Source organism: Bubalus bubalis, chromosome 15, assembly GCF_019923935.1.
Source record: "Bubalus bubalis isolate 160015118507 breed Murrah chromosome 15, NDDB_SH_1, whole genome shotgun sequence".
Taxonomy (NCBI): domain Eukaryota; kingdom Metazoa; phylum Chordata; class Mammalia; order Artiodactyla; family Bovidae; genus Bubalus; species Bubalus bubalis.
This window is the reverse complement of record NC_059171.1, coordinates 62,320,262-62,390,957: the sequence shown is the minus strand read 5'-3', so window position 1 is coordinate 62,390,957 and position 70,696 is coordinate 62,320,262. Positions and strand designations below refer to the sequence as shown.

Here is a 70,696-nt window from a genome sequence, read left to right as displayed (position 1 = left end):
GAAAATGTGAAAATGGTGATGGAGTTATTTGGGACTGAGGGGAATGTGAAGTTCTGAGAAAAGGAAGCAGTGACAATATAGCAGGTGGGAGGTTGGGGGTTGTGTTGTGGGGACATCTTGCCTGTCCAGTCTTTGGGCCCCTGGGGTGCAGATATGGCAGGTGGGGGGCCAAGGGCTGCTGGGACCTCATCACTGTGCCCCTGAGTCCATGGTCATTTCTACAACATAGCATGGAGGGCCACACGTGGTCCCGGTGTGTTTATTCTTAAACGAAGGTTGTGGATACACAGAAGATGCATTTCCAGGCGCCCTCCCTGGGTTTCTGCCGAGACCCAGCCCAGGTTCCGTCTCAGGATGTGGAAGTGACTGCCGGGGCCTCCATCTCAACTATCTCTGACCTTTGACCTCTAACCTTTTGACAGAGGAGGGAGTTTTCTGAGTGTCAGGACTGTCAGGGCCAGGGGTTATGCCCGCCCCCCACCCCGCCCCTATCTGCTCTCAGAAACAACCTTTGAAGGTGATTAATGATGGCAGAAATTGGAGGGGTGCAGAGTACAGTCGGCGTGCTGAGCCATTTGTCTATGAGGGCTGTTTTCTGGCTCTTTCTCTCGTGTAACACCTTCATGCCAGGCCCAAGAGAGTGTCTTAGTGGCTGGACAGGACGGCCGACGGCTCCGGGGGCCTCAGCCGACGTCCACGACCTCGGGTGGGGTCGGGCGCTCCCTGGATGGCTGGTTTTGCTCCAGGACAGACAGAGCTGCTGAGACGTGTTCAGATTCAGTTTGTGTTGAAATGAGGGGGATTTTATGTGCAGTGTTCTTGGCTATCTTCGGGGGTCTGGGCAGTGTCAGGGAAGGGGAGCTGGGCCTGCAGGCTGAATGGGTGGTCCTGCCTCTGAGCCCACCTCCCCACGTGTAGAGGGTGCAGTCTGTCACGTGGCACTTCTGCCCTTGGCCCCAGATGCTGTGGGAAAGGACCAACCTTCTCTCCACTATTCTAATTTTTTCTTTCATGTTCAACGATTATACTAGCTTTCACTTCGACTTTGCCAAATGAGCCTTTCTGTTTTCCTTCAAGGAAGATGTCTTACAGAGGGAAGTAAACTGACTTCTCACTATGTCACCTTTGTCTTGGGGGTGGGGGTCTGAGGGGTTTTTTGGTTACTTATTTGCTTGGGCAACTTTTGATCTTTCCTCTTCCCCAATGTCTGCCCCAGTGAAGACTGACGAACTACAGGGAAAAGATACGTAAAACTTCTAACATTAAATTCTGAGTCTTTTTCCTTCCACTTAAAAATCTTGGGATTGTTATTTTTCATGGGTTGATGGCCAAATAGTTCTATAAAATTATAGCCTTTGCTTCCTGTTTTGCAGGGTTATCTGAAATCAAGTCCTCGGATATAGACCAGCTGCAAAACACACGCTTGCATTAGCCGATTCAGGGCTCAGGGATAGGACTGGTCTGGTCAAGTGACCTGGCTCTTGCATGAATGCAGTTGCTGGACTGTGGGTCCCGCTGTGACCTGCCCGGGGCTTCGTCTCTGGCTCTGACGCAGTAGCTGACTGTCTCACCTGGACGGGAATGTCCCCCCTCCTTCCTTGACCATCCAAGTCTTTGCTTCTGACCCCTGGCCCATTTCTGGATGAAAATCTCAGACCAAGAGGCTGGGCATAAGCTGACCCCATGTTAGGGGGGCTGCCAGGCCATGGCTGCTCCTGACTCAGCCTGCCTGCTCCAACCCTGCAGATGTGACCCCCTGTGACTTGAGTCAGGAGGAGGAGCTGGTTCCTTGGACGCCTGCCTGGAGGAGGAGGCATTTCCTTTCCTCCGTCTCCTTCTCACCTGCAGACTGCCCTGCCACCTCCCAGGTCCCAGCTCCGGGGGATTTGGTGGCCAGGCAGGAAGACTCAGGAAATCCTTGTCACTCCTCATCTCTATTATGTGGTCCATCTCCTTGGAAACACACTTGTGTTGGACCAGATAAGCTGTCAGCCTCCGAGGGTCCTTTCACTGATGTGCATGGCCTCTCCCCTGTTTATTTAAGCCCAGCCCGATGGTCAGATTCTGTCAGACCCCGTGGTTCACAGGTTGTCTGCAGCCCCTGGTCACCCCCACCCCCTCAGGTGCATCCTTGAAAGAAATAATTAAGGAAACACTCAGGGATGTGCAGGTTGGCTGACCTCACAGCCAGAAGGGAAGAAGGCTGTGCCGTCTGGGCCGGAGCTGTGGGGGGTGGTGCGGGGAGCCCCCTGCCTCCTGGGGCCTGCTTTCTTCTGCAGATGGAGGAGGGCAACCACCATCTGGGAGAGAAGCAGGCCGTCTGCTGTGTTTACACAGAGAAGGGAGGCCCATGCAATGAGCACGGGTGTTAGGGGAGAGAAAGGTGCTTATAAACATCATAGCGGCATCTCTGTGGTCCGGCAGTTTTTCCATTATAAACTCGTTGTCAGGGGTTTAAAATCTGCTGTGAAGACTCCAGGATAGAGCTCAGTATTGGGGTGTACTGGGAGCAAAGCTCTCTCCTCCGGGTTCTTACAGCCGCACGTCTGCTCTGCCAGATACTGTCTGCATCCCTGGGGAGCCGGGAGGCCAGAGGACCCAGCAGAACCCCAGGGCAGGGACGAGGCTCTGGTCCCTGGGGAAGGGGAGTCCAGTCAGCAGTCCTGTACTGGGCATGCAGCTTGGTCTGCATATAATGCTTCCTCAGCTGGTGTAAGTGAAGCCTGGGATCCAGAGAGTAAGTTCAGATACCGCTGGACAGGGAAGCAGGTAGGTAAGTGCACTTAGCATTAAGGCTGGTGTCTGAGAGCGGATGTGCTGTCAGGCCAGTGACTTCAAGCCCGTCACCAGCAAGGCTGCCATCCCGAGACTACGTTCAATGAGGAAAGCTCGAGGTTTCTCTTTGATCCAGAAAGTGACCGGTCAAAACAAAAGTGATCAGCAAATTCGGCTCGGGGTTACAGGAAGATAATTGAAATACAAGCAGAGAGTTTTCAGAATTAATCTGCAAACAATCGTAGGCTAACAAAGCCACTTTGGACGGAAATGCTTTCCTCTCATTTATTGATAGCACCAAGTGGGCAGTTTAATGGATGGGCTGTCTTTGATGGGTCTCAGCCTAAACTGAGGACAAAGTTGATGGTTAGCAAAGCTTCAGCCTGTTGCCAGGGCCGGCTCTCTCTTGGGGTGGGCCTGCAGGTGACCCGCTGGGACCCCCAGGGCTGTGTGAGGTGTGACCCACCTTCCCCTGTGATGTTAGCTCCTCTGGTCCCAATGACTTCTGCTCTTTTGTCATTAAATCCTCCCCAATTCACCACTAATTCAATGTTGGAAGGAGCAGGGCTTGACGGATGCATAGGAGACTGACTGAGCTCCCTAAGGAAGGAGGTCACTGGGAAAACTGGCCCTTCAGTCTCAGCAGAGGCCAGAGCCTCAGAAAGTAAGAAACCCAAGGTGAGTGTCCTCTCCGTGGCCCCGGCCAGTGTGGATCCTGGGGACTGAGGACTGGAGACTCTGTTTTAATGCACAGTTACCTTCCTCCCAGAGCCATGGGTGGGAGCCCGTAAACCAGGGGAGGTTCAAAATGTCAGCAGTGAAATTTACAGTTCCCTTCCCAGCCAGGGTGTGATGTTTGGGTGGATCAGAATACTTGAAAAGAAAATCAAGTGCCCTGAAACACCCTCGTTATCTCATCTGGCACAAGGCTTTCTGGAGCAGTGAGACGTTGTCACTCACAGTGAGTGGCAAGAGGCTGGGCACTTGAGCAGTGGAGTGTCTGCTTAGTTTTGTTTAGGAGATAAGTGGACACACAAGGGGGAACCTGGGGGCTTGCCGGACCCTCCTTTTGATGGCACCTCCTGCAAGGGGGCTTCTTCCTCGTCCGCTCTGCTTTGCAGCCCCTCATCATCCCATAGGGACCACAGGAAGCGAGACCCATATACAAGTGTATGTGCTCAGTTACTCAGTCGTGTCTGACTGTGACCCCGTGGACTGTAGGCTCCTTTGTCTACGGGGATTCTCCAGGCAAGAATATTAGAATGGGTTGCCATGCCCTCCTCCAGGGGATCTTCCCAACCCAGGGATCAAACCCAGGCCTCCTGCATTGCAGACAGATTCTTTGCCATGTAAGCCACCAGGGAAGCCCAAGAATACTGGAGTGGGTAGCCTTTCCTTTCTCCAGGGGAACTTCCCGACCCAGGAATCGAACTGGGGTCTCCTGCATTGCAAGCAGAATTTTTAAATCAGCTGAGTGAGACCTGTAAACACACCTTAACTATTACTTTCAAATGAAACAACAAGCCAATAAACAAGGAGATGCCTGCTCTCCCGGGCTGCACGCAGGCCGGGCACTTTACAGTCTGCACTGCTTCCTCCTGTAGTGTCGGGGGCCTGGGACTGGAAGAGCCCCAAGAGTTTAAGACCCTTCACTGACTTGGAGCCACGGATGGAAACACAGCATCACTGCACTTCCTTTATAATTAACACTCTGTTGAGAAGCTTGTTGCTCGTTCTGAATGAATTCTCTTCAGGAGGCACACTTGAAATCTTTTACTTCATTTTGAAGTCTCACAGACTTATGTTGGCTCCTTGCAGCCGTTAATTCTTTTCTCCCAAATTAAACAGGATACGCAAGTTACTCAGCACAGCACCCAAGAATACATAGAGTCCTCCTGTGAGCGGAGGTCGACACAGCTTTCAAACAAGCCTACACTGACTTCTCTTACTGAGGTTGCTGATTAAGCTTCTACACTGTTGCTTTCTTTCTGTGTTCAACTTTGATCCTGAAGTGCCAGGGCCTCAGGCTGTCCACAGTAGGAGGATCCACTCAGGACAGTTTTTAGTACATTTTTTCTTGCTAAGTTGCCAAGTTGGGCACGAGGGGTTAGTTTTATCAGTGTGTAAATTTTTAGCAGTTGTACATCTGTGCACAGTCAGGAGTAATCACTTCTCTCCAAGTGGGTGATGGGGGTGGGGTGGGGAGAACCCGCTGACTTTGGGCTTGGGTAAGATTCCACAGTTTTCACCTAGAATTGGGAGGGTGAGGAGGGGGTGGGTGGGACATCCCGCTGCTGACGGGAGGGGACTTGTGGGTGTCACAGAAGAGCAGTTTTCTTACTCGAGGGTCACAGGAGATGATAAGAATTCTGTCATTGGAAGACAAAACCATTGTTGTAGTAATAACAATGGAAAAGTACACTTTTCTTACAGAAGTCATAAAAGCTGGAAAACTGCCAGGTACCTGTTAGCTGGGGAGGAAAGCTAACCTCGGGGCTCACTTCCTGCCCTCGTGCGTTTCCTGCAGAAAGAGAGACGCTTCCCACTGCGGCCCCTGGGCTGCTGGGCGGCCACGCTCGTCATCAAGACCAGCGCAGGAACTGGGATGAGGCTCTGTTTGTTGATTTCTCTTCATCAGTGATGGCCAGTGGCCAGAAGGCGGCCCTGGCGACGCACAGCAACACAGGACATGGTCTGTGTAAACACCTCCTGCCTGGTCCTGCTCAGACATCAGCCCTGACTAGGGTATGTCCGAGACACTCTGGTGAACAAGCTGGGCAGTCTGAGACGCTCTGGGTCTGTCCCAGGGGTGTCACAAAAGTAAGTTCTTGTTTCCATTACATTTAAAAAATTGATAACAAAATTTAAAACGGAACACCTACCTTAAAATATACAGAAATTAGGGACTTCCTTGGCGATCGAGTGGTTGAGACTTTGCCTTTCAATTAAGAGGTTGAGGGTTCAATACCTGGATTGGGAGTTAAGATCTCACATGCCTTGTGGCCAAACAAGCAGAACATAAACAACAGAAGCAAATTTTAACAAATTCATTGAAGACTTCAAAAATGATCCACAACTCTTTAAAAAATATACAGAAATCATCCACAATTTCAACATTCCTTAACATTGTCCTTTTTTTTTTTTTAAAGAAACTTTAATGTCAGAGACAAAGTTCTGAAGACAAGAAAATAATAAAATAGCTCAATGTTGGAGAAAAATTGTGTAGACGTCCTATGGACATGGATATGGAAGGGCCAGGATAGGAGAGCCGCTAGCCTGGGCTGTATTATGTCCTGCTCCTCCTTGGTGTCCTGGGCTGGCCAGGCGGCCGTCCTCCAAGCTCAGGTGTCACTAGACTTTCCCAGGCGTCAGGGCTGTGATGGAGCGGGAATGAATACGGAGTCCTCGGGGGACGGAGAGCCACCCAGACCCAAGTTGGACTAAGGCTGATGGAGGCCACGCAGCCAGTCCTCAGCATCTGTCCCCGAGGATGCACAGACCACCTCCGACTAAAGGAATGGGGACAAGATCGAGCAGCTGGCACGTGGGTCTGAGGAATGACTTCCAAAGAGTGTAGCATGTATGGAGAAAAACTCGCACGTCTCTATTGAGGCTCAATTAGTAATATTCTACACAACTGCCTTTCTTGTTGAGGCATGTGAAGAAATGGCTATTTTTCTTTACTGATTAGGGATCTGAAATTAAATGAGCCAATAGTTTTCAGGGGCAGGCGTATTATCTTGTGCTTCCTCCACTTCATCCTACCGGAAAGCCAGAACCCTTGAACAGATGTTGCTCAGATTTTCCCAACATGTGAATAAGTGACCCCTGGAGAAAGAGAAAATCCTAGCATGGGAAGTTTTCAGGGAAAATGCTTTGTTTTTCAGAAAATTGTACATAAAGAAAAATGAGATAAATGGGATTTAGGGAGGAAATATTTATGCAGCTTTAACTGTTTCTTCCCAGCAGCAAGGTGATAGTAAGGATATGTCCTTTTGCAGTTTTTCCTGTTGTGATTTTCCTCATCAGAAGCTACTCTGTGTTCATTTGTTTCTGGCTTGACACTCTGCTTTACTTTGTACTAAAAGACTTAAAAGATCTCTTCCTTTTCACCATATTCCTGTTTCCATGACTACATAAGATTTCTTAAAAAACAACCAACCAACCACAGTATTTCTAGAAGTTGTAGAGTGTTTTCAATAGCACACCTAGGAAGAAATTGGGCTTCTTTGGTGGCTCAGATGGTAAAGAATCAGCCTTTAGTGCAGGAGACCCAGGTTCGATCCCTGGGTCACGAAGATCCCCTGGAGAAGGGAATGGCAACCCACTCCGGTATTCTTGCTTGGAGAATCCCATGGATATAGGGGCCTGGCAGGCTACAGTCCATGGGGTCACAGAGAATCAGACACAACTGAGTGACTAACACTTTCACTTCAGGAAGAAATTATTATTTCGGGAGATGATTTGAGGCTTAATCTACCTTAATATTTGCCGTTAGACTTTTAAATATAATTCACTAAAAGCCTTAGATTTTATTTTCCCCATCCTACATATAATTTTACGCTGTAGTCAAAATCATATCCTCTATAACCTGCCAACGCACTTGGTCAGCATCTCATCTGTGAAGAGATGCTGGCTTGTAAAAACCTGGGAAGGAAATAGGAATTTGGAAAGATGAGCGACAGTGAGCCGCCCTCTGACCGATTTGTAACAAAGTGATTCTGATGATCTGAGCAACTTTCATCTGTCCTCCCACCGCCCCGAAGAATCGGGCCACAAGGAGATGGAGATAGCGAGTCCAATTAGGAGACCGGAATTTGGCGCTCAACCCTGACCACGCTGCCCTCGCCGTGGGTGGTATGCGCCCCTCAGGGGTGGAGAGGCAGGGACGATGGGGAAGTAAAAGAGAGCAGCAGAGATATAAGAAGGGAGGAACCAGCGCAGACGAGCAGGACGAACAAACCCAGTTCAGACCAAGTTGGCTGCCCTGGGTCTCGCTGACCTTGGCAGACTCAGAGGGTCATATTTTATGTGGACAAAGCTCGTCAACTCCTCCTACATCTCTGGAACAGGCAAATGTTTTTCCCTGATGCTTGTTCATTACATTCTTTATATTTTATTGTATCGATAGATGTTTAGTGGTGTGTTTAGTTGAATTCATCCTGACACTGTATCTTTCATCCTTAAAGAAAAATGGATTTTTTGTTTTTTGTCCAGTTGATCCTCTGGCCTCTGCTGTTGAAGCCCCAGCCCCACCATGGTTTAGAAGTAGAACAATGTAACTAATCGGTTTATGAGACACATGAAGTCATTCTCATCAAATGCATCATTAAACTGGATGGAGGGCCCTGGGCACCATTTTACTGTTGGATTCCTGCTGGGGGGGGGGGCGGGGTCACCCTGTGGTGAGCCCACGTATGCACAAGGCAAACATCACAGAGCTATCTCGTCCTGATCTCTGTTCCTTATTGAGAGTTTTATTAATTTAGAAAAATGCACTCAAATGGTGCTAAACAGGAGAAGGGAATGGAAACGCTCTGCTCAGAACTTCTTTTGTGAGCAGGGGCAGGGTGGGACAGCTCCCCTGTGTCGGGTGGCCCTGGCCTCACCGTGCTGTCCCGGGAGCCGTGGTGGCATCACAGGGGCCCCTCTTGCCTGCCTTTCAGGCTGGGAGCTCTTTGCCCGACAGTGACAGGCAACACTCCAGATACAAACCCACTGACTCTCAAAGGATGCCTTTGCTGGCTCTGCTGGGAGCTCGCAGCTGTGGACAGAAGTGATGGTGGGCTGGTGTTTTCCTAGTGATGCAGCATGGAGGCAGAGGGGAGATACGGGGTGGGGCCAGACTTCATTTGTCCTTGGATGGGACATGGCTTCTCTCCAGATGGATTGGCAGGGGGGCTGGGGGCAGTGGGCCCCCACGTGTCTTGCTGCATCATGGTGTGATGGCCACAGAAATGCACACCTTCAGGTCTCATTTGCAACATAAAAGTTTTCTTCTTCTTTTCTTCACTTGGGACTCAAGCTCTGATCTGTGATGTTTGCTGATGTCTATGGTGTCAGTACCCCAGCTCGGACCAGCTCATTCACCTACGAGATGTGAATGAGCTCAGGCAGGACTCCACATCCAGGAGCCTCTGACTTGCTACCTGCTGTGATCCACACGTGGCAGGGATGCCAGACACAGTGAAACAGTGAATATTTAGGAAGTGATGAGTTTTGAGTTCTTACCATTTTTACACTGAATATAACTTATTCAGGTGCAAGTTTATATAATTTAATATTCAATCATTTGAAATTTAACAAACAGCTAAAACATTCCTGAAGATCTAACATGGGAGTTGCTTTCAAGTCTGCCTGAGCTTATGTGAGACCACCTCTGCTCCTGGCAAAATGTGTGATCTCCACAGATACGGCTAACCACCCAGCTGAGTCTGGTGACTGGCTCAACAGTTAAAGTTAAATATAAATTTAAAAGGCCTCCCAGATGGCGCTAGTGGTAAGGAGCCTGCCTGCCAATGCAGGAGACGTAAGAGACGAGGGTTTGATCCCTGGGTCAGGAAGATCCCCTGGAGGAGGAAATGGCAGCCACTCCAGTATTCTTGCCTGGAGAATCCCTTGGACAGAGGGCTACAGTCTATGGAGTGGCAAAGAGTCAGACACTACTGAACCTACTTAGCATGCACACATGCATAAGTTTAGAAAAACCTTTTAGAATAGAAATACTCTTTTTGCAGTGGCTCCTGAGCAGATCAGTCCCTTACACTCCTTTCATGGAATCACCTTTGAAACTCATGATGTATGTGGTGACTTAATTGAAAGAGATCAAAACAGGATACATATTACAATAGTGAGCCAGTAAATTGACCTAATATTAGATATTGGGAATTGCATATTGACAGTGAGCATGGCATTACTCAAAACATGGACTCTACATCCATGAGTGTGGACTGGGCCCCTCTAAATTCTTATATAGTAGCAATGGCAGCCCACTCCAGTGCTCTTGCCTGGAAAATCCCATGGACAGAGGAGCCTGGTGGGCTGCAGTCCATGGGGTCGCTAAGAGTCGGACACGACTGAGTGACTTCACTTTCACTTTTCCCTTTCATACATTGGAGAAGGAAATGGCAACCCACTCCAGCGTTCTTGCCTGGAGAATCCCAGGGATGGGGGAGCCTGGTGGGCTGCCGTCTATGGGGTCGCACAGAGTAGGACAGGACTGAAGCGACTTAGCAGCAGCAGCAAGTATTATTCTGATCATTTGTATCTGAGTCATATTCTAGTCTATCACTAGGCTAATGTGTTGCCCAGATTTATACCATGTAACAAAGGTAATACCAATCTTGAGGTTAATATATAAGGAAGAACTTGGACCCACACAGCAATTACTGCATAAATACCAATACCTGGGTGAATCTAGATATGAAGGCAGCACAGAATATGTCATTAGTGTGAAATCTTTGGGTCTCTGGGTCACTGCTCAAACCTTCTAGGGGATTTTCTATTCAAGTGAAACCAACACAAAATAATTCTTTCAACCTCTGCCTTTGTTATGCCGCCACACAGATCTTTGCTGCCTGATGCTGAATCAGGACGACATGTGCCCTGGTGCGAACGCCCTGTGCGTAGCCCTGCCAGTTAGCACACGTCTGTGTGACTTTCCAGAAGACAGGAAGTCATAAATAAAGCATACAGAGCAGGTGAACCTCAGGAGGTGTGGCTGGAAAAGAGACAAAGGGGAATCCCGTGAGTGGGGCAGAGACTCCCAGCAGTCCTGGCCAGGCCCCTCACAGACTCCTTCCAGGGCTTGGTGGGGTCTGTGCCCTCGGCAGCTGTTTGGAGTGTTGTTGCCTCGTCGCCTAGCCACCCGCGTCCTGCCCAGTGGGACTTAATATCCATCTGACTGTTTAAGCAAAGATAAAGAACTTTCTCCCTAACTCAAACCTGTTTTTCCCCACACGATCTACTTATATTTATAAAAGTGGGTTTCATCTCTATCTGTGGCATGGGAAGCACTGAGCAGGCTTTCTCTGGGCTAGGGGGCCTCTTGGAAGACCTGGGACTGGGAGCTGCCTCTTTGAACCCGAGGAAAAAGGCTCTGTCACCAAGGTGACACAGGAGACAGTTGATGAACCCCTGGTGCCATCCACCTGCAGCTCCATCACTGAGAAGCCCAAGCTGCCAGGGGTCCCCATCCCTCTACCAAGGGTAGCAGCTCCCCTCCCCGCCCGGGCCTGCACGTGCATACAGCACACAGTCCAGTGACGGTCACGGGAGGGAAACACGGTGCCTCGGCGGGACTGGGGTCCTGACCTGGAGCCTGCGACTCCCAGACTGTGACAAAGCCCACACAGCAAAATACTGGCCCCCAAGCTCAGGCCCCGGCACACGCAGGTCCCTGCAGCCCTGCAGAGTCATCTAGCTGGGCAATGGCCACGTTTTAACACACTTCATTTGATGACTGTGGTTTTTCAGTGGGACTAATAAAGAGAAGGTTTGATGACTTAAACTTGGGCGAAACATAGAATTAACAGCCTCCCCATGAAAACAGCATAAAGGTATAGGAACAGCATGTAAGGAGCTGAAAGAGCAGAGAAAACGCATCAGGACACGGTATGCTGATAACATCAGTGGTGATGCAGACAAGAGCTAATGCGGGCACTGTGCTGCGGGCACTGTGCTAAGGGCACACAAACCAGAGCATCACTGACTCTTCCCTCAGAACAATCCTGGCAGCTCAGGCTCGTCTTCCCAGGCTGCAGACCGGCCTGTGCGTGCGGCCCTCTTGAAGGCTGGATTACATCCACTGTATGAGTGAGCCACGCTTCTCTCTGCTGACGGGTGAGAGGCTGCTTCCACAATCAGCACCTGTCACCTCTTTACCCGGCTGCCCCTGTGGGTGTCCACACAGGAGAGCTGATGTCGGGTCCACAACACGACCACGGCCGGGGCCCCAGAGTGGGGTGGGGGTGGGGGAGACTTTCAGTCTGTCCTCCTCCAGGTCCCACTGTGGCTGTCTTGCTGCGGAAGCTGTCACATCTACTTGGGGTTTGTTCAGAAGATGCAGGAGCAGCCCAGGGCTGGCCCTGCAGGTGGGGCTGAGGCAGGCTGTTCTCTGCACGGAAGTATCCCCCCCCCGCCTTCCCCTCTCCCAGGACGGCAGGATCCCTCACCCACACCCTGCCCCTGGGTGCTGCATGCTGCTGGGGAGGGGCCAAGGCTGGGGTGACTGACGGGGCCACTTTGTGGGAGGTGTGACAGGTATAGACCCAAGACTCAGCCAGCAGCCCGTCTTCTGTGTCCAGACTGAGGCCACTATCCTGGGGCTGCTTGGTGCAGATGCTGGGCTGGGTCAGACCACAAGCTGTTTCAGGGGACTGAGGGGGGGTTGTCCTGCTGTGATGTTTATCTGCTGGATCTGACCTCAGGCTCCTTACCTGCAGAAACAGGTGATGACGGGACCTGTCTCTTTCCCGTCAGGCCCGTGGGCATCAGTAGTGTGAAGCTAGGCCCTGCTCTCCTAACCCCAGACGACAGCTGGCGACGTCTTAGTGACCGTGACACGTGTGGAAGCACTGCTCGAGACCCTTTCCGGGTGTGTCACCCTCCAGTCTGCAGGAAGAGGCCGTGACAAAAGCTGGCCCTGCCAACGTGCTTGTTGTTAATATTTGGACTGTTATTTAAATTTTTTGCTGTGCGTGCTTTTTTTATTTTTTTTTAATTGTTGTACTTTCAGAGCCTTTTTGAGTTCTGCAGATTTTCTCAAGTTCCTGAGCTAAGAACCAGGTCCTTGGATTCCACAGCTGCTGAAGTTTCCCTTCCATCTCCACACGGAAAGGAAGAGCGAAGCACAGAAGCTCGGAGCCCCTCACCAAGTGGGGCTCTCCATGACATGCTGCTGTGGGGGACCCCTCCGTCCACTCCTGGGAGCCCCGCGTGGTGGGGGACACCCTCCATCCACTCCCAGGCCCGCATGGCCCGGGGCGGGGGTCTCAACTTTATTCAGACAGGGTCTGTGCCCACTCCCCCTCGATTATGGCAGGCTTGTTTTTCACTTAAAAGACTCTGGGCACCGTGTCTCGATGAAGTTTTGTGAGGGTGCTCCTTCTGAGGAGGTGGACGTGAGAAGAGGACCGCGGAAGCTGACAGAACGGGGAGCAGAGTCTTCGTCAGGATGGTTTCCGCAGAGAAGGCTTGTCTTCACGGCCTCTCCTCCCAGCAGGTTGCTTATTAGACAGGTGTGTGTGTGTGCATGTGTGTGCACCTGCACAGGCGTGCGTGTGTGTGCTGTATGAGTGTGCACGTGTACAGGACACACACTGAGCGTTGGGGCCCCACCTCCAGGAAGTCTCCTCACCCGCCGTGGCTGATGCAGAGGGAAAGGAGCCTCAGGTCAGCTCTCTGGTGGATGCTTGCAGCCCTCAGCATCCGTGCTGGTGATAACGACGCAGCCAGCTCTTCAGCCTTTGAACTCTCCACATCCCTTTGTGTTTTCCTGGCCGCTCCTGGCGGGCGGGTGGGTGGGAGGAATTCGGGCAGGCTGGTGCCTGCTCCAGCCGCAGGTTTGAGCAATGGTTAGCCGCGTCGTCCAGCTTCTCGCTGTGTGTTTTTCCTGGTGGTGGCAGCGAGAAGTTGGACGAGTTTCTGGGTACATCTTGTTCTCCAGGCAAATGAATGATTTCCTTTCAGCTGGGTAGGTTTGCAGTGAGTTCCCGCCACGGGCTCCGAGTCCGCAGGGGAGCTGACGTCTGTGTGAGGCTGGCAGTTCACCCTTCTGCTCTGCCTGGTCCCCTGGGAGCTGGCCACCCCCGGGGAGGGGGGCTCTCTGCCCCACTTCCCTGCCCTCAAGACGTCTCAGGTCACCTTGGCTCCGATGTCCTTGGACACGAGGGGGATGCCCCTAGCAGGAGCTGCTGCCGCGTTTGACCTGTGTTAGGGCTGTGACCAGGCCTAGTGGGCCCGTGGCCAGAGATGCGGCTTTGTAACATTGGGCATTGCCTCTGCCAGGTGGGAGCTAAAGGCCGCGTTAGGGTAATTAGGCCTTTGCACCAGAGCACGCAGCATGCCGTGAGAACAAGCACAATGACTCAGTGCATGTTTCAAAGCTGCTTTCACCCCCAAAGCTGCCTTGCTGGGGAGGCTCTGTGTCTTTTGCGCTTGAGCCAGGCCTCTCTTGGCGCTGTCTGCGCTCTGATACATGCCACCTGTGGATTCTGTTGATCCTGAGAAGCTGGTGTGACTTCGGGCTGGTGCTGGGACCCTGTCCATGGCACCGCCCGCTGAGCACCTTGCAGCTGAGGTCTGACCTCTCCCTGCCTCGGTTTGCTCACCATTAATCACCCTGTCTGCCCGTTCACTTCCGGGATGGCTGTAAGATTTCATGAAGTCAGGGGTATAAAAGTGATTTGCAAAGTATAAAAGTGCCACTTAAATAATAAAAACCCCGCAGGCACAGGGTCAGGGCACGGACACCAGGGAGCCAGCCTGCCAACTGTGACTCAGCGTGTAGCTCCTCGCTGAACACTTCGGGGAACGGGCTCTGAGTCCTGGTGGCCGGGGGGCCTGTGTCAGGAGTGATGGGGCTGTGCTCTGGGGGCTTCGGCATCCTCAGACTAGCGGTCAGTGCTCTCTCATTGCCAGCATCCATGGGACACCTGGTTCCTGGAGGGCAGGTGCCTGTCGACGCTGAAACGCGAGGTTGCAGGGGCCTGTGGGGGTCTGTGGTGAGCTGCAGAGGTGTGCATGGTGTGGAAGGTCAAGTGCAGTGGGATGGGCTTGAGAGGCAGCCGCTCAGAAGGCTGTGTCTGGAGGGTAGAGCCGTCAAATGGAAGGTTCTGGAGGAGGGGGTCCCGCAGTGGCCAGGCTGTGGTGTGGCTGCTCCTGGAGGGCGTGAGAGGCTGACAGAGATGGACATCTGTCATTCACAGGGCAGGAGATCTGAATTCTGGGATCTGTGGGGAATCACCAGAGTCCCCCTTGGAGTCGGCGAGTCTGGTCTGAGAACAGTTGTCATGCATCCATCACCTGACTGGGGATAGTCACCTTCCAGACAGGGGCACTGCAGTGAATTATGGGCCCCGGGCCCAGGGGAATCGGCTGAGGAGGGGGCAGGGCAGGGGTCGGGGCTGAACTCTCAGCAGAGACCGGGGAGGTCTGCAGGTGGTGGACCATCGGAAAGGGAGGGGGAGGAGGTGTGAGGCCATGCAGACAGCAGGGATATCATCTCCAGGGCCCCTCGTCCTGGTAACGTTGAGCCAGGCAGCCAGCAGCCTCTTGGAAGCATCACGTTGCCAGAACACTTTCTAACAGGCCCAGACGGTGCCCGTTTCTGAGCCTGTAACACATAGCTGTGGGGAAAGAGACTTCTCAGGATCGTGACTTCCCCAGGTAGCTTTTTACCTTGTTGACCTGCACATTCTCAGCCTATAAAAGTAAGATCTTGGTGGCTAGCCATGTGCTGAATACACGTGAGTTTTGAAACCCTCAGTCTTATAATTTCACTCTGGACTGGGTAGAATCCTGCAATGTCCACCTGCAGGGACTCAACTCAGGAGTCAGAAAATATCTGATGTTTAGGTTTCACAAGGATGTCAGTTTCTTAGACTGTCTTGGCTTGATCTAGCCTCATCAGCAGGACACTGTATTGAACTCCAACCATACTTACTCCATGCTTCAAAAGGAGTCTGTTTACATTTGCTCCCTTTTTGAAGACATATTTGATGTGATAAATTTACTCTGTGAACATCAAGTAAAGATGCTGAATCAGCCGTGGGCAGAGATGCACTCATGTCAGTGACTTTCCAGATACCCAAGTAGCCCTGGTTCACTGTTCTTTGTCTTAGAGGGACATTTATATTGGTGACCAACATAAAAGGCCAACACTGATGCCCCTGAAATGATGGGTGGGTGGACTGCTGGCCAGGCTCCTGGTCTCCTGGTGAGTTGCAGGCAGTCAGGGCCTTGGGGAGCTGATCCTCCCACTTTGTTGGGCACGTGCTGTGGCCTGACAACTTTCTCAGGAGTCATCATTGCCCTGGGTGCACAGACTAAAACAGAAAGGGGTTTTCCCACGACCCAGCCTTGGGATTCAGTCATCAACTCACCTAGCAAACATTTATTAAGTGCCAAGTATATGCAAAGGCAGGAGAACAAGAGTGAGTAAAAGTGGCCAGACCTATGTGTTTATGAACCTACGTTTGTGTAGAATGAAAAAAACCATAAGACAAATAAATAGAAACTGAGAACAAAGCAGAGGCTGGCAGCAGGGTGATGGAGGCTGTGCTAAGTCCCCTTCCCTTGGGGTGAGGAGCGTTAGTCTTAGTGTGGCTGCAGTGATGGGATGGCTAATGAAATGCTGTCCTCCAGGACTCCAACCCTTAGCTTAGCACCACGTCTCCTATCTCACAATGCAACTGATAGAAACAGTGAAACCAGTCTGAGGATCCAGGTCTTTGGAGGAAGCAGAGGGAGAAGGTGTGTCAGGACCTGGGGACCCTGTCTGGTTTCTGAGGTCACATTAGGGAGGGGGAGCCCTCCCAGGGGGCGGAGCAGTCCTTCAGCAAAGAACTGGGAGTCCCCTCCCCATGGTGGGTGTGAACCTGCCAAGGAGACTCAGGCGGCAGCTGGAGACTCAGAGAGCCATGTGCCCAGGGACGGCCAAGGGTGGACAGACAGGGTGCCGGTGTGGGGGCAGAGGAGCAGCACTGAGTGTCCGGCGAGGCCTCTACAGAGATGGTTCCCTGGGAACCCCCTTGACCCACACCCGCTCCCAGAGGTGCCCATGGGCGTCACCCTAGCTGTCCAACCCTGGGCCTCCTGGACCCCACCCCCACTGCACCCTGGGACCTGCAGACGGAGGGTGCTCAGAGACTGGGGCGCCGCTTGGCTCTGCAGACTCGGGCGTGCCCTGACTGCACCTGCAGGGCTCCTGTCCCGGGGCCGCGGGTGCTGGCCGAGCTGCACCTGCCGTGGGCGCGCCCTCCTCGGGCCGCATACCTGGCGCTGGGCTGCAGGCCCTGGCCTGCTCACATCCTGCTGTACCAGCGGAGGCGAGAATGCACGGCCAGGATTTCCTACCTGATGGGACGAGGCGGGCTCCCCACCTCCCCCTCCTGCATGGCCCAGGTGACCTCACCCTCGTTCCTCTGCTGCCGTCGGCTCCTCTGCTTATCAGGGTTTCTCAGGAGCAAACTCACCATGACACCCGTGGGTTGTAACTGTGCAGACCCGAGGGGTGACCTTGGAGGAGGGGACAACGGTCATCAGGAAAACTGGGCTTTGGTGAGGCTGGAAGGCTCCTTGGAGGAGGTCGCTAGTCATGTGTTCCTATCAGAGCCAATGTCAAGCTTTCTGTAAAATCAAGTGCTGTTTGCTCCTGGACTTTGAACACTGTAGTAATGTTTCAAGCTCTGAGAGGCAGCTGCAGGAACAGGCTTGTTCAGAGTGACCGGGAGAGGGTGCTGAGAAACCCACATTGGGCTGTGCCCCCACCCCTTCACACCTTTCTGGGCTGCAGATCCTTCTAGGTAGAAGGGATTACAGGACCTCCTGGGGTGACCCTGTGTTTCCTGAGCCAGGCTGGCTCTTCCATGCTCTCTGCCTGTAGCCCCAGGTGCTCTGAGGCTTGGCCGCCTCCATCCCAGGGAAGCAAGCCACAGCTGTGGGGTGCTCCCAGGCCCCAAGGCTGTGTGCCCCTTGCCGTCACCCTCTCTTGAGAGGGGGACACCTGTGCCAACAAAGAACAGCAGGGGAGGGCAGTGCAGGGGGAGCTGACGGCAAGGGCGCCTGAGGCAGAGGGAGGCAGCCCGTGTGTATGTGTGTGAGGGCGTGTGACAGTGTGTGTGTGTGAGAGTGTATATGTGTGAGTGAGTATATGTGTGTGAGGCTAAGAGAGTGTGAGTGTATGTGTGCGAGAGTGTGTGTGACAGTGTGAGGGTGAGAATGTGAGTTATGTGTGAGAGTGTGAGTGTGTATGAGAGTGTGTGTGAGTGACTGTGTATGACAGTGTGTATGAGACTGAGAGTGTATGTGTTGTGTGAGAGTTGTGTGTGTGTACGTGTGAGAGTGTGTGTTTGAGTTGTGTATGTGAGTGTGAGTTGTGTGAGTGTGAGAGTATGTGTGACTGTGTGAGAGTGTCTGTGTGAGTGTGTATTATGTGTGAGTGTGTGTGAGCACAGATGCATCTACACACAGACACAACCACAGCCCACAGTGGCATCAGAGACAGCGTTCTGCCCACACAGCAGTGACAGCGTCAGAGGGCAGCAGCAGGTGCAGGATGTTGTCCCTGGGCCTCACCTGTCACCTGTGAGCTCCTGGGACTTGGTGGTGCTGAGGAGGGGGCCTGGGCAAGAGAGCATGCCCCCTGTGTCTTGATTCACCATAGTACCCCCATGTGATCATAGCATCCCTGTGTCACTGTGCCCCATGTCACCATAGTGTCCCCGTGTCACCAGTATCCCCGTGTCACTACAAGCTGTGCTGTTTTCCCTTGAGTCCAAGGACACGACACTCCAGCGCCTTCCGTGACCCCCCTAGACACTCTGTCCCTGGAGGCCCTGTGAGGGAGTCTGCCTGCTGAGGGCGCCAGGGAGCCCTGCCTCACTGCCATCCGAGCACCTTCGGTCTGGGTCTTTGACACGTGGCCAGAGCACCAGGTCTTCACTGGAGGCCGTCTGGACGACTGAGTCTGGGGCTGAACCGGGTGCCCTCCAGGTGCCCCTTCCCCATCTGTCCCTTCCTGTGTCTCCACACGCTGCGGGTGGGCATCTGGGTCGCCCACACAGGGCACGCGGTGTGAGGCCCAAAGGACCCTGGGCGCTTGGCTGAGCCCACCTTCCTGCGGGTGCCTGGCGGCGGGGCGTGCAGAGGGGCCGGACCAGAAGCAAGCCTGCTGACCCTGGGGAGGCAGGGTGGGGCTGGGCGGGGGGCAGCTCAGAGGCGGGGCTGAGCGGCACCCGCCCCCTCCCCCGCCCCCAGACCGGGCCGGCACCGCCTGAGGTTCCGCGAGCTGCAGGAGCCCAGTCTCGGATCACAACCTCGGGGGCCTGAGTCCCAGAATATCCTGACTCTGACTTTCTGTGACTGCTCGCCCCGGCAGCACCTGAGGGACGTGACCGCCGGCCTTCCTCCCCCGCAGCAGCAGGTCCAGGCAGGGCACACGGTCGGAGCGGCTGCCCCGGGGCAAGGGGGGCTGTGAGTGCCAAGAATGCAGGGGTGGGGCCACTCTGAGTGTCCGGCGAGGCCTCTGCAGAGAGGATTCCCCAGGAACCCCCTCTGCCCACACCCCCTCCCGGAGCTGCCCGTGGGCGTCACCCGAGCCTCCAGGTCCATGACCCTCCCCTGCACCCCCCGGGCCCCGCCCCACTGCACCTCGGGACCTGCAGGCGGAGGGCGCCGCGTGGCTCTGCAGACTCGGGCGTGCCCCGACCGTACCTGCAGGGCTCCTGTCCCGGGGCCGCGGGCGCTGGCCGAGCTGCACCTGCCGTGGGCGCGCCCTCCTCGGGCCGCATACCTGGCGCTGTGCTGCAGGCCCCAGCCTGCTCACATCCTGCTGTGCCCGCGGAGGCCAGACTGCACGGCCAGGATTTCCTACCTGACGCGGGCAGGAGTGAATGCCGCTCTTAACTCTCCATCTTACCTGTTATCTTAAAAAAAAAATTCATGATTTAAAAACCATGCCGCCAATCAGAACATCTCTTTCTTGCTACCCCGTCATCCCATCGCCCTCCCCCTTCCTCCAGGTCCTCCCCTCCCCCTACCGTGTACTCCTGCAGGTGGGCACGGCCTGCAGTTCCAGTCCCCTGGCCTGTGCTCTGCAGACTCTGCACACCGGGGCCTCTGTGCACAGACCCAGACAGGATGGTGCCCTTGGCAAGAAGGAGGTGTCCACCCTTCCGCCGTCAACTGACCCTGGTTTCCTGAGGTCGCTGTGCTCTTCTGCATTTACACGCCTCAAAATCAGCAGAAGGTAATTATTTAGAAATTCAAAGAGGCAAGAAGCTTGTTCTCTGCTTAGTCAAATGCACAGTGTCCCATTCAGGAACATGGCAGGCACACCCAAGGGTGGACTGGGCTTGCTGGAGCTCACATAAACTGGATGCAGCCCGTTTGCTCAGTAGCCGTCAGACGCCTGTGCTTCCACACAAAGCCTGTACCTACTGATGTCTATTTCAGCACCAGGGGCCAGTGCCACAAGCACTGGAGCCTCGAGCGGGGTTGACAGGAAGACAGACGGCAGCGGGACAGCACCAATGGCTCCGGGATCAGCAGGGTTGTGACAAGTGAGAGATAATGGTCGTCTGAATTACATTGCCCATTATGGTCCATTTTGGTTCACTGAGTACTAAAATGTTGATGTTCACTCTTGCCATCTCCTGTTTGGCCATGTCCTTGATTCATAGACCTGACGTTCCAGGTTCCTATGCAATATTGTTCTTTACAGCATTGGACTGTACTTTCACCACCAGACACATCCACAACTGGGCATTGTACCCGCTTCGGCTCAGCCTCTTCATTCCTTTTGGAGCTTTTTCTCCACTCTTTTCCAGTAGCATATTGGACACCTACAACCTGGGGGGCTCATCTTTCACTGTCATATCTTTTTGCCTTTTCATATTGTTCATGGGGTTTCAGGGGACTCGAGTGTGTCTCATAAACAGAATAAAATACTGTGTGTTTCTGTGAGTCTGTGGGGAGGATGCATTAGTGGGTTAACAGGGAGGAACTTCACAAAAACAGACCCCAAGAGTGTCACATTTGTGAAAATCCTAGTGACACTTTCTTTGGAGCTTTATCCTGCTTTCATGAGCTCCGTTTCTCTAAATACACTAGATGACTAAAGGAGTTCTAGGGAACCCCTCACAAGACTTCGGCTCCGCCACTCAGATGACACTCCACACTTGTCAAGGGGAGGACCCAGAGCCAGATCTTCAAGTCGAGTCCACTGTGTCCTTATTTTTTCATCAGCTACGAGATCCTGGTGAGGACCCTGCCTGCCTAGACCCTCACATCTATGGTGTAGCCTTATTTATCTCGGATTTTTGTCACACTTCACAGTTTACAAAATGGCATCATAAACTTATTCTCACTCATTCTCAAAGTCCCTAAGAGAGGAGGCAGAGAGTGGAGGTGTTTTCACATTTTATATGAAACACACTTTGTAGAGTGTTTATAGCCTATGGGGCTTCCTTGGGGGCTCTTTGGTAAAGAATCTGCCTGCCAATGCAGGAGACGTGGGTTTGGTTCCCTGGGTCAGGAAGATCCCCGGGAGAAGGGAATGGATATCCACTCCAGTGTTCTTGCCTGGAGAATTACATGGAAAGAGGAGTCTGGTGGGCTAAAGCCCCTGGGGTTCCAAAGATTCAGACAAGACTTAGCAATTCAATAACAATGTTATAGACTGAGAATACGTGACTGTCCCACTGTGGCCACAACTTCTCCGCGCAGCCCTAATGGATGGTGCGTATTCTAGTCCCCACCAGCTCACAAATCACCTTTCACTTATGTCGGACTTTCAAGTCCATGTGGCCTGTGTCAGGCAGTCAGAGCTGGACCAAGGTGGGAGGGCCTGGTGCAAATCCATGCCCCCGCCCCATGCTGGGGTCCTTGGGCTGGGTCCCTCCCTGCCTCTGAAAGGGCCACACGGTCACTTCTGTGTGTGCTGCGGGATCATGTGGCCTCTGCTTCTCCTTCTCCACACGGAAGTCTATGTCTGGCACCGCTCTATCCTCTGTGTGAGGGTCCAGCTCACCCTCTCCGGGAAGGACTTCCAACATGCCCCCATGACCGCCCCTCACGGCCTCCTTGTGGCAGGGCAGGGCCCAGCCGTGTCCTGAGCTCCGGGCTAATCGCTCCCACCAGGAGGCAGTGGCTCCACTCAAAACACCACTGCAGGGAAGACGTGCCCACTCCCGGCCTGCCTGGGGCCCTGCTCCAAACCTGGCTTTCTGTCCCGGCTCTGAGACCCCGAGCATTGTCCACGTCGAGACCTGGGGTGGGGACAGGAGACAGTGTGCACAGGCCAAGGGCAGGACAGCTGGGACCTCACCTGGTTTCTGCAGACACCTCCATGTGGACTGTCTCTCCCGTGGAGATGCCAGGGCCGGTGGGTCCATCCCAGGGTCAGATGGGCAGGCAGGGCAGCAGGAGGTATAGGCAGACAAGAAGATGTGGGTCTTGGGGAGGAGTGTTTTCCTGGCAGATATGGTGGGAGGCTTGGGCCACAGGAAGCTACCCTTAGGATGATGGGACCTGGAGCGGTGTATCCCCATGGGGCTGGGATGGGGAGAGAGTCTCCTGGGCTGGCCCCACCATGGCTGCCCTTTTCTCTGCCAGAAATCTGGCGTCTAGGGGCCGATTCTGGTTCCGGGGTGTGTTCAGGGTTGGCTCCTCCTTCACTGGTGACCAGACTGGAGCCACTTCAGGAGGTCGTGTGCTCCAACCAGAGGGAGGGGTGGTCCCCCAGGAGGGGGACACTCGTGACTTCTGCACTTTCTGGGCATCACCAGGCAGTTGCACAGTTAGTATATCATGACCAACACATGATCTGGGGTGCATGTCTGTTCCTTTCCCCGGTAGCTGCATGTGAACCCCAACGACTGGGAGGTCAGGGATGCTGAGAAGCGCTGCTCAGAAGAACCTTCTCTAGAAGGGCTATTGGTACAGTTTCTGAGCCTGTGTGATGGGAATTCCCTTGAACCATCTCCACGACAGGACTCTTGCTGGGGGAGGGGAGGAGAGACTCCAGCAGAGGGGGACAGCAGGGGCGTCGCAGGGGTGCCGCAGGGTGCAGAGCCTTCGTCTACACCGCGGACCGGGCAGGGGACTGATTTAGGCTGGGTTACCCACCTCCCCCGCCCCTGCCAGCTTAGCCCGAGGTGGGACTCATGAATGTTTTGGATGATTTTATGATGCAGGCAATTGCAGGCTTGGCTTCTCACAAGTGCAATCTTGTTCCCAAAGATATTTGCAGGTTAAGAATGCAGGACTACCAGTTTTCAGTGGTAGCTTTTAAATCCTGTGGCTGAAAAAAAAAAAGTTACTTGTTTCCCAAACAGAGTCTCTCTGTGCTGCTCAGGGGCTGTGCAGCCCTCCCAGAGGGGCCTCCCAGGGCGTGGAGGGGGGAGCGTGTTGAGGAGCCAGTGGGAGGGAGGCTCCGGGTTACAACTGTTCCCCGCAGCCCCAACCCGGCCACCCCGGGGCAGACGCAGTGTTGAGCCCCGCTGAGCCTGGAAGGAGGAGGCGGAGAGGCACCGGGACCCACTTGGAGCAGGAGGAGAGGCTGGTCCTCAGGGGGACTCGTGTGCTCGGAGGACCTGCTGTGAAGCTGAGTGAACCCTCGGGGGTAAAGTCATTCACGAGCTGCCACAGAGAATCTAGACATCTACAGAAAGTCACCGGAGGGAAGAACAGGGCAGAGGCGTGGGACCCAGCGTGTCCTGGGCTGTGGGGAGCTCCAGCCGCTTCCCTTGGGTGCCCCACCCTCAAGTCCCACCACAAGTGTTTTAAAGGCTTTTTTAGTTTTAAATGAAGTCAAGTAGTAAAACAGGGTTATTCACATGGAGGTTGACCTACAGGGAAAGGTTCAGGGACAGATGTATAAAATCAGGGCTTTGCATGATCCATTAAAATCACAGTCGATTATGGCCCACATGCTGGCAAAGAAGTAAATAGTGTGGTGCAGGGCAGGGTTGGTCCTCATGCGCCTGCCCTGCCGGCCTTCCCAGGACCGTGTTATCACACGTGCTGGAAATCTCCAGAGATGCAGGCCTGGAAGCCAGCACTCCCACTCACAAAGTCACCCCAGGTAAGGAAGTGATGAAGCTTGTGAGGAGATTTATCTCCGAGGACAGTTCATCTGGAGAATTATTTGTAACAGCAAACGTGGAGACATTCAAATTGTGAAGGGCAGGGAAAGAGCCTCCCAGGATGGCTCTGGACGAGGATTTCCTGACCTGAGGGAATGTTCCTGACACAGTGGTTCATTAAAAAGCAGCTTAGAAGAGGAGGCTCAGTGGTATCCCCTAAAAATATGGGCGACTGTGCAAAAACATAGGTGTCCTCACAGAGGCCTTAAGGAAGCCTAGAGAGTCTATACCAGAATATTAATGTTTTAGTTTCATCTTAAAATTTCTTAAACTTCTGAAATATTTTTCAGTGATTATTATTTGTAATTGGAAAAATACAATAAAAATTACAAGTATATTGTGTTGCATTTTTTATATGCCAACTCAAGACAGAAAAATTGTATCAAAGTCCATCTGTATGAGAATCCAAAACTTTAAGAAAACACTTGGACAGTAAAATGTCTTCTATTTCATGAAACTGGATATTCCACTTATTTATAGCACTTCATTTTTAACACTAGGTATTCTTTTGCTAGAATGCAATAAAGCATATGCAGTAACAAGAGGAATTTGATAGGCTGTGTGGCCTTTACATGTTTGCACGTGGACCAGGGGTTCCCACTTGATGTCCCGCGGCTGCCCTGGAGTTCGCAGGAGGCAGACGTGGCTCGTCTTTCTCGAGCTGAATGAGGCCCGTCTTTCTCGAGCTGTGTCCGATGCCCTCAGCACCCACTGGAAACGGGGGCAAGGGAAGGCAAGGCCAGCTTTGGGGATACCCGGCCAGTGGGCACATGTGACGTGGCCCCGGACGAGGGGCTGCACAAGGGATGTCTCAGATGGGGTGATGTGGACTAACAGTGGGGTCCAGGGGGAGATCCCAGGGGCAGAACAGAGTGGGGGCTTTGCATCTGACCAGAAGGGGGCCGTCCGGGCTGACTCACACCCAGACCTCATCCCAGACCCAGGGAGGAGCATGCCCCGCCCCTGCCCACCCACAGATGGGTCAGCCTCGTGGTGCTGTCTGTCCCTGGTGTTTGCTTGGGGCCCCTCCGGGCAGCAGGCTGAGCCCTCAGGCACTTCAGACAGTGACAGAGAGCATATGAAAACAGACCCTGTGTCTCTGACTGTCACCCAGGGCACAGCAGGAAGGTGTCTCAACACTGAACACTGGAATCATCATTCTTTGGAAGCCATCTTGGTTACTGATTGCTCCAAAGGGAATTCAGTAGTTTTAGTGATATTCAGATGGGTGCCCACCATCTTTCCGTCATGAAAAAAACAACTCACGATTACATTCTCTCTATTTGTTTCATTCATGGAGATATTTTATGATAGTTTGTGTCAACAGATGCTCTAGGTGATTAACTCCTCTCTGCAGTGATAACCCATTGGGCCAAACCCAACCACAGCTAATAAGGAAATCTGTGTCTGTGTCTTACTTGATCTTATACCAAAGGTGACGATGTACATTAGTCAACCCTGACCCTTTCCCCCTCAAACACACAATTCACCAAATTCACCCGCACTGTCCAGGCTAAGCAGGAAGAACACGCAGTATGCGTGAGCCTCCCTTTTTACTCACTTGAGATGACATTTAGGAATTCACACCTCATTAAATTCATTTGGATCTTTGAATACTTGGGCTTCAAATTCACTCTGGCTCTGTAAAATGAAGGTGCTCAAATTAGTACAGACTAACAAAAAGCGTTCTGTGTGTCTGCCTGACGTCCGAAGAGCCTGGCAGCGATGAGGAGCGTGAGGTGGGGGCCTGGGATGGGCTGTGTGCTCATTCTCAGGTGCTGACTCTGCTCCAGCCCAGCGCTGGTTCAGGGACCACCAGGAGGGCGAGACCTGGCTCCCAGGGGCCCCTGCCCACAGGCTTAGGGCCAGAACAAGGGGCTGCTTCACAGGCCAGAACCAGGGGCTCAGCTCACCGCAGCGGGGCTGCAGGAGGGCGGGCACCCTGGGGATCCCAGTAGGCTCATCATGGCACAGCCAGGCTGTGGTGGCAGCAGAGATGCTGGAGGGAGACCTGGGGGTGGGGAAGGGACAAGGTCGAATAAGACACGAGCCCAGCTGGAGATACAGATGAGACACTGGGGTGGGAGTATGGCAATATTCATGTATCACATCACTCCACCTGCCTAACACCTTTCAACAGATCCTCATGACCTTCAAGACAAAGGCCAAGCTCCGAGCTCCATGCACTGGGCCCTTCCGTGTCCTCCAGGCTCATCATCAGCCTCACGACTCCAGATGCTCTTTTAATACTGTCCCCCTTTCCCTCTCACACAGGACACTCCCTCTGTGTGGGCCCTGCTGTCCCCGTGCATCTGGTTGACCACTGGGTCCACAGGACCCACGAGCCTGCCTTGTCCCTCCAGCTGCCCATCCAACTCCCTGCAGCAGTTTCCACGTCCCCTCTTGACCACACATGCCCCTCTGAGCCCCAGCACCTGGGTCCCGGGGACTCTGTAACCCATGATCAGTGAACCCCGGCAAGTGGCCTACACTCTCTAAGCCTAGGTTTCCTCATCCATAAAATAAGGACAGTGATATTGCCAACTTCACAGGGTTGTCAGAGGACAAGTGAGGCCACACGGGGCTGCCAGCACTGCTCATGGTACTGATTAGCATTACTGCAATGCTGCTATAATAATTATTATTATCATGTAATCATTTTCATGTTGGTTTTTTTCCCTGCTCTGGAGTGCAGCCCTAGAGTTTTTCATCTGGGTTTCTGGCCCACATTACGCTTCAATAACAGTTTCTTACAGGAACAAACAAGTTAGTGAAAGAAAAAGTCACAGCGGACTACACGAATTCAAAGACATGGACCAGCCCTATTTCTCGTCTGCCTTTCTCTTTTAGAAGCTGTCCTCTGCGGGTGAATGTGACTCATCTGATCACTTGCCAAACCAGGGAGTCCTGGGCTGCTGCTCCTATAGGATGTTTTGGTCTCTGTTCTGTGAACACACGCTGTTACCTTTGGGTCAGGGAGACATGGCCCAAATGCTTCCAGTAGAAGGTTCTCCTCCCTCACGGCCTGTTCATAGTCCGCGAAAGACAGCTTCCCATCGTGATCATGGTCCTGGGGGCAACCGCCACACGGCAGTTAACATGAAAACACTGATCACAGACACACACTATCTTCTCGTGGTCCATGGTTCAAAGATAGATGTTAGAAAAGTAAAAGACTAAGTGCTGAAATGGAAAAGATCCTTTAATACTACGGTGAAAGAGAACAAGCTGGCGCTTTCTTTCACCAGGCATGAGACTGATTCTTGTTTAGTTGCTAAGTCGCGTCAGACTCTTTGTGACCCCATGGACTATAACTCATCAGGCTCCTCTGTCCATGGGATTTCCCAGGCAAGAATACTGGAGTGGGTTGCCATTTCCTTCTCCAGGGGATCTTCTTGATTCAGGGATTGAACCTGGATCTCCTGCATTGGCAGGCAGATTCTTTACCACTGAGCCATCAGAGAAGCCCAGGAAAAGAGTTTCTGTAATTTGAATTCTTATTTCTAGCCCATCTCTGGCCTGTGAATTTCAGTGAACACTAAATCACTCAGTTGTGTTTGACTCTTTGCAGCCCTATGGACTATAGCCCTCCAGGCTACTCTGTCCATGGGATTCTGCAGGCAAGAATACTGGAATGGGTTGCCATTCTCTTCTCCAGTGGATCTTCCCCACCCAGGGACTGAACCCATGTCTCTTATGTGTCCTGCACTGGCAGGCAGGTTCTTTACCACTAGTGCCACCTGGGAAGTGAATTTCAGTAGAAAAGTCTGAATGATCCATCTCACCATTTTCTTCAGTGTGATCTCCACCAAGTCCTTGATGCCTTCATCAGGGTCTTCCTCAGACGGCTGCTTCAGGAGGCTGTTCTTCAGCATGTGGAACATCTCCTCCTTGGAGATGAAGCTGTCCCCGTTCAAGTCAAACACTTCAAAGCAATCTTAAAAAAACAACCAATACAAAAGTGCTGCCATTAGCAAGGTAGAGTTTGCTCTGATGGTTTTCAAGGCCCAGGGCTCTAGGGTGATGCTCTTATCAAGGCCCAGGACTCAAAGCAATCAATTCCCATAATAGATGCTCAACGTCCACTTACTGAATATACTCAACAGTCCTAGAAAGGCTTCTTACACTTACCTACAAAAAGCAGGCCAAGGAACAACAAGTTGGCAATTTCATCTTGGAAACCTTGGAAAACTGATTGAAATGTGCCTCTTAAACAGAGTTCACTGGGGGTGAATTAGGAATTAACTAAGAATCAGAAACTTGAATCAATGTTTTTGACTTTTACGATTATAATTCAAGTAACAAAATATGTAAAATGCTCACTACTTTCATACCTAAAGGCATGCGTGTATGGTTATCATGTGTGCTACATGCCTGTGTGGTCTTGCTTGGCATGATTCCTCCTTAGAGTGTCCTGATTTGTCTGTTTATTACCTTTTTCCACTCTTATTATTGACTTGAATTTGCTCCCTACATGAGGTCAATGGGAGTTCAAATCAAGCAAACAACAGACAAACCCACCACACTAATTCACATTCTTTGCACCTGCTTATCATAAAGTACAAACCAGTAGGATGACGTGAAATCTTACATTTCATTTTTTCTTCCAAAGTTCCTCGAAGAAACACTGATAATCCATAAACCCACTCTGCTACAGTTATGCAACCATCGTTGTCTTTATCAAACCCTCGGAAAACTAAAAAAAGAGAGAGACATACAACATGACGCTTGTGCTGAGCTTGTATTCTTGGTGAAGGCCTGTGCCACACGGCTCACTCTTAATGTTTAAGCAAAACTTCAGGACCATGTGGCCCCATGTTCTCATTTGACAAAACAAGAAACTGAGACGTCATAGCACTGGAAAACTCTTTCACCTAAGCTTTTACATTCTCCCTTCATACTTTGTGAGAACAAGCACACTGAATATCTAAAGACATGAATCAACAATTAACATATAAACAAGTTGGTATATTAGATGTCGGTATGTTAACATGAAATATATAATTTTGTATTTTTGTTACTCAATGAAAGTAATGCTACTACGTGACAGGCTATATGTTAATTTTTACTGAAATACTCTCAATGGTATAAGGAAATTTAAATGACCTTTTAAAACTATATTTTTAATATTATTCTATTTACTAAGTAGAAATAGAAATGTTTGGGGTTTTCTGATATAAGGTAAAGGAAACCTAGTTATTCAGGCGACTTTGTCCTCTTCTTAAATACACAAAAAGAGTGGTCACTATCTTCTTCCCTAAAAATATGAAAATTAAATTTTTATGTTCAAGTGGAATTGGGATCACAGAACATGAAGCGTCCCTCCCAGAGTTTGCCTGAACTCCAAACAGTTTTCCTCAGTTACGGCTGGATCTGGTCCGTCAGGATGCTGGCATCTGCTCACCCCTGTCCAGGATCATGTCATCCGTCATCCCAAACGTCATATGCAGGATGTTCCGAAAGGCGTTGCGGTCCAGCCCGATGATCACGCCCTGCCGCTCTGTCACTTCTCCCACCAGGTTATAGAAGAGGTTGATAAGGCATTTCACTTCAAATTTACTAACTGGGAAAGAATACAATTAAGACATAACAAAAGGCATTTTAAACTTTAAAGTCCAGCTTCAACTCTGCATGAATGAGTCTGCAAACAAACTACAGTGGAGCCGTCCACAGCCAGCTGTCGACAGGAGACGACCCTGCTTTGAGACTCATGAGCCCCACGTTAACAGAGGACCCCACTACCCCAGAGTCTTGCCACAGTAGAAACAACAGCTATCCCTCCCACAGACTGAGGCTGTCATATTTAGGGGAAAAAAAAAAAGATAATATCAGCCAGGTCACCTGAAAGGCAACTGTGGGGTCTGATTATAACCTGAACAAGGCAGCGGAGGTGAGCATCGTGATGTGAAGAATGGTAATTTTCCCCAGCATTTAAAAAAATAACTTTATTTATTTGTTTATTTTTGGCTGTGCTGGACCTTCACTGCCACGTGCAGGCTTTCTCTAGTTGTGGCAAGCAGGGACTACTCTCTAGCGGCAGTGCATGGGCTTCTCATTGCGGCGGCTTCTCCTCTTGCAGAGAATAGGCTCTAGGGCACAAGGGCTTGGGTAGCTGTAGCTCCCGGCTCTAGAGCACAGGCTCAATTGTTGTGGCGCACAGGTTAAGTTGCTCCATGGCTGTGGGATCCTCCTGGACCAGGGATCAAACCTGTGTCCCCTGCATTGGCAGGCAGATTCTTAACCACTGGACCACCAGGGAAGCCCTCTGCAGCATTTTGATTACAGGCATTCATGAGATTTACAGTTTAGTGTTCCCCTGGAGATGGATACCAATCTCCCCCAAACTAGGCACCAACTTGCATCTCACATTAGCTTTTGTGGAGCCATGAGTCAGATTTTGGAAATCAGAATCACCTATTTTCCAATAAAGAAGGATTTAAGCATATTCTAGCACACAGGAAGTGTGGGTTGTGGGTGATGTGAAAATGAACAGGCAACCATGCAGCAGCACCTTGGAGGAAGAACACTTTTGTCTAAAGCATGTGCACACACGTGTCTGCTTTCAGTATATACGACTGTGGAGAGGGTGGCGCAGTAAACACAGATCAGATTGTGTCCTGATCACCATCTGAGGTGCCTAGCTGGAAGGATTAGTGTCTGGCATTAAGAACATGAAAAGGAGTTTAAATATGAACTACAGGTGGAAGGTGGGGACGATTCTATTTCAAAACACGGCAAAATTGTGGTTGAGCATTTTTAAAAACAAAGAAGATGTGTCCATGTACAAGGAAACAGCGCAGAGAAGCGGGTAAATCCCATCTCGTCTTTCAGGCCAGGACAGGTTTGAGGCTGATTTCTGGTTTGGGGCACCACAATTTAAGAGGAACATTGAAAACTTCAGAAAATAAATGATTTAGTAAATAGATTGATAAATAGGAGACAATGATACAGTGGTTATACTTTTTAAAAGAGCTGTTAGTTGCCACAGAAAATGGTATGAATAGTATGTCACTTCCTCAAAAAACTTAAACATTGAAATACTACACAATCCAGTGATTTCACTTCTGGGTATTTTCCCCGAAGGATTGAAAGCATGGACTCTGATACCTGTGCACCAGTGTTCATAGCAGAAGTATTCACAAAAGGTGGATGTAACCCAGGTGTCCATGGAAGGATGAGTAGATGGGTGTCCATCCATACAATGGACTATGATTCAGCTTCAAAAAGGAGGGAAATGGTGAATCATGCTACCATATCATGACTCTTGAATACAACATGCTAGAGGGTCGGACACGACTGAGACTTCACTTTCACTTTTCACTTTCCTGCATTGGAGAAGGAAATGGCAACCCACTCCAGTGTTCTTGCCTGGAGAATCCCAGGGACGGGGGAGCCTGGTGGGCTGCCATCTGTGGGGTCGCACAGAGTCGGACACGAATGAAGTGACTTAGCAGTAGCAGAGTGAAATAAGCCAAGAAAGATGACAAATATTTTATGATTGTACTTATATGATGTACCCAGAGTAGTCAAATTCACAGAGACAAAAAAGTAGGTGGTGGGTGCCAGGGGCTAGGGGAGGAGGAAGGGATCAGAGGTTCAGTTTGGGAAGATGAGAAAGTTCTGGAGATGATGGAGGGCATGGCTGCCCAACATTGTGAATGTACTTAATGCCACTGAACTGTGCACTTCAAATAATTAAAGTGATACATTTTGTGTATTTGTGTAATACACAATTTGTGTAATACATTGTGTGTATTTAACCACAATAAAAACTCTAAAAATAAAAAGAGATGTTAATGGTTGGGAAAGGGAGACTTGCATGAAAGATGATGTGATCTGTTCATGTATATGAAATGCTAGCTGAGGGGGGTGTTGATTAGCCATTTTCCCATCTCAGCTGAATAAAAATGAAAGAATATTAGCTTATTACCCAAAGTATCAAAGCTGAGTAATTTTTCCACAGGAAAAATTCTCTTGCTGAAATGTTTCTTAAATTCAAGAATACAATACTAAATGAAATTAGGGACACCAGAGAAGGGGTTTTTCATCTTTTCGGATTGCTGTAAGTCTGCTCTGCACATCAGATCTGCCAGGTGGTGGATTAACTAGACCACCACTTAAGATACTTTCTTCTCTGATTCTGCAAAATCTACTCACTTCATCCTGCTGGGAACATCACCTGCAAACTAAATGGAAATCTGACTTTAGAAGAAAGGTCTTCTGTGTAAAAATTCAAAATTATTACAACGTCTATGATTAGTCACTGTTTCCACAGAATTTAATCATCAAGGTTCTTAAGACTGATTTTAAAAATTTTATGTGAAGGACAAAAATCAAAACTGTTGACTGGTTTTCTTGTCCCATTTTCACTTATCTTTTAATATATTCACAGAATGTCTGCAATACATTTGCAAACACACTGGAAAAGGAACTAAATCAAATTCAGAGTTTGTTGTGTATAGTAGTTATTGCATTGTTTATTCAATATGTTACTAGATGTTTTAAGAAAATCTGGTCTTTTCCAACAAATGAAAATATTTTAAGAAAAACAACAGGACAAAACTCTCAGATTATAGTAACCATAATAATAGATTATAGGACAACTTTTATTTTTGGAGTTTAAGATGCTTATACATACCATAACTTTTATTTGCAGCACTATCCTGACAGACTTTCCTACCTCTCATTGTATAAGATACTAACTCTGATTAGAAGGCACTAGATTCCATAATCTTTAGAACTACATCAAAACATGTTTGCTCTTCTTTCTTTGCACTATGGGAATAGTCTTGGGCTTATGGTTTCTTCTACTTTTTAAGAGACCAGTAGTTTTGTGATAAGCACATAACTTATAAGCTGGATCATCAAATATTTATACCATATCCATAGCTTCCTTGCCCAAGCACAGTTCTGTTTTTGAGTCTGAATATAATTATATAGTTACCTGTGAAACTCTAGGACCACTTTTCAGAATATGTGTGAGATGGGAGCAGGGAGGTTATTAACATTAACATCTTTAATAGGTGTTCATCTTGCCACCTGCCAAGTCTCCTTCACTTTGCAGGAAAGTGGGGCCCCAGAGATGGGAACAGATACTCTATCGTGTGATTCGCTTTTTTGAGCTCCTTGGTTTCCAGGCACATTTCCTTGCCCTGAGATACAGGTTTCTGTACCACTTTAACCCACCTTTCCTAAGGATGTTCAACCATTGATAACCACTTTCCCATAAGGTTTGCTTAGTAATTTCCAGAACTTGGACCTTGCCAGTTGATTTGCTCTAAGAACAGCTTTTTTTGTGCTACTTCTCTTGATTCCAGTGGTTATTAGTGCTTGTTTTCCACCTAAATCTGAGGCTAGGGCAACATATGTCTTCAGGGTAATTAAACTGCATTTCTTATAAGGTAAGGGGAAGTTAAGAGAAAGTTTGAAAAGCAAGTACATGCATGCATGGGTGTAGAATTTGGTGCCTGGACACCTGGAAATGCTCCTTAAGATCCTGGGCTCTGTGGGTGTCCACCCAAAATAGCTGATGCTAGTGTTCCCTTCCAGACTTCTCTTTAGGGTCAGGCGTGGAGGGGCTCTGCAGACCGGACTCTAGCACCCGCAGGATAGGGCCTGGCCCGGGAGTCTCTGCCCGCCCAGCCCTTGATTCTTACTTACAATGCTTGCAATTTTTAGTTAAGGAGTCCGTCAGCTTCTGCAGCTTCTTGCGGTTCATGCTGGGAGCTCAGGAAACCGGGAAGCGGCCGGTGTCTGGCGGCGGCTGCCAGGACGGTTGCGAGCCCTGGGTCTTGGGCTGCAGGCAGGTCTCCCCTGTGTGTGTACGCGGTCCTAACACGCGGCGTGGCCGGGGCAACGGCTGGGCGGCCGCCGATTGGCTGCTGGGCAGGAGAGGGCGCGGTCCTAACAGGCGGCGTGGTCATGGCAACCCTCGGGCGGCCGCTGATTGGTTGCTGGGTCTGCTCTCTCTCACTGGGCAGCAGGCCAGGCGCCCTCCGACCGCTTTCCGTCTGTGACATCGGCGAGTGACCATCCAGGTGTGTCTGGCTCGGATTCACAACCCCTTTGCTGTGCTGCACCGTGAGTCAAGGTCTGAATTTTGTTGTGCGCGCCGTGCAGGGATGTCTTGGGTGGTGAGCGTGACGCCAGGTCCTCAGGGAGGTCTGGGAACCTGGGGCATGCAGGAATGAGCAGGTGTGGATCCGGAAGACAGCTGTGCAGGAAGGGAGGGTGAGGGGCTTGCTCTCAGGTTGCCAGTCCTTTTGCTCTGATGCCAGGAGGGAGTCTGCAGCAAGATATCTTCAAGGTTTTGATGCTGTTACTGAGAGCAAGAGGAACTTGTAATAAGTATTTATTTTTCCCTTCCCCGTTCATTCTTGAGGTGGGGGTGGAGGCTGTCAGTCGAATATGGGGAAAACCCCTAGCAATTTTTTAAGCTGTATAAAGACTCAACCTTTTAAATAAAGACACACTGACAAAGGACAGTGGCTCTGGGGTACAGCCTGACCTTGCTTTTCTGGAATAATATCCCAGCAAAATGAATCTTTTACTTATTTGAAAGACAAGTTCTTTGACTGCAAACAAAGGCTAGTTCTTACATCTTTACTCTGAGAGAAGTTTTTGCTTTTAACACAGATGAGACACCCTGTTTGAATTAAGACAGTAACATGGGTTAGCTCAGCCAGGAGGAAAAAGTCCTACAATATTCTCCAACATGTCACTTGTTTCACTTCAGAAGCAGTAATTCTTTTTAATACAAATTATTTTATAGTGTGTGTACTATCATTGTAAAATGGAAAGCAGAAAAATTCTACTGACCATGAGTAACAATTCCAAATCAGGTCTCTGATTCTGTTTCCTTATTTCATTTGTTATGGAATGGAAGACTGGGATGCTGTTTGAATCCAGAGTCAAGGATTCCTGCTTGAGGAAAGCAGGCACTGTGTTATCCTGAAGCATATTCCTTGAGAACAGTAACTAAAATGAAATGATAGTGATTGTGAGTTGGCCAGTTAATGGCTAACTGGTATTCTTATGTGTAGTCTTGTCGGGCAGGTGTGACATTTCTAATAGGATTGTAGGGAACAAATGGGGATGGATGTATTCGGATACATTCACTGTGAGACCTTAGGAACTTGTCAGATATCAGAGCTATGGCAAATATTTAGTCCATAGAGATTGTTGGGGTGCTCATCATAGAGACAAGCAGCTGAAAGAGTGGTTGTCTGTGGTTAATAGGGGAAGCCGCTGGCCCCTCTCATGTCTACCAGGTGTGCTGAACAGATACCCAGCTGGCACATCTGGTGTGTCCACGCATCTCTGCAGACTTCATGTGCTGGAAGCTTCTTAAGCACCTTTGGGGAGCAGATCAGTTCTTCCTTCACAGGCTTCAGGCCTGGGTCCCGCCATGAATGTTCACTCAAAGTGGAAAAGCCACTGGAAGGCAGTATGACAGAAGCCTGATTAGGCGTCAGAGCTGTCCCACCAGCTGAAATCCCGAACCTGCCAAGAAACCGTGGTGAGGCATCCTACTCCCACCCTCGCTCCCAGGTCTTTCTTCTGTGCTTTTCCTTTAGCCAGAACTTTTCAAGTGCATCATAGCATCTCCCTAGTATCTCAGAGGGTGGGTTGTGGAACTGGCCTCACATCCATATGGTCTTGCAGACTTTTCTCAGGGAAAGCAGGTATTTATCAGGGGTGTGTTTTGTCCACATGTTGGCCAGCTTCAGAGCATTCTCTACATTCTTGTACCTTTTTGAACTTAATATTTTTATACCTTAGAACAAGCTGTGGGCCTGATGGAGTCTGCTGAGTGTGTTTTGAGACTGGTTGTAATTTCTGTTCTTAGGTTTAGTTGCTTGTGTGGAAGAGATGCAGGACTGTGTCCCAAGGGCTTTTTCTGAGTGAAGCAATTAAGCCTGAACAGTTACCTAATATCAAATCAATTAGTCATAGAATAATCAAAAACTGGGCTCACTCTGTGCTGTGTAAGAAATAGCCATAGAACTGTCCAGAGTTGGAGCGGCTTTGGGATGGGTACTTTTGTGGATACAAAGGTGTATTAAAGTGATTATGAGTGTTTCCTTTAATTTTGTGTGCAAAACATCCTCTTCTTAGACTCACAATTAATTGAAGTTTTGCCATGATGAAGACCTTGGATATCAAACTGATGACAGTATTTCACTTAATGTGGACCTTTTATAATGGAGGCGTTTGGAAACTGTGGGAGATGACATCACAGAATTGATTTCCAGGTATATTACAAATCTACTATGAAATTACTTTAATGAAAGGAAAATATAGAGGTTACTTATCTACATGATTTATATCCAGCTGCACCAGTTTTAGGTTGTAGGGAGAGTGCTGAGAAGTTCTGGGGGGACTGTAGCCAACCTTTCAGACAGGTGACCATCTCTTACTACTTTCTCTCCCCTCTTCTGCTCCCCACAGCCCCTCCGACAGCACGGAGCTGTCTCCCCACTCCAGGACTCCCGCCTGTCCTTCCCTTAGTCCCCTAGGACAGCTCTTCAGAGACGTGAGTAAATCGTTATCTGCCTGGAGACCATTCTGTCCCAGCGCTTCCCACAGTGAGTGATGGCTCTCTGATATGTCTCCCCGCTGGACTGTGAATCACATGATCCTGCTTTCCCCCCATATTTGTGTCTGTTTTATCTCTGAATCCCTGTGTCTGTCCGCTGTCTCTCTTCTGCAGTTCGCAGCACAGCCCATGCTCCATGGTCCACACTTAGGGAGAGGCAGCTGGGAGTTCCTGAGCAGGTGGATCCTGGAGCCCTTCCTCTGCAGCGCCTATCCTGGAGAGCCCTGTGAATGCAAAGAAGGGACATTATAGGGCTGGGGAGTGAGGAAGACATTTTCCTGAAATACATACTCAACACTCACTGCTATTAACACATTTCTGGTAATTTTTTGGAACCTTAAGCAAGTGAGTGGTGGGGAAGCCAAATGCCTGAGGTTTACTGAGGGTGGCATCAGTTCAGTTCAGTTGCTCAGTCATGTCCAACTCTTTGTGACCCCATGGACTGGAGCACTCCAGGCTTCCCTGTCCATCATCAACTCCCGGAGCTTGCTCAAACTCATGTCCATCGAGTCAGTGATAGCATCCAACCATCTCATCCTCTGTCGTCCCCTTCTCCTGCTTTCAATCTTTCCCAGCATCAGGGTCTCTTCCAGTGAGTCAGTTCTTCACATCAGGTGACCAAAGTATTGGAGTTTCAGCTTCAGCATCAGTCCTTCCAATTACTCAGTTCAGTTCAGTCGCTCAGTCATGTCTGATTCTTTGCGACCCCATGAATCACAGCACGCCAGGCCTTCCTGTCCATCACCAACTCCTGGAGTTCACTCAGACTCATGTCTATCGAGTCGGTGAGGCCATCCAGCCATCTCATCCTCTGTCGTCCCCTTTTCCTCCTGCCCCCAATCCCGCCCAGCATCAGGGTCTTTTCCAATGAGTCAACTTTCTGCATGAGGTGGCCAAAGTATTGGAGTTTCAGCTTCAGTATCAGTCCTTCCAATGAACACCCAGGACTAGTCTCCTTTAAAATGGACTGGTTGGATCTCCTTGCAGTCCAAGGGACTCGCAAGAGTCTTCTCCAACACCACAGTTCAAAAGCATCAATTCTTTGGCGCTCAGCTTTCTTCATAGTCCAACTCTCATATCCATACATGACCACTGGAAAAACCATAGCCTTGGCTAGACGGACCTTTGTTGGCAAAGTAATATCTCTGCTTTTTAATATGCTATCTAGGTTGGTCATGACTTTCCTTCCAAGGAGTAAGCATCTTTTAATTTCATGGCTGCAATTACCATCTGCAGTGATTTTGGATAATATTCAGGACTAATTTCCTTTGGGATTGACTAGTTTGAGCTCCTTTCAGTCCAAGGGACTCTCAAGAGTCTTCTTCAACACCACAGTTCAAAAGCATCAATTCTTCAGCACTCAGCTTTCTTTACAGTTCAACTCTCACATCCACACTCGTGCCTTAAAATTGTGCCATACACATCCACCTTGTGCCACGAGGGTGGCATGCCTTAAAATCAGCTTGTTAGTTGCCCCCTGCCCCACAAAATCCTGCTAAGATTGTGATTGCATCAGATCTATAGAGCAATTATGCAGAGTACATCATGAGAAACTCTGGGCTGGAAGAAGCACAAGCTGGAATCAAGATGGCTAGGAGAAATATCAATAACCTCAGATATGCAGATGACACCACCCTTATGGCAGAAAGTGAACAGGAACTAAAAAGCCTCTTGATGCAATTGAAAGAGGAGAGTGAAAAAGTTGGCTTAAAGCTCAACATTCAGAAAACGAAGATCATGGCATCTGTTCCCATCACTTCATGGGAAATAGATGTGGAAACAGTGTCAGACTTAATTTTTTTTGGCTCCAAAATCACTGCAGATGGTGATTGCAGCCATGAAATTAAAAGATGCTTACTCCTTGGAAGGAAAGTTATGACCAACCTGGATAGCATATTAAAAAGGAGAGACATTAGTTTGCCAACAAAGGTCCATCTAGTCAAGTCTGTGGTTTTTCCAGTGGTCATGTATGGATGTGAGAGTTGGACTGTGAAGAAGGCTGAGCGCCAAAGAATTGATGCTTTTGAACTGTGGTGTTGGAGAAGACTCTTGCAAGTCCCTTGGACTGCAAGGAGATCCAACCAGTCCATTCTGAAGGAGACCAGTCCTGGGTGTTCTTTGGAAGGAATGATGCTAAAGCTGAAACTCCAGTACTTTGGCCACCTCATGTGAAGAGTTGACTCATTGGAAAAGACTCTGATGCTGGGAGGGATTGGGGGCGGGAGGAGAAGGGGACGACAGAGGATGAGATGGCTGGATGGCATCACGGATTCGATGGATGTGAGTTTGAGTGAACTCCGGGAGTTGATGATGGACAGGGAGGCCTGGCGTGCTGCAATTCATGGGGTGGCAAAGAGTCAGACACAACTGAGCGACTGAACTGAACTGAACTGATGTCTTAACAGTATTGGTTTTCTGGTCCAGGGACATGGTTCAGTTCAGTTCAGTCGCTCAGTCTCATCTGACTCTTTGCGACCCCATGAATCGCAGCTCGCTAGGCCTCCCTGTCCATCACCAACTCCCGGAGCTTACCCAAACTCATGTCCATCAAGTCGGTGATGCCATCCAGCCATCTTATCCTCTGTCGTCCCCTTCTCCTCCTGCCCCCAATCCCTCACAGACATGGTAGGTCTTTCTATTTAGGTCTTCATTAGTTTCTCTTAGCATTGTTCTGAGGTGTTATGTGTACACATCTGAGCACCTATTGTTACATGTATTCGTAAGTATTTTTGATGCTAATATAAATGCAATGTTTAATATTGCAGTTGTTCTTTGATAGTACATAAAATATACCTGATAATTATATACAGACCTTGTATGCTGTAACCATGCTAGACTCATATATTCTTCTACTAGATTTTTTTGTAGATTATTTAAGTTTTTCTGCATTGATGATCATGCTCTCTATAAATAGGGGCATTTTTACTTCTTGTTTTCCAGTCTGTATGCCTTTTAAAATCAACACTGGGCACATGCCTCCAGCACAGGGGGCAGCAGGCATGCCTGCTCCTGCCCTTCCGGTGTGCTGTGAAGGGCAGTGGTGAGAGTGACCCCTGCTCTGCCTCCCATGTCAGAGGAAAGGTGCCATTGTCTCACATCACACGTGCTCTTTGCTGTAGGTTTCTCACAGATGGCCTACGTCAGGGTAGGAAGTTATCTATTCCAAATTTCCTGACCGTGTTTGTCATCTGTGGGTTGTTGAGCTTGTACTGCTCATCCACCCCTCCCTCGCTGGCAGGGTCAAAAGCACGTGTTGGATGAGCCGCACATGACAGAAAATGCCGGCAAATCCAGAATGCCCGTCTTTGAGGAAAATAAGTGATCGTGCTGATTCTGGACCCTCACAGCGTTTGTCTTCTCCAAAGTGCTCTGAACAGTGAGCATCACTGACGCACAGAAGGTCCACCTTCATCCCCCACCCTCCTCCTTGTGAATTACTGTCAAGTAGCATTGTAAGTCACCGCTTTATAAAACTGACTACATTACAGACTTTGTTCTCCTTGAATTAACTTCGTCACTGAAGTACTTTGCCCACAAATGACCCACTTTATGGCCTGCTGTTGTCTCCAGAGCATTACTCAGGGGGATTTGTTTTGTTTTTTCACTGTGGTCAGAGTTTCACAGCTTCGTATTTTATCTTCAGTGTGATGTTCTTTTTAATTACTACTTCCTTTTATGTGAGAACATACTTCTCTGGCATTTTTGTTACTGAGAGACTCACAGCATTTTGTTCTTGAAATACAGTTAACCAAACGTGTAAGCTTAGATGTGTTGAAATGCATTGTGATGGTTCGGAGCACACCCTTAGTGTCCCTCCTGCTTCTGTGGGGGGACCACCCTTCTCAGGGCTTTGCATCAAGATGGGACCACATCGCTAGGCCTTGGTCAGAGGGACGTGGGCAGAAGTGGGAGGGGCTGCCCAGCCTGGCCACAGCGCATCCCTCCTGACCCTGGAGGCAGAGGACGTATGCTGCCCTGGGTGGGTGGGGGGGAACATGTGTTGGGAGACTGGGGGTCTGAGGTTGATCTTTGGAGGACAGACGCCTTCTGTGGACACTGAGTAAGAAGGTCTTCCATGCTCTTCCACCCTGAAATTTGAGGTCTCGTGTTACAGATCACCTACCCTGAACAATACATACTGTCCAGCAAAATGGTGCAGCCGATCCCCTACAGGAAGGGGATATGCTCCATACATAATTGTTCATGTGCATCTTCTAGTTGTGCATGCTGAAGAACGAATGGCTTATAATCTTGACATGTTGTCTTCAGGAAGAGCAAGAGTTTCCCCAACTGTTTGGCTATTTTTTTTTTTTTTCTCTTCCTATGAAGCGAGAGAGCCCAAGCAAGATTTATAAACATTTCTCAAGTTAAAAAAAAGTTTGTAAAGTACTACGTTGAGTATACCCAACCTTAAATACCTTAACAATTGAAAAGCTTTTTATAATTTACTCTCCCTGTTCTACATGCTTGTTTTTAATTGTCTTACTGCCCGTGCTGTCATTAGTTCATGTTTTCAACCATAGTGCTCTCTTAGTCGCAGCTTCCTCTCCAGTGATTCATTTGTAATCTCATAGATCAGAGAATACATTCGTTGGTGGCCATCTTTCTGCAGATCTGACGAGATCATCCTGCCATCCTTCTCTCGATGGCAGAGCCCTGTGGGCAGGGGCTGAAGCAGCACTGTGCTCTTCTCGTGGGCTTATGCCTTTCCTGTTACCATTACCCTCAAATCAGTGTTTCTGTGAAGAAATGACTTTAACCTACTTGTCCCTTTTTTTCAGTTAGTTCAGTCAAAACCAGATAATTTAATCCATGTTAAGGGCAATGCCCGTGATGTTCTGAAAGCAGATAAACGCATACAACAGATAAATGAATGAAGGGGTCCTGTGTCTTCCCCTGCTTCTCTGAACGCTGGTCTTGGGACACACATGTGATTGTTCTACAAAAAGGAGAGCACATGGTTTTAAGAGCCTGCCTTGGAACACACGTCATCACCTAAACAACAACAAAAGCTCATTCTAATATAACAACTCGGGGTAGGGAAGTTGATTGTCCGGGTGATGTGGGAGAGCCCTTGCTGTTTTCCTTTGTTCCTCTGGGCACTCTGAGGGTGTCACACCTGAGCATGCAGCCTCACCACCTCCTTCAAACAGAAAACAGAGGTGGTCCTGAGGGAACCTTCTGAATTGTCACCTCTTCCCCACGGCTGCCAGGGCGTCCGCCTACCCTTCCTTCCTGTGTTAGCCGGAGGAAGTGTTTTCTCCCCAGGCAAGAAGGATACTCTTCATAACGTTTCCGAAAAGCACATCACATTCCCTTCACTTTTTTTTTTTTTTAGCTTAAATCCACGTGTCCCTTGCAGTGACATCCTTGGAGCTTTGAAAGTAGGCTTTCTGTTTTTTTTCCCTCCCCTATTGTTTCTGAGCATCTGCCTACCTTGAACCGTATTGTGTTCCGTGAGGTGATGTCATGTCCTGTGCTGAGGAGAGACCCAGTTAAACAATGAAGAGTCCCGCCAACGCTTCAGTTATGATGACATCACTCGACATGTCCGTGTCGGGTTCGAGTTTGTAGATAATTAGCTTCCTACAATTTTCCTGCTGTTCATCATCATGTTTTAGGACTCAGTGGGTTTCAGCCTCAAGATCAGCAGAATCTTCACTTTCTCTTTTACATCCCACCCTGGGTTTTATACCGAGTAGAAACAGCACAGTTTGCTCACATTTGGAAGGTCAGAGTCAATGGATTCTTTCCTTTAATAAGATATTGATTTTACACATTTGAATGTACTTCCTTCAGGGAGAGCTTAGAAAGAATCAGATACCTCCTTCTTTTTGGTTCATCCCTGGTGAAATCATTTCCTGATGGAGGTCAGGTTCTAAACCTGGCAGATCTAAGCATCTCTTACTGAAGCTCAAGTGACTGTTCAGGACTCATTGTACACAAGGGGTTCAGGGACCCAGCCCACTGTTGCTTCTACTTATTTTTCCCCCGAGTCTCCAACCAGGGGAATTCCTGTCAATGAAACTTCACGACTCTAGTGCTTCTTTGGAGTCCCCTGAAGCACGTCCATTCAGTTCAGACCTGGGAACCTATGAAGCAAAGTGTGACTAACCCTGATCTTAGAGGATGCGGTTAACAAGACGACCGCTCTTGATGACTTGGGAGAGACAGCCTAGATCATCGGCTAAGCAGCCTTGTTTTATAATCTCCGTGGGCTGATGGGTTGGTTTTCTGCAGAAGGCAACGCCTCATTTGAGAAGCTGGCTTTGTGGCTGGGAGTGTGGCTTCTGCTGGGTTAGGGATGGGGTGGGACCAGCAGGAACTCGGGAGACGAGAGGAGACAGAAATCTCAGTCAAAAGAGAGGGAGCCAGGTTAAGTCTCCTTGGGGTTGATGGAAGGATGGTTGGTATGGAGTTCTCAGGGGTTGGCTGAGAACCCCTGCATTCACTGGGGATCCTGCCATTTCTCATTAAGTCTGAGAACTTAGGTATAGCCTCTCCTCAGTGCTCTGCGAACCTTGCATTTATACAAAAATCGAGCCTGGTTGCAGAGCTTTGATTCGGTTCTGACGTGTTTCTTCTTATTCTGGAAACCAAGTTCTTAAATGTCTCTGCTTCAAAGTCTTGTTTGAACCATGGATGTTTCTCATTGTGTGTGTGTGTGTGTCCACATAACCTGGGAATTGATGTAATTAATTGATGGGAAATACAAATAAGTCAGTCCTTATTTATATTTAAAAACGGTTCATTTCCCTGATTCTGGGTCATGAGCAAAGCTCTGGGAGGTGGAGAAATGCCATGCCAGAAGGGGACATGGAGATGCCCTTGGTGACACCTGGAGTGTGGTCCAGGGCCCGACTCTGCAGAAGGTCTGGTGTGAGCTGAGTCCTGCTCTAGTAGGAGGACTGTGAGTTCCATATAGACAGATATACTTTGAAGCGTTTTCAAGTGATTCAACGCTTGCTGAAAAGATCCTCTTTGATGAGGATGTCAGGGGGCATCTCATGAAGGGGCATCCTCTCTGCCAGCTGTGGCTCCCCCACTGTCTCACTCTTATGGGGGACCTGGCTTCCCTCCCATGTGGGCAGTGTGCTGAGCCTGGCTGGTCCCCCACCCCTGCTGCCCCGATTGCTGGGCCACCTTTGGGACCCAGTGAGCTGCTTGGATGGGGCCCTGATCCTTTCTCCCCGAGGCCGCAGCCTTCAGAGCTTGCTGGTCTGTGTGAGGGTGTCAGATAGAAGTGTTTACATTTGCAGCAGTGTTGGAAAGAAGGGGGCTGTGAAACAGTCCAAATGTTGTCTCTACGATGGTCACAAAATGCCTACATGTAGTTTTCTCCTTGGCTCACTCAGAGAAGCACAGGTTCCTGAGTGCCTGAGCTGGGCTCACTTGATCTCTCCGTCGTTACTTCATTTCATCCTAGGCAATGGCCTCGGGGCATTTCCTGATCTTCTCGGGGAAGAAGCCCATGACCAGGAGGATGAACCAACCAGCCAATCAGAGGCCAGGCTGGGCCTGAACCAGGACTGCCCGCATCCGTTACATTCTCCCCTGCTCTCTCTGGCTGGACGCAAGATCGGAGGCTTGGACCCCTCTGCAGACCTCAGCTGGCCCTGTGTGGTGTGGACTGACTCTTTCATGGCTCAGCTGAGCCCAGGGGACATCCCATAAAGCTCTGCGTGCACACACTCTTCTCTCCTTTGTACTGTTAGTTTGGACATCAGTTTTTTTTTAATACATTTATTTTTAATTGAAGAATAATTGCTTTACAATGTTGTTTTCATTTCTGTCATACGTCAACATGAATTAACCATAGGTGTACATATTTCCCCTCCCTTTGAACCACCTCCTACCCTTTCCCACTCCTCTAGGTGGTTACAGAGCCCCAGTTTGCGTTCCCTGGGTCATGCGGCAACTTTCCATTGTTTATCTGTTTTACATTCGGTGGTACTCATGCATCCATGCTTCTCCCTCCAGTCATCTCGCCCTCTCCTTCCTCTCCCCCAACCTGTGTCCCTAAGTCTGTTCTCTACGACATCAGTTTCTTTTTTTTTTTTTGATTCAAGTTCCTCAAGAACTGTTCCTGGGAAATCTGCCCATCTCTTAGGGGGCTCCCTTCTGGGGTCCATTCTTTTCATCACCTCCCCATGGGGACAGGTTTGCAGCCAGGCATGGGGCTGCTTTTGCCAGACCTTGGCCTTGGTCTTCCCTGTGGGTGGGTTTGTGCCACCTCAGGGACTGTGACATAAGATACCCTGGGAGTCACATGTCCTTTTCCAGGAGCTGGGGTGGACAGGCTTCCTGCCCCGGACCAGTTTTGGGTGGAGGGAAATTCACACGATGGGGGCTCAGGTCTGAGGGGTCCCGTGGAGTGGAGCCATGCATGGCTGGGAGCCCATCCCGGCTCCGAGGGAAGCAACCATGTCAGTCTGAACCCAGCAGGTGTTACTGGTCTCTGCCCATGTGGTGGACAGGTGATATTCTAGGACCTGCTGGACACCAGCCACGAGTCAGAGGGCCACATGTATGGCCTGAAGGACGTCACAGGGCCAGGGTCAGGGGAGAGGCCTCCCAAGACCAGGTGAAGGCATGTAGGGGCAGCTCAGGGAGGGGAGCAGCGTGCACCTCAAGCGTGCAGGGGAGAATTTCGTGGGTTGCGTGGAGGAGTGTCGGGAAGCTTAGGGTTCCTCTCGAGTTGCGTGTCGACCAGGGGTACCCGCTTGTGTCTCCTCAGGGAAGTCAGATCTCCTTTGGCGTTGCGAGGGGCACCTCAGGATTCATGTACCGGCCTGAGGCCCGGGTACATGGGGGAAACTGCCTGGAGGCCTGGGCTGCAGCCAGGCTGAATCAGCTGTGTCTATGGACACCTAGACCAGTCTCTGTGGCTGAGAACCACGGCCAGCTGTCTGTTCCCAGGTCTGTGCTTGGTGATCTGGGCTCAGCTTGGTTCAGCATCCTCTGTGGGTCTCCTGGGAAGTGACGATGGTGGCCCTGAGGGTGCGAGGTGGCCCTGCTCTTGGCCAGTGCTGCCTCCAGGGGAGGTGACCTCTTCTCCCCCTCTCACTCAGAGTGTCCCCCTCTCTAAGCCCCCCGGAAAGGGGGCTCAGCCTCATCCTGTGGGAAGAGCTGGGGTGGACACTACTTCGAGGCTGCCCCTCCTCCAGCCCCAATCCCCTGTCACAGCAGGTCCACAGCAGCGTGGACTCAGGGAAAGAGAAGTGGCAACTCTTTCTGGGGGACATGGCTCTGTGGGACAGGGGGAGGCAGGGGGCAGCCTGTGGCCTCCAGCGGCTCTGCGGGATGCACTTCTGGGGGTCTTGGCCAAGAGTATCAGGAAACCTCTGAGGATGGTTGGAGATGGATCTCTGGGAGACTCCTATATAATGGGGCATGCTGAGCTGAGGCTGCCTCTCACTCTAGGGCTGTGTCCAGAACTCCCAGGCACTGGGCTGAGGTCCCTTCTCTGTGCAGAACTGCTTTGTGGGCAGAGGACTGAGGCTTGAGCCGTCCAGTGACTCCCGGGGTGGCACACACGTCTTGGAGCCTGAGCCTCGTGGGGACCCCGTGGCCGGGGAGCCATGAGGTCACAGCGTCGCCCTAGGGACACGCTTGCTTCCTCTCTCTCCATGGCCGGTGTGGAGAAAGGAACTGCTAAAAATAACCGGGAGAGAGAGCCAGAGGAAGGGCCGGGAGGCAGTCCCCGTGCTTTTACTAATATGGACTTTCTCGGGCTCAAGGAAGTACTTTGTTTCAAAAATAGCTGGTGCTTTTCCAGGAGGAGCCGAGGTGGTGAGCGGGCCCTGCAGCCCTTGAGCTTTGCTCTTGGGCCGGCTGCTGGATCCTTCCCTATGTGGCCCAGATGTGGGTGCCCAGGGCCGGGACAGAGACCAGTGGGAAGGGAGTCCCCCCCATCTCCTGTAGGTGGAATCCAGGGTGTCGAGCATCTGGAAACACAGCTGAGGGCCGGACAGGCCAGTTAAGGATAAAGATTTGTCCTCAGAACAAATTGTGAGCTTGGCTGATTGGAGTTTGGCAGCATTTATAATCGGGGAAGCGTGTTGTGACAGGTAGAAAGCTGGAGGTGGAGGGTAGGCCCGAAAGGTGGCAATGGGGCATCTCATCTTGCTTTAAGATCAGCTGCAGTCACTGAGGACTGACCACGTGCTGGACGCCACTCTTGGCATCCAGCCTGTCCTGGAGCGTCTGAGCCCAGGTGGGCCCAGGGAGGCAGGCCCCTTTCTCCTCTCAGAGCTGTGCTGGAGGGACCTGAGGGTCAGAGAGGGTCGGTTGCCATTTTCACGCTGGAGCGAAGGGCGAGCGCCACTTCGGAATGTGCTTTCCTAGCGCCCTGGCGGCTGTTTCTATGTCTGTGCTCGTGTGTGCGCGCAGTGCACACTCGTGTGATGTTTGTGGCGGGCCTGCAGTGGCCGGCTGAACCGCAGTTGCCGTTTCGTAGGCTCTGCTGTCCCCAGGGGCCAGTTGTCCGCCGGTGCTGGTGCCTCATCTGTCACTTGCCACTTCTTATCGGCCCACGGCCCCTGGACAGCTATTTCCCCTGGAAGATGGATGTGGACAGTGCTCTCTGGGCGGAGAACGCGGCCCCCGCAGGCCCCTTGGCCGAGAGTTCCCAGCAGACATGGATGCTGCGAGGGGAGCCCGGGAACGGCGAGGCTGCTCTGCACAGGCCTCGACGCCTCAGCTGAGTGCAGATTCAGTTTATGTTATTATACGCCTTGTCAAGCAGACTTCTTCCTGCCAGAGAAGTTTAAGGCGAAGACCAGAATCTGAAAAGTAAACATCTATTTGTGAGGGTACATGAGCAACTTGATTACTTTGTGCTCTTTATCACATTGTATCTGATGTTTTACACTTGACCTCACTTCGTTGGAAGGAATCTTCTTTTTTCAAACAGACCAAAAATTCACTAGTGTTTATAGCAAAACCTCGTGCACTCAGGCTGTCCCATGTCATACATCCTATGAAGCTACAATTTAAATTTCTAAACACATGGCGAATTATTTGCTTAAAATTGATAAATTGATAACACACCCAGGGCTTGTGGCTACATAGACACGTTTCTGTGCTCAGCTATGCTTTACATGCAAATCAGTGTGCTAATTACAACACAGACTTGGTCTTTCATTAATATCCTGTAACCTTCTAATGGTTCAAATTGTTATTAAATACATGTGCAATTCCTCAAAAGATCTGACAACAAAGCACTTTAAAGTTTATTATAATCCAAAATGTTTCTATTTTACATCTTACCCCCACCCCTGTTCCCATCGGCATCCTTTCTATACTCACTTTGGAATGCTTAGCAGATTTTATATTAACTATTTTCTTCTGCATCTGCTTTCTCATAAACCCTGTGATTCTGTCAGCTACTTGAAAGGCCTAGCATAGCCCTGCCCGAAGCTGTGGCTCAGAAAGCCTGTGTCTTCTTGGCCCCTGGCAGGAGCTCAGACACGGCTGTTCATTCTGCCTGGGGTGTAACTTAGTTCTTCTATTTTCCAGAATAGAGTTTAAACAGTTAATGTTAATTTTTCTACAAGGTTTTGGTAGCATTCTTCAGGGAAACGCTCTGTGCCTAGAGATTACCTTTCGGGGATGTTTTTAGTAACAAATTGGATTTCCCAAATAGTTAAAAGGCTATTCAAATTCCATGTGTCATAATGGGAAAGTTGTGGTAGTCTGTGCTTTTCAAGGAATTGGTCCACTCATCTAAGCTGTCACATTCTCGTGTGCAGACTTGCCCATGTCACATTCTTATTACCATTTTGATGACTGCAGGACTGGGGATGACTGACATCCCCACTTCATGCCTGATAGTGGAAACTCGTACCCTCTCTCTTTTTTTCCTGTAAGTCTTTTTAGAGGTTTGTCAGTGTTGTTGATCTTTTCAAAGAAAAAGCTTCTTGTTTTATGGGTTTTCTTTACTGTTTTTGTGCTTCTAATTTCAGTGGTTTCTGGGCTTTTCCCTCCTTCTGTTTGTTTTGTGTTTACTTTTCTAGGTGCTTGAGTGGGAAGCCTAGATCCCCGATGTGGGGATTTCCCTCTTTTCTGATATAAACATCTAGTGCTATGAATGGCCCTCCTGGCACTGCTTTAGCCACATACCACACATTTTAATATGGACCATTTTCATTTTCATTCAGTTCAATGGACACTTTCTTTCTCCCAAGACTTCCTTTTTGACCCATGGACTATTTAAAAGGACACCTGTTAGTTTCAAAGAAGTATCTTCCCATTTTTGGTTTCTATTTTGACTCCGTTATGGGCAGGAAGCATTCTGTATGATTTTAATTCTGTTAAACTTGTTGGTTTTGTTTTCTGACCAGCGTATGGTGTCTCTTGATGTGTTGACTAGATCCTGTTGGCTGATGGTGCCACTGAGTCCTTCCACATAGTTGGTGGTTTTCTGAGTAACTGTCCATCAAGTGCAGAGAGAGGGGTCGTGGCATCTCCACATGGAGTTGTGGGCTTGCCATCTCCCCTCTCGGCTCTATCATGGTTTGTTTGATAACTTACACAACCCTGTGGTTGGGCGCATTCGTGATGGTTACGTCTTCTTGGCGGTCTGACCTTTCACCATAATGCACTGTTCCTCTCTGCCGCTGTGTTTCTCTTTGCTCTGAAGTCTCCATTAGCTGATAGGAATATGGATGTTGATAGCTCCTTTCCTTGGGTTAATGTTTGCATGATACATCTTTACTATATAGCTTGTCATAATTAATAATTGTATCATAATTTTCAATCCCCTGGGCCAACTTTTGTCTTTTAAGGGATGACCTCTCACTTAATATAATTATTAATTGCTATGGCTTAAACCTACCCTTTCATTTTTCTTTTCTATTTATTTATTTATTGTTTTTTTTTTCTTTGTGTCTTTTCTCCCTGGCTTTCTCTGGGTTAGTTGAACACATCTTTTGAGTTTCATTTAGATTTATCTTAGTGTCTTTAAATGTAACTCTTTCTCTCTTTCTAGTTGTTATTATTGTTTTAGTCACAGACTACTGATGTCAGTATTTTCCAGTTTGAATGAAGTTTGGAGACTACCTTGTTTTGCATCCCGTTTATAACCTTGTTTAAAATACAATTGTCTTATGTATTTTCTTTATGTATTTTTAGAGTCACGCCAGAAAGTGTTATAATTTTTGTTTTAATCATCAAGAGTAACTTGGAAAACTCTGTAGGAGAAGGACATGCATTGTCTAGATACATATTTTTACTCTTTCCATTGTTCTCATTTCCTGCTGCTCCAAGTCTCCTGTCAGACATGCCTTTCTGTCTAGAGAACTTCACTTAGCCCTCTGTTGAGTCATTTCTGCAAGCAGCGATGTTTTCTTTATCTGAGAAAGTCTTGAATTCCCTTCATTCTTGAAGGGTGTTTTATCAGTATAGGATTCTGGATTGATAGTTCTTTTCTATTACATCTTAAAAAACATTGTGGACTCTAATTTCTGGAGAGAACTTCACTCTCATTCAAATTGTTTTTCCCCTAGAGAAAGCATGTTTTTTTCCTCTCCTATTTTCCAGATTTTTTCTTTTGCCCTCACATGTTAGTAATGTGACTAGCATGTTTCTTGGAAAGGATGTTTTAGGGTTTATCCTGTTTGGGATTTTCTCAGCTTCTTAAATCTGTAGGATTATGTCCTTTGCCAAATTTGAAGATTTTTGAGTCATTATTTCATTGAATAGTTTTCCATACACTTTCTTCCTCCTTTCTTTCAGGGACTTTTCTTTTTTAAATCCACCTACAGGCCCTGTGACTTTGTTCTCTAGCTACCTGCCTTCTCCTGCCTCTGTGCTTGTGTTAGACATGCTGTTTATTGCTTTTATTTGTGCTTAACAGGAAGAAAGGGAAAAACTTGTCTATGACATCTTCCTGGGAACAAAAGTCTGATGGAAGGCTGCTAGATTTTTAGTTTTTCTTTTAAATATTTTATAAGCATCTTACTTACAGAATGTTTTTAGAACTCAGTACATTTTTTTAGTTTTCAGAAAATTGCAGCTCTCTTTTTCACCCTTATATTTCTTCTGTGTATATCATGCTATGTGATGCATAGTGTTATATTACATAATGTATTAATCTGTATTACATAAATATAACATATTATAGACATTACATAAAATTATACATCAATTATGTCACACGAGACATCACTGTACTAATTTATCTAATCTATATGTATTGTATATACTACATATGTCATTACATATATTTACGCTATTATGTATTATATAACAGCAAACTGGGTCACCAACAAGCCAGCTTTGCGTCTTCCTTTGCCTGAGGCTGGGAGCTGGATGTCACGGAGTGTGAGAGGCTGTTTCTTTGCCAGGATGACCGTAACAAGTGTCGCAGACGTGCAGCTTCTCATGGTCCTCGAGTTGGGAGTTGGAGATAAAGGGCTGGAGGGCAGGTTTCTCCTGTGACCATCTCCTTTGTTGTCTCACCATCACCCTCTGTGTGTCTGGGTCTGAATCTCTTCTTCTTATGAGGACACCATTTAGACAGGACCTTCTTGTACCTCAACCACCTCTTTAAAGGCCTCCCTCCAAGTGTATCCCCCACTGAGGTCCTGGGGTCAGGACTTCAGCCCCAAGTGTGTGGGGCACTCGATTCAGTCCCTGATGGAAACCGGGGGCACAGACAGCATGGGGCAGCCCATAGCCTGGGCTGCAGACAGGCTCCTGGAGAAAGTGGCTGTCAGGCTGGGTTAGGGCCTCAAGGAAGGATGGGCCGGCATCACAAAGGGACGGATTCTAGGCTGGAAGGGGTTCCTGCTTTCATGTGGTTCCACCTCCTGCTCAGAACAAACCAGGACGCTTTGCCTGCCAAGAAGGGAGCTGAGCCCCAGTGTGTGTCTCCTGATGGTCTTGGGCTTCCAGCGTCCACGCTAGCGCAACATTGCTCACGAGCCTGCTTCATAAAAGAATGTGGCTTCTTTTCACAGATTTTTAAGGAAACCAATTCTTATATTTTAATGAAAGGGAAAGCAAATGATATGGTACCTTTCAATAGACCTTTTGTTAAGAATGCACACATCCAGGAGATATATTCCTGCTTGGTTTTTTTTATTGTTGTTTTTTTTTTTACACTTCCTATAACATACGCACATGGGTTTACCAGCTGAATTTTCTTTGACCTCAGAAACCTGTGTAAATCAAGACTCTAGGCATGGACTGCTTTCTCCCCTCTCCCACCTCAAACAAATACCCAATTTCTGTTGGATTCCAGCAGCCCTGTCGACTCTCCCAGGAGCAGCAGTTGGTAGAAAAAAGCAGAGGCATGAAAGCCTCCTCCCAGACGTGTTTAGCAAATGCTTTCTTATTTTCATGTTTCACAATGATTTACTGAAGCATTCCAAGTGCCTCCCGGCGACCCGTCCCGTGCCCCAGCGCTGGAGATAAATGTCCTTGCCGACTCCCCAGCATTTGCCGATCTGGTCCTGGCCCGTTTTTTTGCTGCACCCCCAAGGAAATAAGAGTGCTGTGTATTCTAGGGAAAAAAAACAGTCCTTTCAGAGCCTCCCCCTTCGCGGCCTGTGCAGTGGGGATGCTGCCGGTGGCCGGGAACAGAGTGGCCTTCTGTGGGCCACCGGCCGCAGACTGGCTGTCTGCAAGGGGAGTTCCTGCTGCCGCGGCCTGCCGCCAGGCCCCTCCTGCTCGGCTGGGAGCTGAGCTGCAGGCTCGGAAGCCCGGAGCAGGACGAACCCAGAGCAGGGAAGACAGGCGCTGTCGCTCCTTCCCTGAGTGGACTCATAGCCTGGCCTCTGGGCCCGTGTGTCCCCGACGGCTCTCCGGGCAGAGGGCGCAGAGCAGCTGGCCTGTCTGCTGGCCGTTCTCCTGAACCAGAGGCCTGTGGAAGCGGAACCCAAAGTGAGGGAGGTGGCTGGGAGGACTGTCCACACTCCTCTCCCTCCCCGGGGGCCCAGGAGGCCTGTGTGTCCTGGTTCACCCGGGGTCTGCATAGGGCTCTGGGCCTCGGCCTGGTTCCAATTGTTGGGTTGAATTCTGATAGCTTGTTATTATGATGCCTCTCTGCTTCATTCAGAAAACTGTGAATTCAGTCTGAAACTGAGAAAATATTGTCTTTATGTCTCAAAAATGCCATGATTCTTGCTTGCAAAACAACTAAACTAAACAATCAAAAAGCAAAAGCAACCCCTGTTCCCCTCCACAGTGACCGGACAGAGACGGAGGCGTTTCCTCTTTCAGGAGGATGAATTAGATGCACTTTTCCTGTCCCTCCACGAAGCACAACTGAAATCAGTGGGCGTCAAAAGTCTAATACATGAAGTGAGAGTCTGACGGTGGAGGCAGGCAGGTGGACAGGAACCAAGAGGCCCCTGAGAACAACACAGAGCAGGGCAGGGGTCCCTGGTTTCTCTCCGCCTCATGCCCCAGACCTGGGCCGGAATAATCCAGAAGCTAAGACATGGTTGAGGACCAGGGAAGGGAGCCTCGCAGGACAGGAAGCTTTTAGACGATAACCTGATCCTGCCCAAACCCACCCACACCAGCATATGGCCCAGAGGGAGCCAGCTGTAGGGGCCAGTGCTGAGTCATCCGAGCCCCAGGAGACTGGGGAGCAGGGCAGGATGAGCGGAAAGAGAAAAAATGTGAGAATACAGTGTGTTTTCCTTCTCTTGTTGAGTTCTTCAAACGGTGTCTGACAGTCTAAGCAAAACTTATGAAACTTCTGGATATAGCATTATAGTGAGAAGAAATATTTAAGCCAATAATTTTTTTGAGTGATGGAAGAAAAGGGGGTATAAAGTGATGCAGGCTTTCTACACGTGACATCAGTCCTGGTGATGGCAGGGATCTCTATGCACCTACCCCTGGAGGGGTATACCAAGGAGTATATTTCCATTGGAATTCTAAAATCAAGTTTAAATGACCTATGAAAAAGTGAAAGTGTTAGTCACCCAGTCGTGTCCAACTTTTTGTCATCTCACCTGGCTCCTCTGTCCATGGGGTTTCCCAGGCAAGAATACTGGAGTGAGTTGCCATTTCCTTCTCCAGGGGATCTTCCTGACCCAGGGATTGAACCCAGGCCTCCTGCATTTCAGGCAGATTCTTTACTTTCTGAGCCATGTGAATCGACACTTATTTCAAAACAAATACTTGCATTTAGCTAAAATATGGTTCTCTGACTGTTGCCAGTCTTTCAATCCCTGCTTTTTGGAGGACTCTCAGACTCATCTGTAGGGACCATGGCAGAAGGAATACTATGTTTTCTGAGTCACTAGGGAGCTCTCGCCTGCAAGCGGACCCTTGATTCGACCATCATACAATGAGAATTTCAGAGGTCAGTTCCTCCGATACTGCAGGTGTATCAACATCAGGCTGCCTCCTTCTCTCTGATCTTTCTCAGCATCCACGTGACAACATTCGTGCTGAGTTGGCAGGTCCAGAGGGAGTCGAGGGGTGATGTGTCCTTCTCTTAGGAGACAAACTCCTGTTTCTAGGAGCTACCCCGACCTGCACTCAGTGGCCAGCATGGGGTGGTGAGCTGTTTCTGGACTAAGTGGTGGCCATGTGAAGGATGGTGGAGTCTGAAGTGTCACCTGAGACGAGGAAGACCAGGAGGGATTGATGTCAAAGGGACTGTTCTCAGTCGAGGTCATGCCTTACGTTTGGTCCTGTAGCAGCTTCTTGGGTGAGCAGGTTGACAGCTCAGTTTAGGCAATTGAGTGAGTGTCACAATTGTCAATTAACAGCCTCATGGGGCCAGTGAGTGCAGGCCTGGGGTCTGAAGAGCATTTAAAAACAGAGCTGTCTTCACTTTCAGAAGCCCTACTCTAGACAGTGGTTATTTTGTGGATCTGCACTGTCCAGGTAGTTTTTTTTTGTTACATTATTTAATTTGTTGGTTAATTATCATTTGACAGAAGGGGAAGGCTTTCGGTCAGTGGGACAACTTGCTCTCCATATTGGAATGGCCTTCAGATGCCTGGCCAGGTCCTGGGACACTCAGCTGTTCCAAATATAGGCTTGTCCTCTGGCCCACTAGTAGCCAGGCAGCGTGGGCATGGGTGTAGGACCTGGCCGGGGCTCCCAGCCCTGCAGGATCTCCGTTTCCCTCATGGTCTTCGAGGTTTGTGGACAGCGCACTGACTGTCCACGTATCCCCACACAGAAGCTCCTTCATGACAAATAGCTACTTGTTTATAAATGTGGTCACAGATTTCTCCGAGAAGAATGCCAAGCTGTAGGATGCCTTTCTGGCAGAGAGAAAACTGGAAAGCGTGGGAAACGTGGAGAAGACTATTGCCTGACTCTGCATTCTAAGCAGAATACTGCACTTTATCCCACCTGTATTCTGAGCATTGCCCATCTTACTGATCCCCGAGGAAGTGCTGGTTGGTTGACTTGTCCCTGGTATGCAGTAGGCACTCAATTAATGTGTGCTGGGCAGCTTGGGGGTGGGCCTGGCATTTCTCTTGCAGCATCTAGTTATTATAGGGGCTCAGAAGTGCAGACTCTGCAGACTAACCCTCATTTAAAAGCAGCAAAACCCAGAGTTAGCCCAGTTTTCTCTTCTTATGCTCTTCAAAGCAGTTCTGGTTTGGCTTTCAGCATCTGTTCTGGGGAAGGGTTTGGATGAAGTTGTATTTTATCTGTCATTCCTCCCTGTCTTAGGTCTGCAGGCAGGGCCCCCAGTCCCTGTGGGTCCCTGCCTGCCGAGACTAAATAGTGCCTATTGTAGATTTAAAATGTGCATCAGAGTTTCAAAAACAAGAGGAGCAGGAGAGATGCTTCTAAATTCTCATCAATGTCTAAATACATTAAAAAAATACAATGAGTGTACATGTGTGTGCATGCATGTGTGTGCCTGCATTATGTGCATGCATTTATGTGTGGGTGTGTGCATAAGCATGCATGCATGTGTGTGCGTTTGTGTGTGTGTGTGTGCCTGAGTAGAAGGGACAGCCCAGAGACCTTGTCAGTGGCTGCAGTCACCATTCCCTGCATCTTGGTTAAAATATCACAGCACAACCCTTAGGGCATGCGCTCATATCGACTTCAGAGCAGTTTCTTTCTGAAAGTTTTCATACAAGGAAAAGTTGTTTAAGGCTCAGCCAGGTTGCTCAACATATTATGTATTTATTCTATTTTATTTATTTGCTTTTAATTTCATAGCTCCTGGGACCTCAGGCTTTGGGCTTATTCCTAAGAAGGCCCAGTGTGTTTCTCTGAGGTTTAGTTCAGGGTGGGAGAAAGTTCTCAATAAATGGGGGATTCTGTGAAGTGTGTATGTTGTTGATGGGCGTTGAATAGTATTTGCACCCTTCTGGGAAGATTCTTACCTCAAAACTTGTTTCTCATTTTGAGGCCACAGGTCAGGCAATGTGACAGAGGAGTCCCTCGTCTCTCTCCATCATGTGTGTTGGCCTTTGGCTTGGTCACATCTTAGTTATTTAAATGAGAACCAGTTATTTATCATTATTTTATTTAAATTAGTTATTTAGATGAGAACCAGCAGTGTTATCAGAAAGGGACTTGTCGGGGTAATTCTTGAGGCAAACAAGGAAAGAAATAAACACGTCAGAATCAAGGCCTAAAACTAATTTTACACAAACGTTTCTACTCAAAGGATAGAAAAATATGTATATATGTTTTCAAAGACATATGGATTTTTTAAGATTTAAAAATAATTTTTAATAACTCTAGAAAACGGCAGTGTATCCATTTTACAAACAGCGGGTGTGAGCGCGTGCCATGGTGTAGCCTGCGGGCGGCCTTCTGGACTGTGCACACCCGACCTGCCGGATCCTGACTCCCTCAGGTCGCTACCCGCTGTGTAGAATACTGACTGCTTGATTTTGTTCTAACAGTCGTCAGTTCTACCCTTGGGGTGTGTATTGAAAAGGCCTACATTCACCCAGAGAGTAGTCTGGACTTCAGACTCCCCCTCAGCCTGGGTTCTGGCCTCGGTCCACGGGCGGCCTCGTCCATCCAGTGCGCGAGGCTCTGCGCGGCCAGCGGTTCCCGCTGTGTGTGTTTGGTCCGCTTTTCTGTCGAGACGCTCGGGGCTGTGACGGATCCTCTGTCTCGGGAAGGCGGGGCCGCGGCGGAAGCTTCCTCGGCTGCGGGGCTGGGGAGGTGCAGTGACCAGCACAGGGCCCGGGGCCCAGCACGTGACTGACACGCTTAGCCCATCACACCCAGAGGCTGTCTGCTCACCTGGCAAAGAAATGCCCTCAGGAGGTGACATTCCATTCCAGAGATAATGCAATTCAAGTTCTAAACGTTTTCAGACTTATCAGTGTCAGGATTCTCTTTATTGCCAAAGCCAAACAAAAACAATGTGGAAAGTATGAAACTGAAAGGCCACCGCTAATAAAAATGACAATTTGTACGTCATTATTCAATAATTCTGCCATCACTTGAGCAGTCAGTGTTTAAAAATATCTTTCTACATACAGAGAGGCCAAGTTTAGTAGAGGTTTTAATAGGCCCCATAACTACAGTTTTTTCCTGATGTGGCTTCTTCAGCTATAACCTTTTAATCAGCTTATAGATGATGTTTTAAAAAGTTTCATAAATTCTTAAAACTGTTTCTTCTCTTCTATATCTGCCAGAAGGTTAGAAAAATAATGCATATTCAGGATTGTGTGTGAATTTGTATAAAAATGCCAGGAAGGAGACATGTGTAAGAGTGTGTGTGCCCTTTTGAATTGTAAAGATGTTGCATGGCTGTGAACCTGAAACTCACTCCAGGTGTTATGACTTTGGGGCTCTTCGCAACTCTGACTGTGTGTCAGCTGTCTGATCCATCATCCTGCTTATTGCAGTACCCTGGTAGAAGCTTTAGTGAGCTCTTTATAACCTGATTCATTTCTTTCTTTAGGGATATGCAGCAATTTGAACAATCCTACAAACTCATTTTGATGAGGTTTGAATTTTGTATACATTTTCAATAATATAAAGCCATGAATTCTTTGTACATAAAAAAGTGTTTTGAAAACTGTACACGTTCTGGTATTTTCTATTTCAGGTATGCCCCAGGCAGATACCCTGGAACTATTTTTGCAAGCTTGAACAAATTGCCTTGAGGACGAGGCGTTTTTCCTCTCACTTTTGGGAAAGTTTTGCCATCATTTCTTGCCATTGACTTGGCTGGAAAGTCAGCATCCATCCTGTCATTTCACATACTGTCACCGTGTCCACAGCAGTGAACATTTTAATTTAGTTAATTTAATACAGCTAATTTCATATTAAGCCAATCAGTAGCCTCATGTCCATTTGTACAGTGATTATTGCTAATTTTGCACCCCAAATTTTCAACACATTTCTTTTTTTTCTTGCTGGTAAATGATATTTATGTATGTTTGTGTTACCTATTTATTGGCATATAGTTGATATACAGTGTTGTGTTAGTTTCTGCTGTACAGCAAAGTGAATCAGTTATATATGTACCGAGTTCACTCTTTTAGATTCTTTTCCCATATGAATTATTACAGAATATTGAACAGTGTTCTCTGTGCTATACAGTAGGCCCTTATTAGAGACATTACTTTGCCAACAAAGGTCCATCTAGTCAAGGCTATGGTTTTTCCTGTGGTCATATATGGATGTGAGAGTTGAACTGTGAAGAAAGCTAAGCACCTAAGAATTGATGCTTTTGGACTGTGGTGTTGGAGAAGACTCTTGAGAGTCCCTTGGACTGCAAGGAGATCCAACCAGTCCATTGTGAAGGAGATCAGCCCTGGGATTTCTTTGGAAGGAATGATGCCAAAGCTGAAACTCCAATACTTTGGCCACCTCATGAGAAGAGTTGACTCATTGGAAAAGACTCTGATGCTGGGAGGGATTGGGGTCAGGAGGAGAAGGGGACGACAGAGGATGAGATGGCTGGATGGCATCACTGACTTAATGGACGTGAGTCTGGGTCAACTCCGGGAGTTTGTGATGGGCAGGGAGGCCTGGCGTGCTGGGATTCATGGGTCGCAAAGTGTCGGACACGACTGAGCGACTGAACTGAACTGAGTCATCTGTTTTATATACAGTAGTGTGTTTATGTCAGTCTCAGTCTCCCAACTTATCCCTTCCCCACTTTGGTAACCCTAAGTTTGTTTTCTACAACTACGACTAGATTTCTGTTTTGTAAATAAGGTCATTTGTACCTTTTTTTGGATTCTACATATAAGTGATGTCATATGATATTTGACTTTCTCTGTCTGACTTACTTCACTTAGTATGATCATCTCTAGGTCCATCCATGTTGCTGCAAATGAAATTATTTCCTTTTTATGGTTGAGTAGTATTCTGTTGTATGTATGCACCACATCTTCTTTATCCATCTGTCAGTGGAGGTTTAGGTTGTTTCCATGTCTTGGTTATTGTAAATAGCGCTGCACTGAGCAATGGGGTGCCTGTATATTCTTGAATAATGGTTTTCTCCAGATATATGCCCAGGAGTGGGATTGCTGGATCATACGGTAGTTCTATTTTTAATTTTTTACAATATATTTCATATACAATATTGGCAAAATGTAAAGCTGACAATAAGCATTAAAAGTGCATTTCAGTTGATCTTGATTTACTTTAGAAGGTTGTGTGCCAGTAGGTCTTTACACAGACCGCTGGGAGGTAAGACGTACCTAGAGAAAGTTTCACTCTGAGAGCAGCAGGGTGAGGACTTGCTGCCTGGACTCTCCGTGCCTGGTGGGCAGGCGCTTGGTAGGGCTGAGCTGGGCAGGGACCAGGGACCAACAGGGTCCCCGGGTAACCTACCAGGGTCCCCAGGGTAACCCACCAGTATCTCAGGGCAGTGCACCAAGGAAATGCACAGTTTAAATGCTGTAACTTGAGTATACCAATTTGTTTCAACATGTCAACTAAGAAAGACAACTGGTTCTGTTGGAATCAGGAGAGGCTGGGGGATGACATCCAGGTTCAAATTCTGCTTCTACCACTTCTAAACACAATGAGATGTTGACATTATTAAAATTCAGTTTTAGTTGATGGATTGCATTGACCAGCCCATCCCAAATTTACAGGGGTTGGAGTATCAAATAAAGGCTGCTTATGAAAAAAACACATAAAGTTGGATTAGTGTATTATTAATAGACAGAATTTTCTATTTTATTAATAACAAAGTCTCTGAATATAACTGCTTCTTGTAGATACTTTGTCTTAAGACGAGCATTTAAGTTGTTTACATTTTGTGGGTTATTTCCTTTCCATCTTAGACTTGAGTTTATCATAGAAACAGAGCTAGAGTGGCGGTTGCCAGGGACCAGGGGAACAGGGAGAGGCTGGTAGAGGGTATAAATTTCCAGCTTACAGGCAGAATAATTTCTGAGGATTGAATATAAAGTGTGGGGACAACTGTTGATCGCTGTTTGTATCACTGAAATTCGCTAAGAGAGAAGAACTTAACTGTCCTCACACATGAAGATAAATGTGAGGAGACAGATGTTGGTTAACCATGTGCGGGAAATCTTTTCATGGTGCACACGTGTATCACATCACCTCAGTGTACACTTTCCATATCTTATAGTTGTGTCAATTGTACCTCAATGAAGCTGAAATTAAAAAAAAAAGACTCAAGTTTAAAGATCAGAAGAGAAATGAGCAGTATTGAGACTTCTTCAAAGAACTGATGTAAAAATAATCTTCTCTGTTGTATTTGCTCTTTCTTTTAAAAGTTCTGTCCTCTGGACCGAGCCGAGGAAACAGGCACCAGAGACCAGACAAGAGCTGGGAAAGCCGGACTCGGCTGGCTCCCAGGATTCACGGGAATGCCGGATCTTTCACCCCTGCCGTCCTCTCTCCCTTCTTCTTCAAGCACTGAGGTAAATTAAATCCTGTGTTCTTGCTTCTCCAGTTCAACAGGCTCCCACAATTCGTTACCTTTTGAACTTCTTCTGCTGTTGACCTTTGTGTCCTGGACTCAGGAACAGGAGTGTAGGGAACCGCAGAAAGAACACAGTTACGTTACTTTGCATCTTTCATTTAAAGAAACCCTCAAAGATGATGTACTTTGTTGTTACGTTAAAACTTTAGGGTGAAATTAATAGAATTGAATTTATGTAATTTAAATTAATAGATCGGTTTTTCAAAATGTAGTGCATCTAGGTGGTGCGTGCTATGGGGACTCTGAAGGAAATGGATATTTGGCTTTCAGATACTGTGATGGTGTGGACTGGGCCAAAGCAGGCCCCTGTGGCTGTGTTTAATGTCTGGGTCCTCAGATATACGTCTTCTACTCCACAGCAGCAGAAATACTGGAAAATTCACATCAAGTTTTGGGGGACTACGGAATGGAAACTGTGTCTAGCTGTTCCTCTTGTTCAACCACAAAGGGTGTGGATCACTGTTTCATTACGGTCTATTTGCTGGGTCAGAACCCTGTCTCTGCAAGGGAGACAGAAAGTAAGGGCTGTGGCCTGTACCACCAAGTTGATGTGTCTGTTTTGTGTAATACAATCAGTTCAGTGAGAATTCTGAGCTGTTTTGTCAAATGTGGCCACTGTTTACTCCTGCTCCAAATCTTCACTTCAGGGCTATTTCCCCTCCTGCTGGGGAGAGGGTCTCTGCTGTGCAACCCTGGGCTCTCAAGAAACTGTCCCAGTTTCTGTGCATCCATGCACCCTTGGCACCTGCCCCATCCTGCCATGGTGGGGACCCTGGCCCCTGTGGTCTCCACCACCATCCCCAGAACAGTTTCTCCTGCGTTTCCTCAATCCTGGAATGAATCTGGTGGTGGTGGCGGGGGGTGTCTTGTGAGCCACAGTCCTCACAGCCGCTGCTTTTTCCAAATCAGTAAGGCTCCCCAGGGCCACACCCCACACCTGGCTCTGCCACCTCTGCATCTGGCTAGCCCCATCACCATCCTGGCGCAGCTTGTCTGCTCCCTCCAGGCGTGCCCCAGCTCTGAGCTGGCACGGCTTCCCCAGGTCACGCTCTGGCAGGCATCCCAGGGTCCTATGGCTCTGCGGACCTGCCCTCGAGACACATGCAGGATGCTAAGGGCTACGCCCAGACCACCTGAGCAGGTAGTGTTCTAGGTAAGCTGGTCCGCTGGTCTTTCTTCAATTTTGAACATCCCCACTTGGAATAATAAGATAAGAGCTCTCCTCCTGAGATCAGATCTGCTGAGGTGATGGGCGGCTCTCAGTGTAGTCTGGGCTTTCAAGGTGATCAAGGCACTTGGAGTTTGGCAGTTTGTTGGGGGTGGGGAGGGGGAGGTGCTGGAGTCTCTGAGGGCTGAGCTCTAACTGCAGGGGGTGGAAGGAGGCTGCCCCTCCCCGAGGGTGGGGAGAAAGGGCTGGAGTCCATAAGATGAGTCTGAAGACAGATGAGAAAACTGGTGTCCTCAGGGGCTTTGTTTCCAAGCCACGCACCTCCCTGTGCCTCCACCCCAGCTGCCAGGGAAAGTGGGGCAGGGGGTACAGGAGCCTGATAAATGAGTGCAGCTGTGAACTGAAGTTAACTAGAGCTTTTCCTGAGCCATGATGTCTGTCCTCTGAAGGCTAAACAGCAAAGGGCATGCGGGCCTGAGTGGATGTAGCTCTGATCCTCGGAGATGGGGGGCTGAAGGGATCCGCCAGCCCTGGGGGACGAGTATCATAACTAGGAGGAAAATGTGCGCTAGAGGTTTGCCCGGTGAGCTCTCGCTCATGCTGGGAAGCACATCTATTCCGTGCTCAGGATTTCTCCTTTTACTGTCCATAGAGCTGTTCACAGTGGCCTGATGTAATCGTGGTCATACTTTCCTAGTGTGTCGGCGCCTGGAGTGAAGCTGTGCATACAATCACGTGCTGACTTACACGTTCTCTCCAAATTTCTCATTTGACAAACTCCCACTTACAAAAAGACTATTCTTTTGCCCAAAGGGCCAGAAAATCTTGGGAAATACTGCATTTTTCTGCCCTGATCATAGACTGTTGGTCTTCAGGAAGATGCAGGAGACATCAATGAAGCTTTTGCTCAATGCCCCAGTTATAGGCACATACTCAGGCTCTGCAGCCATCAGGGACCTGGCAGCTGTGTGCACATCATAAGCATGAACCCGTGTTGCTTCCATGCCAGGGCTCTCTTCCAAGCCCTTGTGTGTGGACCATCCATCCTGCCTCATAATTGCCCTGCTAGTCTTAAAGCAACATCCTCCTCAGACACACGTGCTTGAAAGTTTGAAAGTCAAAGAACATGTGCAAAGGAGAAAGCAGCTGATCTTGATTGTCAAGAGGAAGACAGTGTGCACATCATGACCACAACCTAGACAGAGGCCAGGAGCCCTGGACTGAAAGTATGACCTGCACATTCCAAGTGTGGATTCAGGCTCTCGGCCGGTGCAGCAGCAGCCTGTATCCAGGGACAGGTGCACGCAGACCTTCTCACTCATAAATGCTACTACCTGAGTTGTCTTCTTGATGGAGCCTTAAAATGGGCAAAGTTTCTCTCATTGTCTCAGGAAGACACTGCCAACAGGTGATGTGTGGAATTAGGACCCAGAACAATCAACAGAGATCGAATGAATGGAACTGGAAGATCCCGTTCTGGTCTTTTTGCTACCTGAGCCATTAAAACTCTCTTTCTTTCTTAAAATTATTGATAGTCATCCCCTAATTTTGTGGAAGTTCGGCCGCTCACAGGTGTTGTAAGAAAATCCCTTGGTGTCACCTCATTTCCAGGGTCGTGCTTCCTTTCTCCTACAGGCGCCTCCAGAGTGAGCCAGGCAAAGATGATTGCATTCTGCTGGTTGTGTGTGGCCTTTCTCCAGCTCTGTGGCCTGTGGTGCAGTTATTCACTGTCAAATGCAATACGTTGCGATTTCCTGTCTAATTCAAATTTTATGAACATTCTGCAGTCTTACTCTTTTGTTTCTCTGCTATTTCTAGCATTTTTCAAATAAACAGTATTAGAAGAAAGGAGCATGCGCAAATGTAGCTCGCTCACTGTCGCCGGGTCCCGTTTCTGCTCCATGTGCGCTTGTTAGCCCTGGAGCGTCTTCTCTTTCTCGTCTGGAGAGAAAACCTGAAGAGCTTCAGGTCTGGGAAACTTGGAGGTCAAACATTTAAGAAAGAGCCTCCATAAAAATATTTTGATAAAGAGCCTCTCAAAGCTCTTGATACCTTTTTGAGAGAATCGTTTCTTTGAGTCAGTGAAGGCAGACTTTGTTCAAAGCTCCTCATAACTTCTCGAGACAAGAAAATCGCTCTAATAGCCATGGAGGGAGCTGCCGGAAAGACCTCTGGCTTGGAGACCATCTCGGGGTTTACTCGGCGCCGATCGAGGACTCCGGTTTTAAGGGGACTTGTCTGGGAAGCAGATTCATCCCAGGTGCTCACTCTCTACCTATCCCCCACTTGTGTGGCAGCACCACTCTGTTCATCTTATTCTTTCATCTGGTTCCAGAGGGCGCTGACGGGGACAGGCAGCCCCTGGCAGAGTGGGCAAAGGGGCCCGATGGGCTGGCAGCTTGTGCCCGGCACACTGGCGATAGCTTCTCAGACTTGACTGGGGTGGGCTCTTGGCTGAAGCCACAAAAGTGGCACAAACGTAAGATGACATCGCTGAGAAACCAGGTCCAGCCCAACAGCGCCCACAGTGGAAACAGGACTGAGTCAGCCTCTGAGCGGCCACTGTCTCCTGGACACGGGACCACGGAACTCGGACTGAGAGAAAAGCGTGACACTGGTTTTGCTTTTACCCCCCTGAAATTTTTTCTTCTTTTCACATTGTGGATTTTGTTCAGGGGAACACTTGTAAAAGTTTCATGAGACAATTTATTGTTCAACATGTGAAATAGATAATATGTTCTTTTTCTTGCTAAAGCTCTTACATCTCTTATCTAGACTCAGTGAAACCCCTCTGCAGTATAATAATTAATTACTTTTTAAGAATCTACAGTAATCTTCTATAACTTCATAGTTGCACATATGTTCATATATAGAGAGAGTTAATATCTGCATGCATGTAGTTTCAAGGAAGAAAAGTCTTCTAACCGCATTTATAAATTGAAGGCAGTAAAAGAAAGTTGTTTAGCTAAGTTATCAGTGTCTGGCTCACAATATGGGAACCACTTCAGAAGTATTTATGAAATGAATAAATACAGTCACCGGTGGGGATGAGAGGAGGCACAAGCATTTCTGTTCTCAATTGAAATTATTCTACGGTGTTTATTTGGTGACATAGGAAAGCTTTTATGCTAAAATAAACACTTAAGAGGGTATATTTGAAGGACGAAAAAGCATTCTACTTATTAAATGATTTCCAAGGGTCTAGAATCTCACAGGATAGAAAATGTTGAGACTGTTACTCGAGAAAGACACCTGGAGGCTCTAAGTTATGCGTTTGCTGAAGAGCTTCTTTCTGACATTAAAACAAAATAAAGCAAAAAACACTTGTAACAAAAGAAAGCTGAAAAGCAGGCAGATGGAAAGCAAAACGCCACCTGTTACTTAAGGAGCTGTTTCCATGCACTTCCTGGAGCACGTCCGCTGAGCTTGACTGCATGTGACAAAAATTAGAAAGATGCAATTTTACTGCCTTCCTTCCTGGTGCACTTGGTTTAAAGGTGCTACTTCTGTTGGAATCTCAAGTTTTTGCATGAAAAGGAATCTAACCTTTGCATGAAAAGGTTGACGTGGAGGTGTGTCTGATATACAGCTTAGTGCCTTCAAGCGTGAATGAGATATTTCCTGAGGGATGGAAGGAAGAAACAACTTTCATTCCTTCCACTCTCTGTCCTGATGTGAGGACACCACCCCAAACTCCTCCATCCGAGCCTGGTAGTCATCCTGGGAGCCTGCATCCTTGAATCCTCTGCCACCTTCCAGTTTCGCCAGCAGCTTCCTTGCCACCCCATTACTCAGTGTGGTGGGGAGTGGCTGTATGATTCCTACAGAGCACACTTTGCAATGATGCTCAAATGTGGTTTGAATGATGCCATTTTACTAGAGTGTAAGCCTCTTGAAGGCAGGGTGACTTGCTCTCTGCTCTATCTCTAGCACTTGGCACAGAGCTGGGCTGCATAGATCGTGCTCCATACATATTTAAAAATGAATGAATGAATGAAATCATCATAATATTAGGATTAATCACAGCGGCCATGGCTCTCACTTCCTCGGGCTCCAACAGAACTGCCTCAGCTTATGGGTCCTAGCCCCTGAGTCTGTAAAAAGATCTTGATTGAAAACAAACTGCAGTTCATTCTCCTTAGTTGGTGAAACATTAAATAAATGTCTTCCCCCAGAGTCTGAGACTCATGTGAGGGTAACTACTTACATTACTTATACTCAGCATATACTGGAGATTGTAGCCAGTGCAGTAAGAAATGTAAACAAAAAGCATATGATTGGAAAGGAAGAAGTAAAATTATTTCTTTAGCAGGTGATAGTGGTTTACATCGGAGAAGGCAATGGCACCCCACTCCAGTACTCTTGCTTGAAAAATCCCATGGATGGAGGAGCCTGGTGCACTGCAGTCCATGGGGTGGCTAAGAGTCAGATGCCACTGAGCGACTTTACTTTCACTTTTCACTTTCCTGCGTCGGAGAAGGAAATGGCAACCCACTCCAGTGTTCTTGCCTGGAGAATCCCAGGGACGGCGGAGCCTGGTGGGCTGCCGTCTGTGGGGTCGCGCAGGGTCGGACACGACTGAAGTGACGGCAGCAGCAGCAGCAGCAGTGGTTTACAAAGATCTGCTAAAACTTCTCTGGAACCCAAAGTGCACTCAGCAAGGTCACAGGATGATGGTCGGTTTTAAAAAATCAGTTACATTACATACCAGCAGCAAAGAACTGGAAGACAGGACACGAATATCCTGTGTACAATAGCAACACACAAAATACAATACTTAAGAAGAAGGAAAAGACACACACAAGACCACTGCTTGACAGAAGCCTAAGTCAATGGAATAAGATGCTCCTGCTCACCAACCGATTGGAGGACATTCCTAAAATGTTAATTTTCCTAAAATCGATCTATTGTTCATACAGTCGCAATCAAAATATCAGGGTGCACTTTTCAAAAGAAATAAACTAACGGATTCTAAAACATATTTGGAAAACCAAAGTACCCAAGAAAACAAAAACAAAGCTGAGAAATGAAAACCACTGGAAGACTTACACTGTCTGATGGGATTTTTCCTACAGATCTGTGTTGATCTGATAGTGGTGTGCTGTTGGCTTACAGACAAACAGCTTCATGGAAGAGAATAGAGAATTCAGAAATGGATCCACCCGTATACACCAGCTGAAGCTGACAGACGTTGAGAATGCTCAATGTGGAAAATGAATGTTGGGAAGTGGTCTTCTGTGGAGCTGGGCCATTTTCTTCCTTTCCACCCAGTCCACCCTGCCTCCAAGCAGAATGCTCAGGAGGTCTGGGTTGGAGGAAGTGGAAACGTCAGACTTGTTTCCATTACGCTTTCCATCTGTATCGATGACTAGGGCAGATCTGGGGGTGCGGGTCACCCGTCTGAGGGGGTCAGAGACAGAGTCCAGGATGTGTTACTGTTCTCCTTTTCCTAGAATTCATCCGATTCTGAAAGTTTTTTATTTATTTTTTATTGAAGTATAATTGACTTACAGTGCACAGTTTCAGGTGTACAGCAAAGTGATTCATTTACACATGTGTATATACATGGGCTTCCCTGACAGCTCAATGGTGAAGAACCTGCCTGCCAATGCAGGAGACATAGGAGACATGGGTTCAATCCCTGGGTAGGGAAGATTCCCGGGAGGAGGGCATGACAACCCACTCTAGTATTCTTGCCTGGAGAATCCCATGGACAGAGGAGCCTGGCAGGCTTTAGTCCATGGACTCACAGAGTTGGACACGACTGAAGTGACTGAGTATGTGTGTGTGTGTGTGTGTATGTAATTTTTTCATATTCTTTCCCCTTACAGGTTAGTTATTACAAAATATTGAGTGTAGCTCCCTGTGCTGTAGATTCTGAAAAGTTTTGTTTCTATAGTTTTCCTGTCTGGACTGTGTTCCATGTGCTTCCATGACCAAAAGCTGCTCCTTTTGTAAAAATCCTTACGTTCCTGATTCCTGTTTATTAAAAAAGTGTATATATTTTTCTAAATACAACTTTATTTATCCTGCTTTCTTTTAAAGAACTGCATCTTTTTTTCTAAACTCCAGACCCCCTGTCTGTCAAGCCCACGTGATCCAGAGGCAGGCGGATGTCAGAGGTGCCTACACTGCTCTGCCCCCAGCACTTGGAGAGGGGGTGGCCACCCAGGAGGTGATGGGTGGCTCCTTCCCCGGTAACGCCCCCACACGCTCGCTGGTCCCCTGTGGTCTAGTCCATCTTCACCACACACACCCCTTTGCGACGTCACAGGCCTGGCTGGGGCACAGTCCCTGCCTTCTGGGAACAGTCTGAGACACTGATGATTCTTCTTTGGGAAGTGCCTGGTGTTGTATAAACACTTAAGTTTTCGCTGAAGGAAAGAAGGGCGGCAGGAATGCAGGCAGGCAGACTGCTCCATGGAAGCCGCCGAGTTGCCCGGTGGAGACGTCCTGGAGCCCCGCGCTGTGTGGGAGGAGCTGGCGGTCCTTTCCTCCTCGGCGATGGCGCGTGGAGGATGGCATGCCACCAGCACACCCACAGTCATGGAGCAGGCGGCCATCCCCCACCCGCCGAGTTGGTTCACTCTGCCCGGGTCATGGGACACGGGGGTCCCGAGCTCGAAGGGGAAGGAGGCTGCTTTCTCCCCCTGAGACAGTTCTGTCAGTCTGGTTTTGGCCTTGGCCAGGTCCATGCCATTCTTTGGTAACCCCTGAGCCTGGCATGGTGTGAATTTGCCCAGAGGTCAATGCCAGGTGGACTCGGCTTGTCTTGACTGGGGTGAGGGAAGATGAATGCCTCCCAGGGTGCTTGGGGACCCGTGGTGAGGACCATCAGGTGAGGAAGAGTGACATCTCCCGAGACACCAATGAAGTCGTCTGAAAAAAAAAAGGGGCAACTTTTGAAGCAGCTTTGGCTTCTCCCCGGTGTAGTCTGTTAGATTAATTATGAGGATATTTGCCCCAGTTTTGACTTACCGAAGCAGTAATTTCATATACTTTACCCTAATCTTTATTTTTAAACTTATTTATAAGTGCACTTATTGATTGTAACTTATTTATTGATTGAAGTAGAGTTGATCTATAATATTATGTTAGTTTACCCTAATCTTTACTTTTTTAGTTTACTCTAATCTTTACTTTTCAGGGGTGAAGGAACTCATGGAATACTGAGCTGTTTTAAGGCCTAAGAAAAGCTGCTTTACCTTAGAAAGAGAGAACGGAAGAGACTAGGAAAGAGTCACGTGTCAGCACACAAGTGAGCTCATGTCTTTTCCCTGCGTGTGGCTTGCAGGGAGCTCCGAGCTGGGGCAGGAAGTTCAAGCGCAGGCTCTAGGGATCGGGAAGCAGGTGGGCTCCCAGCTTTTCTGCCACCCTCCTGGGTCCCACCATCCTGTCTTCACTTCTGACTCGGTTCCTGGAGTCTCAGGGGGTCTCGGGCAGGGTTGGCGGGAGCAACCAGGAGTGCCAGACCAGCCAGGAACTGTCCTGGTCTCCGGGTGGTGTCGAGGCTGGGGTGTGCCTGGCGTGTTCCCTGAGGGCTCCTGACGTGGGGCCTGCTCACGGTGGGTTACTGTGAACCGTGCTGTCCCAGCGCACCCGGCAATTTCCTTTTTGAGTCACTTTTCATCTCAGAGTGAATCATGCTCCGCCTTGCCTTTTCAGCCTTTCGTGCCTCCAGGCTCCAGGTCCTTGGGTGGGACACTGCTCTGTGCAAGGGGAGCAGTCAGCAGGAGCCCCTTCCTCAGCGGCCGGCCTTCCAGTCCCCTGGGCTCAGCCGTCTAGGCCCAGAGGCTCAGTTTTCCAGGCACGGGGGCTCAGCTATCCAGTATGGCTGGGGTGGCCCAGCAGGCCAATTGCAGGTAGGAACGCTCCCCTTTCCATCTGGGTTTTTCTCTCGACTTAAAAACTCAGAAGCTTGTCCCCCAGGCTTTGTGAGAGGACCCTTTAGTGTCCCTGTGCCTGGGTGCGGGCTGTGCTCTGTCATCAGAAACGTGAGATGTCCCTAAGAGCAGTGGTCAGTGGGCTCAACCACAGGAATCTCTGAAGCCTTTTCCTTTTTCTCATGGTTCTGAAAAGCATATACTTACCAAGAATTTGGCTTTGAGTTTCTGTTGTTGCTTCCAACCGCCCTTCTTTTATTCTGTTCCTCTCAGTTTTGAGCCCACAGACACTGGTCAAAACTGAAATTGCTATTTGTACAAGGCGCTGCAGACAGGAATGTGCGGGGCCAGAGCACAGAGGGCTCTTTGTGGGTCCCAGGCTCGGGTGGGTGTGCCAGGCGCGGGCGGGCCTTCCCGCGGAGCCTGGAGGAGCCTGGATGGGCCTGGCCCTGGCTCGGCCTGAGGCAGCTCTTCCAGACCCGGCCTCCTCGGGGAGCAGGACCGGAGCCCAGCCCCGGAGAGGATGTGACTAATCCCTGGATCTAGGAGCTGCTGCCTGTGCCCCAGAGTTTGGCCTGTTCACGGGCTCCTGGGTTTCCCCAGGGAGCTGTTGATGCTGAGGGGGGAGCTTGTTCATGCTCTTAGCCCCCGGCTTTGTCCTCCAAGTCACTCAGGATGCGCCCGGAGTCGGAGACAGGGAACATAGCGTTCAGGCTGGGGCCCTCCCCTCTTCTCCCCGCTCCCCACCCTTCTAACCCCGCGATGACATTCTGTGAGTCCTGGGGTTCCTCCAGTTTCCAGGGTCTTCAGGGGGTGCTGAGTATGAGGAGGGCTGAGTGCTCGGGAGGCGGGGGCTCCCAGGTGGGAAGGCCTGGGGCACAGAGACCTGGGGACGACTCTTCCTCACCTCTTGCCCTGTCCCCGCATCCTCTGAACCTGACTTTCTCTCCTGTTGTCCCTGCCCTCCGTCCTTTCTCGGGTATTGGAATATAACCCCTTTTCAGAGGCCATATACTTCAGCAACTGTTGAGGTCGCTTAGGGCACCGTGATCTCATATCTGCTCCCCGTGGTGCCCAGGGTGGCCATCCTGGTGCCCATGCAGCACCCGGAGTTCTGTTAGGTGAGGCCCCCAAGTCCCCGCCTCCCCCATAAACCCCGCCTCTCCTGTAAACCCCGCCTCCCCGTAAACCCCGCCTCCCATAGACCCCGCCTCCCATAGACCCCGCCTCCCATAGACCCCGCCTCCCATAGACCCCGCCTCCCATAGACCCCGCCTCCCATAGACCCCGCCTCCCTACAGACCCCACCCATGTAGACCCTGCCTCTCTATAGACCTCACATCTATAGACCCCACCTCCTCATAGACCCCGCCTCTCCACAGACCCCGCCTCCCACAGACCCTGCCCCCATAGGCCCCGCCCCCATGGACCCTGCCTCCCCACAGACCCTGCCTCCTTACAGACCCCACCCCCGTAGACCCCGCCTCTCTATAGACCCCACCTCCCATAGAGCCCACTTGTCCA

General features: G+C 49.1%; 1 protein-coding gene and 1 long non-coding RNA gene across 7 annotated transcripts; one reads left to right on the top strand and one right to left on the bottom strand.

Annotated features, from left to right (window-relative positions):
* Nucleotides 1–21,195: 21,195 nt before the first annotated feature.
* EFCAB1 (EF-hand calcium binding domain 1) lies at nt 21,196–33,505 on the bottom strand. 6 transcript variants are annotated; one of them, XM_006063423.4, is made up of 7 exons: nt 33,303–33,505; nt 29,047–29,205; nt 28,234–28,338; nt 27,428–27,579; nt 26,608–26,712; nt 25,204–25,283; nt 21,196–22,798 (listed from the first exon to the last, which is right to left on the bottom strand). In XM_006063423.4, the coding sequence occupies exons 1-6, from the start codon at nt 33,358–33,360 to the stop codon at nt 25,224–25,226; spliced, it is 639 nt and encodes a 212-aa protein (XP_006063485.3). In that variant the 5' UTR covers nt 33,361–33,505; the 3' UTR covers nt 21,196–22,798; nt 25,204–25,223. The 6 variants fall into 6 exon arrangements, with proteins under 6 accessions (XP_006063485.3, XP_044784709.2, XP_044784708.2 ...); XM_006063422.4 differs by lacking the exon at nt 21,196–22,798 and adding an exon at nt 23,971–24,353; XM_044928774.2 differs by lacking the exon at nt 26,608–26,712.
* Nucleotides 33,506–33,587: 82 nt separating this feature from the next.
* LOC102390448 lies at nt 33,588–43,956 on the top strand. Its single transcript, XR_003103665.2, has 4 exons — nt 33,588–33,732; nt 35,760–35,896; nt 36,093–36,177; nt 43,667–43,956. It is a non-coding gene; the product is annotated as an uncharacterized LOC102390448 (long non-coding RNA).
* The last annotated feature ends 26,740 nt before the right edge of the window (nt 43,957–70,696 follow it).

What these genes read in the sequence shown, in the direction of transcription:
- EFCAB1 (XM_006063423.4), bottom strand. Translation starts at nt 33,360, where the DNA reads ATGAACCGCAAGAAGCTGCAGAAGCTGACGGACTCCTTAACTAAAAAT. An exon ending in TTTGGAAGAAAAAATGAAAT is followed by an intron (nt 27,580 to 28,233) that starts GTAAGATTTCAC and finishes TGTTTTTTTAAG; the next exon opens with ATTGCTTTGAAGTGTTTGAC. An exon ending in CATGTCTCCCTGACCCAAAG is followed by an intron (nt 25,284 to 26,607) that starts GTAACAGCGTGT and finishes TTCATTTTACAG; the next exon opens with AGCCAGAGTGAATTTGAAGC.